Source organism: Lathyrus oleraceus, chromosome 5 (assembly GCF_024323335.1).
Source record: "Lathyrus oleraceus cultivar Zhongwan6 chromosome 5, CAAS_Psat_ZW6_1.0, whole genome shotgun sequence".
NCBI classification, from domain to species: Eukaryota; Viridiplantae; Streptophyta; class Magnoliopsida; order Fabales; family Fabaceae; genus Lathyrus; species Lathyrus oleraceus.
In genome coordinates, this window is record NC_066583.1 from 243679789 (window position 1) to 243751877 (window position 72089).

A 72089-nucleotide genomic window follows, 5' to 3' on the forward strand; every position below is an offset into this window, starting at 1 on the left:
AGCATCGGAAGATATGAGATTATCAATATCGGTCTGAACACCGAGAGACTGGCCTGAATGCCACTTCGGTCTGAATACCTGAAAAACTGGCCTAAATGCCACAAGTTGCGTCGACCTGAACGTCGGAAACTTCTTCGATCTGAATATCGGAAAATTATCCTGAATGCCACTTCGGTCTGATTACCGGAAACCTGGCCTGAATGCCACAAGTTGCTTCGACCTGAACGTCAAAAACTTCTTCGATCTGAACATCGGAAAATTGGCCTGAATGCCACTTCGGTTTGAATACCGGAAAACTGGCCTGAATGCCACAAGTTGTGTCGACCTGAACGTCGGAAACTTCTTCGATCTGAACATCGAAAAATTGGCCTGAATGCCACTTCGGTCTGAATACCGGAAACCTTTCATGCCAGTCAGCATCGGCAGAAATAAGGAAAATGATAATTGAGGCGGTGCATGGGCCAACGACCCCTACTGGGAATAATAAAGATAAGTCGTGAACAATCTTCAGTCCGAGTACTGGAAACAACTTCTGGCTTATCACTTGGGATACCGAGAATGCCTTATGTTTTACATGCGTATGTTTGAATTTTTCAATGGCGTAATGCTCCATGAAAATGGAAATGCTACGCAATTTGGGAGGATGCAATCCAATACGATTCTACATGCAGGGATGCGAAATGCTTTTCTAAATGATGAATGCATAAAAAGTATCCCCCTCAGGGGACGGCACGAGCAACTCTGTTGAGGAACTCGATATCGCTCTAATCTCCAACCCTGCTCGGGATAACACTGATGCCGAGGAAAGAGTAACCCTCACTGGGGACGACCTGCACTGACCTCGATCTGCTCGGGGACTTTACTGGGGAAAAACTACCAACGCACACCCCTGCCGGGGAACAACAACCTTCAGGCCTGGCTGCTAAGGAAACACCGACCTCGAACCCGCTGGGGAGATACAGAATATTTGATATGGAACACCTGCCGACCCGTCGAACATTGGTATTCACCATCTAACCACAATGTCAATTTTCCACTTCTTCAGACTTTGAAGAGTCTTCTTGATTAACCCTCTAGGATCGTCACAATTCTTTCGCCGTCTCTACACCATTCTTCAATTCCTCATCCCTGATTGGACCTCAAAGGAATCTGTTGTCAAAAAGAAATGCTTCGCACCACCACCTGCAAGTGAGTGAAAATAACCAACAGCACCTGCAAAAGAGATCGTAAGATAAAACGTGCCCCAGGCGCGCCAAAATTTCAACACCCAGGTCACTCAACCTTCCGAATAAGATTTCAAGTTTCAATCCTTTAAACATGCATTGGAAAAGACCTCTACATCTCAAAATGCAAAGATTCTTATCAAAATAAATGGATGTTTTCGCAATCAAAGCGGTAATGAAAACAAAAACAAAATTATTTGACTGAATATGCATTTTATTGATTGGAAAAAGTGGCTCGTAATCGAGCAGTACACAGGAAGCAATCTCTAAAAAGAGGTAATTGCGCATAAAAGGAAAATCTATTCTAATGGCAATGTGAACCCGTGATCTCATCAAGTTCCAACCCGGTTACAACCCATATGTCCTCAAGACTCTCCGCGCTTTCTGCCTTCCGAAACGAGACGCTTCTGACTGATCTCCGCTTTCAGATTATCCAGGTATCAAATCCAAAGTACAAACGACCATGCTAGACGCAGTTGTTCGTTTCACTCCCTCTTTTGCCTGGACCGTCCTTTCGGGTTTTCAGTCAACCGGGATACCCTTTTTTGCCCAAGCCGCCCTTGTGGGGTTTTCGACTTGCCGGGTGTACAATTTTTTCTTTTTATCCCTAATTTTTGCCCGAACCTTTTTTATTTTTATTTCATTTTTTTGGGTTCGCCGGGATGCCCATTTTTGCCTGGACTATTTTATTCTTTTCGTCCAGCGGGTCTCTTATACGAAGTATTTTTTAACTGCGTCCGTATTCACAGGGGATGGGAAATCCTCACCATCCATTGTCGTCAACAACAAGGCTTCGCCAGAGAAAACCTTCTTGACCACGAATGGACCCTCATAATTGGGTGTCCACTTGCCCCGACGATCGTTCTGAGGAGGAAGGATCCTTTTCAACACCATATCTCCCACATGGTACAGACGAGGTCGCACCCTTCGGTCAAAAGCAGGCTTCATTCGCTGCTGGTACAACTGCCCATGACAAATGGCCGCCAGCCTCTTTTCCTCAATCAGGCTCAACTCTTCATACTGATTCCTTACCCATTCAGCCTCTTCCAATTTCACATCCATCAAGACTCTCAATGACGGAATCTGGACCTCAACTGGTAGCACAACTTCCATCCCATACACAAGCGAGAAAGGAGTTGCCCCAGTAGATGTACGCACTGAGGTTCAATACCCATGTAATGCAAACGGCAACATCTCGTGCCAATCCTTATAGGTCACGACCATTTTTTGCACAATCTTCTTAATATTCTTATTAGCCGCCTCGACCGCCCCATTCATTTTTGGACGATAAGGAGAAGAATTGTGATGCTCGATCTTGAACTCTCGGCACAGTTCTACCATCATCTTGTTGTTGAGATTAGAACCATTATCAGTGATGATTCTTTCGGGAACCCCATACCTGCAAATGATGTCTCTCTTCAGGAACCTGGCCACGACCTGTTTCGTCACGTTTGCATAAGACACCGCTTCCACCCACTTGGTGAAGTAATCAATAGCCACTAATATGAACCGGTGCCCATTCGAAGCCGTAGGCTCGATCTTTCCGATCATATCAATGCCCCACATAGCAAACGGCCACGGAGACGACATCAAACTCAACGGATTTGGAGGCACGTGCACCTTGTCAGCATAAATCTGGCATTTATGACATTTCCGCACGAAATTGAAACACTGAGCCTCCATCATCATCCAATAATACCCAACCCTTAGCAACTTTTTCACCATCGCATTCCCACTGGCGTGGGTACCAAACGATCCCTCGTGCACCTCTTTCATCATCAATTGGCTTGCCTCTTTGTCATCGACACATCTAAGCAAAACCCAATCAAAATTCCTTTTGTACAAAACCCCATCTTTATTCAGATAGAACACCATGGCCAACCTCCTCAGAGTCTTCCGGTCCTTCTTAGACGCTCCCTCGGGATACTCTTGGGTCTCTAGATAACGCTTGATGTCATAATACCACGGCTTTTCATCATCAGGCGCTGTTTCGACAAGAAACACATAAGTCGGTCTATCCAGCCGTCCCACCTCAACACTAGGAACTTGATTCCACCACTGCACTTTAATCAAAGCGGCCAGAGTAGCCAAAGCATCTGCTAAAGGATTTTCTTCCCTCGGCACATGGTGCAATTCCACCTTGGTGAAGAACGTCAACAATCTCCTCGTATAATCCCGGTATGGAATTAAGTGGGATTGATGCGTATACCATTTCCCGTTAACCTGGTTCACAACCAAAGCTGAATCTCCATAAATAACAAGGTTCTTGATTCGCAAATCAATCGCCTCTTCGACACCCAAGATACAAGCTTCATATTCAGCCACAGTGTTGGTGCATTCAAATGTTAGTCGGGCAGCAAAAGGAACGTGGGATCCCTTCGGCGTTACCAAAACAACACCAACTCCACTACCATTCATGTTAACGGCCCCATCAAACATCAGAATCCATTCGGACTCAGGGTCAGGCCCCTCCTCCGGGATAGGTTCCTCACAATCTTTCGATTTGAGAAACATGATGTCCTCATCAGGGAACTCAAATTTCATCGGTTGATAATCCTCAATGGGTTGTTGGGCGAGGTAATTAGATAATACACTCCCCTTTATTGCTTTTTGAGAAGTGTACTGGATATCGTATTCAGTCAAAATCATTTGCCATCTCGCAACCCGTCCGGTCAATGCTGGCTTCTCAAAGATATACTTGATCGGATCCATCTTGGAAATCAACAAAGTGGTATGAACCAGCATATACTGTCTCAGTCGGCGAGCAGCCCATACCAAAGCGCAACAAGTTTTCTCGAGCAGTGAATATCTTGTTTCACAGCCGGTAAACTTTTTGCTAAGGTAGTAAATTGCATGCTCTTTTCGACCAGACTCGTCATGCTGTCCCAGTACACACCCCATAGACCCCTCAAGGACTGTCAAGTACAGGATTAACGGTCGCCCCCTCCACAGAAGGCATCAGAATCGGAGGCTCCTGCAAATATTCTTTTATTTTTTTCAAATGCCGCTTGGCAATCATCATTCCACCTGACCGTTTGATCTTTTCTCAACAACTTGAATATGGGTTCACATGTGGTTGTTAGATGAGATATGAACCGTGAAATTTAGTTCAATCTACCTAAGAAACCACGAACCTCTTTTTCTGTTCTCGGTTCAGGCATTTCTTGTATCGCTTTTACTTTAGCAGGATCAACCTCGATTCCCTTTTCACTTACAATAAACCCCAGCAACTTACCGGACCGCACTCCAAAAGTGCACTTATTCGGATTCAACCTCAATTTGAATTGTCTCAACCGGTCAAACAACTTGGCCAAGTCTACCAAATGCCCCTCTTCTGTTTGTGACTTCTCTATCATGTCATCAACATAGCATTCAATCTCATGATGAATCATATCATGAAACAAGGTCACCATAACTCTTTGATATGTGGCACCGACGTTCTTGAGACCGAATGGCATCACCTTATAACAAAAAGTGCCCCATGGTGTGATGAACGTTGTTTTCTCCATATCATCTGGCGACATTTTAATTTGATTATAGCCTGAAAAGCCATCCATGAAGGAAAACACCGAGAATTGAGCCGTATTATCTACCAACCCATCGATGTGAGGTAATGGGAAATCATCTTTCGGGCTAGCTCTGTTCAAATCCCGGTAGTCCACACACATTCTCACCTTTCCATCCTTCTTTGGTACCGGCACAATGTTCGCGACCCAAGGCGGATAATTAGTGACAGCTAGGAAACCAGCATCCAACTGCTTTTATACCTCCTCTTTGATTTTCATGGCCATCTCGGGTCAAGTTCTGCGCAACTTCTGCTTTACTGGAGGACAATCTTCTCTCAATGACAACTTGTGTACAACAATATTGGTATCCAACCCTGGCATATCTTGATAAGACCAGGCGAATATATCAACACACTCTCTCAACAGTGCTACCATTCTGCTCTTGACATTCATCTTCAAAGCGGCCCCAATTTTTTCTTCCTTTCTGACCTCCTCGGTGCCCAGATTAATAATCTCAACTTGCTCCTCGTGCGGTTGAATCACCTTCTCCTCTTGTTTCAACAACCTGGCTAATTCTTCTGGCAGTTCACAATCTTCTTCGCCTTCTTCTTCGGCATGATAGATCGGGTTGTCGAAGTCATATAAGGGTGTAACAGGATTGTCATCAATGAGATCCGGAGAATAATCGCATCTGCATGAATGTTGATTCATGCATTGCTTTTAGAGTCGGAACGAGACAAATTAAAAAGAAGGAAAATGAAAGTAAACATTGCCATTTTTATTATTTTTCAACTGCAAAAATAAATGAAAAACAGAGAACACCGCTTTTAATGCGAAAAACATCTGTTTATTAATGATGCAAATACTGCAGAATGAAACATATGAGGTGGCCCTTACAATGGACCATTATGTTTCGGGCAAAACGTATGGCTTTCATGCAAACAGAATTGACAAACAGAAATATTACTCTTCACGCAGAGTGACAATGATGATCTTTTCGGCCTTTCCAGTTCTGGATCTCCATTCCTGGTACGCACGGTTTTATCCACGAGTCAAGCTCGCAGTCACTGTCAGTCTCTCCACCCATAACAATTGCATTCACCCCCATCTGACCATGTGTCGGCATGGGATTAGCATTAACATTCGGCGATGGTGCAAAATTGATGGCCTTGGAATCCACCAAGTCTTGGACAACATGCTTAAAGGCTTTACAACCCTCAATATTGTGCCCGGGAGCACCAGAATGGAACTCACACTTGGCGTTCTCATCATAACTTGCAGGCCTCTGATCTGGTCTTAACGGAGCTAACATCCTCAACTATACCAACCCGAGATCCTTCAACTTTTTCAACAGAAGGGCATATGTCATGGGTGGCCTATCAAACTGGCGATCTGCCATCCTTCCTCTAACTTGGTACCCAGCCCTTTGTGTTCTCTGCTGAAATGGTTGTTGTTGCTGTTGCTGTTGTGCGGGTTGATTATCAGCAAGAATCGTTACTGCAGCAGCATGCTGGTAGTAATGATTCCTACCGTATCCTCTTTGGGCATATACAACACTCGAGTCACCCTCCTTCTTACGCTGACCATTTCCGAAGGGCTTCTTTAATCCAGACGACGAAGCATTTCCTTGTATTTTTCCCATTTTCAACCAGCTTTCAATCCTCTCACCAGCCACTACTATATCCGCAAAACCAGTAACTGGACATCCCACCATTCTCTCAGCAAAAGTCCCCTGAAGAGTACCCATGAACAAATCTGACATCTCCCGATCCACCAATGGAGGTTGAACCCTGGCAGCCAACTCTCTCCACCTTTGTGCATACTCTTTAAACCCCTCGTTCGGCTTTTGAGACATACCCTGCAACTGGGTGCGGCTTGGTGCCATGTCAGCGTTGAATTGGTACTGTTTGAAGAAAGCATCCCCCAAATCCTGCCAGCTCTTTATATCTGACGATCTCAGCTTGGTGTACCACTCGAGAGACCCGCCAGATAAGCTATCCTGGAAAAAGTACATCCAGAGCTTCTGATCCATGGTGTAGGCAAATATCTTTCGAACAAAGGCCTGAAGATGAGTTTCCATGCAAGAACTTCCATTGTACTTATCAAACGTGGGCACCTTGAACTTCTGTGGGATCACAATCCCCTCAACCAGCCCCATATTTGTCATGTTAATAGTCCCAAGAGTAGTATGGCTTTCTAGAGCCCTAATCTTTTCTGCTAATACCTGAATCTCTTTGTTCGGCGGTTGAACACCATACTGACCAAACTGCTCATTCAGCATAGAGAACTGATCTTCTTTTTTATCCTTCAGAGCCCCAAAGAAAGGAGAGAACTGATTTTCCTTTAGAGTGTTGCCAACATGACCTGGACCACCTGTAACACCCTTCTAAATTACCCCAAATATTTAATTAAAATAACAACATATATCAATCAGAGTAAATATGCAATTAAGGGTGTCACACAATCACTTCACACCATTCACCAAAATAACTGTCATGCTCTTTATTTAATCAAAATAAACATTGCATAATTCGCAGCGGATAGAAATCAAATCAATCATGCAAAACATGTAGCATATTACATGTAAACTGGTTCACAACCAACAATAAAACATTTAAAACATCCCATCCCGATGTTACATCTACCAGAGCATGACCCACTAAGGAACTACACTAGACTTCAAGCACTAGCTCCTACTCAATCACTGCTCGTTACCTGAAAAATAGTTGTAAGGGTGAGTTCCTCAATCGATATAATAAGCATTATAAAATATCATGCAATGTTAAGTAATTTAACACATTTCATCACCCTAATCATAACACACATTCAGTAACGGCACATCAACTCAAACATCATGCTCAACACCAACATAAAACACACGTATAATATTGGAATACATCCATTCATATTATACGCCATACATACATTATGCAATGAGACTCCATGCATGCGGTACCGACTATTCGTGAACATATAGTTCAACTTCACCGACCAAATCCAGGTACGGCTACCAAGCTCACTAGTCCCACTCATTTGAGACCTAGTGACTCACATCACTAATTCCTCACCATGGGAATTAGCTACCACCCCAAGGGCCATGCTATGCACGCTAACCACCTAGCATGCAAACATCAACAACAGTCCAAAATGACTAACATCACTAATTCCTCACCATGGGAATTAGCTACCACCATAAAGGCCACATTATGCTATGCCAAATCACCTAGCATACAACATCAACAACAATCCACAATGGACATATGCTCACACTCTAAGCCATAAAACAGTCCATCCACAATTACATACATAATGTATACATTCACAACATTATGCATATTTTCACACATCATCAGCATATTTATCACATAATCATATTATGTCATGCCAAATAATTCAGTCACAGTATTAGCACACTCTACTAATACCTATCATACTCAAAACAACTGGAAATAATCCCTACTATATCACACACCGATATAGGCCAATCACCAATTATGTTCACAACATTAAAATATCAATTTTTCCAATTTCCCACAGTGTTAACCGGTTAACGCCCTGGGTTAACCGGTTAACGCAGGACAGAACACGCTTTCTGGCCAATTTTAACAGTGTTAACCGGTTAACGCCCTGGGTTAACCGGTTAACGCAGACAGAACAACAATTTCTCAGAAATCACAACAGCGTTAACCGGTTAACGCCCTGGGTTAACCGGTTAACGCAAGCAAAACAGCAATACTTCATAATTCCTAACAGTGTTAACCGGTTAACACCCTGGGTTAACCGGTTAACGCAAGACAGAAAGCTGTTCCTGCGCTAACACGAAGCAGAATGCAGAATTCTCCGCATTTTCCGCCGTTGGAGGACTTCCGGACCTCCGATTCCGATTCCGTAAAAAGCTATACGTTCGGAAAATCACTACCCATCCAATTACGGATTCAATTACGGCTTTAACATGGTTTATTCATCACAATTTTTCAGCATTCAACATCCCAATTAGGGTCAAATCAATGGCTTATCACTACCCATTACATGTTAACCCATAATACCCATTAAACGACGATAAACCCCCCTTACCTGAGTTAATCCGGCGAATCTTTAAGCTTCAAGCTTTTCTCTTCTCCAACCTTCTTCCTCTTGCTCTGTCTCTTTGCCCTTTTCCTCTTTTCAGCCGCTTCTCTGTTTTTCACGTGAAAACTCTTTTTACCAAAAATGGAACTCTTTTTCCTTATTTCCAACATATATATATTTTCCAATAATTATTATTCCAATAATAATAATAATAATCCAATAATTCCAATTATTTAATTAAATTAATAAATATAATATTAACTTAAATTAAATAATTATCTTATTTTTATCGGGGTGTTACAACTCTCCCCCACTAAAAGAGTTTTCGTCCTCGAAAACATACCTCAAGCGAATAACTCCGGATAGGACTCCCTCATCTGACTCTCAAGTTCCCAAGTCACATTGCCACCTGCTGGTCCTCCCCAAGCTACCTTCACCAAGGCAATCTCTTTACCCCGCAACTGCTTCAACTCTCGATCCTCGATCCTCATAGGTCATGTTTCAACAGTCAGGTTATCTCTCACCTGTACATCATCTATTTGGACTACATGCGACGGATCAGGAATGTACCTCCTCAACTGAGACACATGAAAAACCTCATGCAAATTCGCAAGTGACGGCGGTAAAGCGATACGATAAGCTACCTCCCCTATCCTCTCCAAAATCTGATAAGGACCAATAAATCGAGGTGTCAACTTCTTCGACTTCAAAGCTCGACCAACCCCAGTTATCGGAGTAACACGAAGAAACACATGATCTCCCTCTTGGAATTCAAGTGCCTTCCTCCTCTTGTCGTGATAACTCTTCTGACGACTCTGAGCAATTCTCATCTTCTCCTGAATCATCTTAATCTTTTCCGTAGTTTGTTGAACAATCTCCGGTCCAACTACAGCACTCTCACCGGACTCATACCAACATAAAGGTGTCCGACATCTCCTACCATACAAAGCTTCAAACGGTGCCATACCAATGCTCGAATGAAAACTATTGTTGTAGGTAAACTCAATCAAAGGCAAATAACAATCCCAAGCACCTCCCTTTTCCAAAACACAAGCCCTCAAAAGATCCTCCAGTGACTGAATCGTCCTCTCAGTCTGACCATCAGTCTGCGGATGATATGCAGAACTCAATCTCAGCTTAGTTCCCAAAGCCCTCTGCAAACCTTCCCAGAACTTCGATGTAAATCTAGGATCTCTGTCCGAAACAATACTCGACGGGATACCGTGCAAACTTACAATTTTCTCAATATACAACTCGGCTAATCTCTCTAACGGATAATCCATTCTGATCGGAATGAAATGAGCCGATTTCGTCAATCTATCAACAATCACCCAAATAGCTTCAAAATTCTTACTTGTCCTCGGTAAACCAGAAACAAAATCCATACTGATACTATCCCACTTCCACTCTGGAATAGCCAACGGTTGCATTAGTCCAGACGGCTTCTGATGCTCAATCTTCGACTTCTGACAAGTCAAACAAGAATAAACAAAACTCGCAATTTCTCTTTTCATTCCCGGCCACCAAAATAGCTTTTTCAAATCATGATACATCTTCGTAGCTCCAGGATGAATACTCAAGCCACTACGATGTCCTTCCTCAAGAATACTCTTCTTAAGTTCGGTAACATCCGGAATACACACCCGATTACCAAATTTCAAAACACCATTCTCATCAACTCTGAATTCACCACCTTGACCTTGATTCACTAGAGTCAACTTATCAACCAAAAGCACATCGGATTTCTGACCCTCTCTGATCTCATCCAGAATACTACTTGTTAACTTCAACATTCCCAATTTAACACTATTGTGAGTACTCTCACACACCAAACTCAAGTCTCTAAACTGCTCAATTAAATCCAATTCCTTAACCATTAACATAGACATATGTAATGATTTCCGACTCAATGCATCAGCCACTACGTTTGCTTTACCCAGATGGTAATTCAAACCAAAGTCATAATCCTTCAGGAACTCTAACCATCTCCTCTGTCTCATATTCAGCTCTTTCTGATCAAACAAATACTTTAAACTTTTATGGTCACTGAAAACCTCAAATCTTGACCCGTACAAGTAATGCCTCCATAACTTCAGAACAAATACCACGGCTGCCAACTCTAAATCGTGTGTCGGATAGTTCCTCTCATGAACCCTCAGTTGTCTCGAAGCATAAGCTATAACCTGCTTGTTCTGCATCAACACACCACCCAAACCCAACAATGAAGCATCACAGTAAACCTCAAATGATTCCGACGAACTCGGTAATATCAGAATAGGAGCAGTAGTCAACCTTCTCTTTAACTCTTGGAAACCTTCTTCACATTTTGAGTCCCAAACAAACGCTTGCCCCTTTCTAGTCAACATCGTCAACGGTAACGCCAACTTAGAAAATCCCTCGATGAATTTCCTATAATAACCTGCCAAACCAAGGAAACTTCGAATCTCAGCAACAGACTTAGGAGCTTCCCACTTAGATACCGCTTCTATCTTAGAAGGATCAACAGCAACACCATCTCTTGAAATCACATGACCAAGAAAACTAACCTCTTCTAACCAAAATTCACACTTTGACAGTTTAGCAAATAACTTCTTTTCTCGTAGAACTCCTAAAACCACCCTCAAATGCTCAGCATGCTCTTCTTCAGATTTCGAATACACCAAAATATCATCAATAAACACCACAACAAACTGATCTAGGTACGGATGGAAAATCCTATTCATATACTCCATAAATACTCCAGGCACATTAGTCACACCAAAAGGCATTACAGAATACTCATAATGTCCATACCTTGTTCTGAAGGCAGTCTTCTGAATATCCTCAGTTTTCACACGTATCTGATGATATCTCGATCTCAAATCTATTTTGCTGAACACACTCGCACCAACTAACTGATCCATCAAATCATCAATCCTCGGCAAAGGATACCGATTCTTGATCGTCACTTTATTCAGTTGCCTGTAGTCCACACACAACCTCATAGTACCTTCTTTCTTCTTAACCAATAACACTGGTGCACCCCACGGTGACACACTCGGACGAATAAATTTCTTATCCAACAGATCTTCCAACTGACTCTTCAATTCAGTTAACTCAACAGCAGACATACGGTACGGAGCCATCGACATCGGCCTAGTACCAGGTACCAAATCAATCGAGAACTCAACTTCACGCTCTGGCGGTAATTCATTCACTTCTTCCGGAAACACATCAGGAAAATCACACACCACAGCTAGATCGCAAATCACCAGTTTATCTTTAGCCTCCAAAGTCGCTAACAGCATAAACAACTCTGCCCCATCTGCTACTGCCTCATTCACCTGCCTTGCTGATAGAAACAAACTCATTCCTTCCTCGATCTCAGGAAAAATCACAGTCTTATCAAAACAGTTGATAGAAACTCGGTTACACACCAACCAGTTCATACCCAGAATAACATCAATCTGCACTAGTGGAAGACACACTAGGTCCATCCCAAAGTCTCTACCAAAAATACTCAAAGGACAATTTAAACAAACTGAAGTAGTAGTCACTGAACCCTTCGCAGGAGTATCAATCACCATACTTCCATGCATCTCAGATATCTCTAACTTAAGTTTCACAGCACAATCCAAAGATATAAAGGAATGAGTCGCACCTGTGTCAATAATAGCTACAAGAGGAAAGCCATTAATATAACACGTACCTCGGATCAAACGATCATCTGCAAAAGTCTCAGAACCCGATAAAGCAAAGACCTTGCCTCCCGACTGGTTCTCTTTCTTCGGCTTAGGACACTGTGGGCTAATATGACCCACCTCTCCACAGTTGAAACAAGTCATAGTCTTCAACCGGCACTCTGCAGCCAAGTGACCACCTTTGCCACACTTGAAACACTTCTTCTCAGCACTGGTACACTCATGGAAACGATGTCTAGCCTGACCACATCTGTAACACTTAGCAGGGGCACTAGAGTCTCCCCCACTAGGCCTCTTCATCCCACTCTGTCTCTGGAAACCTTTGCCAGCTGCATACGGTTTCCCACGATCATTCTGATTCTTGCCTTTCCTATCAACCCTCTGCTGATAGCTCTCCGCTCTGGCTTTGGTATCCTGTTCAAAAATCCTGCAACAGTCAACCAAATCAGAAAACACTCTAATCCGTTGATACCCAATAGCCTGCTTAATCTCGGGACGTAACCCGTTCTCAAACTTCACACATTTCGAGAATTCCCCAGTAGCCTCATCATAGGGAGTGTAATACTTCGACAGCTCCGTGAACTTAGCAGCATACTCAGTAACAGACCGATTGCCCTGCTTCAATTCCAAGAACTCTATCTCTTTCTTTCCTCTAACATCCTCTGGAAAGTACTTCCTCAGGAATCTCTCTCTGAACACAACCCAAGTGATCTCAGCATTCCCAGCAGATTCCAACTCAGTGCGGGTAGCAACCCACCAATCATCTGCTTCTTCTGACAGCATATGCGTACCGAACCTGACCTTCTGGTTATCGGCACACTCAGTCACTCGGAAGATCCTCTCGATCTCCTTCAACCACTTCTGAGCACCATCTGGATCGTATGCTCCCTTGAACATTGGAGGATTGTTCTTCTGGAACTCACTCAGTTGACGAGCAGCTCCCATTCCCGCAACATTCGGATTCCCTCCAAGTACTCCAGCTAGCATACCCAGAGCCTCAGCAATCGCAGCATCATCTCTACCTCTTCCAGCCATCTCTATTCTGAAAACCCAACAAGCTAAAACAATAAGTACTGATAGGGTTACACAACACCTATCCCGTACAGGGAAACAGAATAATTACGACTCGACTCGACCGACCAGGCTCTGATACCACTAATGTAACACCCTTCTAAATTACCCCAAATATTTAATTAAAATAACAACATATATCAATCAGAGTAAATATGCAATTAAGGGTGTCACACAATCACTTCACACCATTCACCAAAATAACTGTCATGCTCTTTATTTAATCAAAATAAACATTGCATAATTCGCAGCGGATAGAAATCAAATCAATCATGCAAAACATGTAGCATATTACATGTAAACTGGTTCACAACCAACAATAAAACATTTAAAACATCCCATCCCGATGTTACATCTACCAGAGCATGACCCACTAAGGAACTACACTAGACTTCAAGCACTAGCTCCTACTCAATCACTGCTCGTTACCTGAAAAATAGTTGTAAGGGTGAGTTCCTCAATCGATATAATAAGCATTATAAAATATCATGCAATGTTAAGTAATTTAACACATTTCATCACCCTAATCATAACACACATTCAGTAACGGCACATCAACTCAAACATCATGCTCAACACCAACATAAAACACACGTATAATATTGGAATACATCCATTCATATTATACGCCATACATACATTATGCAATGAGACTCCATGCATGCGGTACCGACTATTCATGAACATATAGTTCAACTTCACCGACCAAATCCAGGTACGGCTACCAAGCTCACTAGTCCCACTCATTTGAGACCTAGTGACTCACATCACTAATTCCTCACCATGGGAATTAGCTACCACCCCAAGGGCCATGCTATGCACGCTAACCACCTAGCATGCAAACATCAACAACAGTCCAAAATGACTAACATCACTAATTCCTCACCATGGGAATTAGCTACCACCATAAAGGCCACATTATGCTATGCCAAATCACCTAGCATACAACATCAACAACAATCCACAATGGACATATGCTCACACTCTAAGCCATAAAACAGTCCATCCACAATTACATACATAATGTATACATTCACAACATTATGCATATTTTCACACATCATCAGCATATTTATCACATAATCATATTATGTCATGTCAAATAATTCAGTCACAGTATTAGCACACTCTACTAATACCTATCCTACTCAAAACAACGGGAAATAATCCCTACTATATCACACACCGATATAGGCCAATCACCAATTATGTTCACAACATTAAAATATCAATTTTTCCAATTTCCCACAGTGTTAACCGGTTAACGCCCTGGGTTAACCGGTTAACGCAGGACAGAACACGCTTCCTGGCCAATTTTAACAGTGTTAACCGATTAACGCCCTGGGTTAACCGGTTAATGCAGACAGAACAGCAATTTCTCAGAAATCACAACAGCGTTAACCGGTTAACGCCCTGGGTTAACCGGTTAACGCAAGCAAAACAGCAATACTTCATAATTCCTAACAGTGTTAACCGGTTAACACCCTGGGTTAACCGGTTAACGCAAGACAGAAAGTTGTTCCTGCGCTAACACGAAGCAGAATGCAGAATTCTCCGCATTTTCCGCCGTTGGAGGACTTCCGGACCTCCGATTCCGATTCCGTAAAAAGCTTTACGTTCGGAAAATCACTACCCATCCAATTACGGATTCAATTACGGCTTTAACATGGTTTATTCATCACAATTTTTCAGCATTCAACATCCCAATTAGGGTCAAATCAATGGCTTATCACTACCCATTACATGTTAACCCATAATACCCATTAAATGACGATAAACCCCCTTACCTGAGTTAATCCGGCGAATCTTTAAGCTTCAAGCTTTTCTCTTCTCCAACCTTCTTCCTCTTGCTCTGTCTCTTTGCCCTTTTCCTCTTTTCAGCCGCTTCTCTGTTTTTCACGTGAAAACTCTTTTTACCAAAAATGGAACTCTTTTTCCTTATTTCCAACATATATATATTTTCCAATAATTATTATTCCAATAATAATAATAATAATCCAATAATTCCAATTATTTAATTAAATTAATAAATATAATATTAACTTAAATTAAATAATTATCTTATTTTTATCGGGGTGTTACACCACCGCCTGCAGCAAGACCAAAACCACCACCATTGTTGATGAATACACCACCATTAGTTGCCTTCCTTCTGGGATCGCCACCACCCCTAGAACCACCAGGACCATGGTTGGAGTTACCCTCTTGACTATTGCTATTATTGGCAATCGAAGCCAGCTCAAGCCTCTCCACCTTCTGGACGATTGCTTTCTGCTCCATGGCGAACCCTTGCATGGCGTTGATCAACTCACTCATCTTCTCTTTCAGCTCGAGAATGTCAGCGTTGGATGGATCCATCAGTCTGGGTTTGTTGTGTCTGGTAAAGTATCTGTGCGGACGATTTACGTGCAGAGGGATGACTCGGCGTGCGCGAGCAATGATTCCTGAGTCAACCAAACACGTTAGAAACTGACACCTGCAAAATAGCGGACAAGTTATTATGATTCATGCATGAATGCAATGTCTATCCGTATGAGGAACATTCTATCTTTTGATCCTGGCTTCATTGAGACAGATAATAATTTGACAACAACATTCTAACATCAATCATCTGGCTTTGCCATACGGAACAGAAAAAGGATGTCTCTCAACCAGAATCTCAATCAAGAATGTACCCTGCATATGGATAAACATGAGTTAGATGCGGATGAATGCAAAATGGGAATGATGCAGATGCATGAATGCAATTCATAGTGCCATCCTCCAAGTCATCTGAACATCAACTGTACTGGATTCTAGTCTTAGAACTGATCACAACCATCCAAGGGACTAAGTAACCAAAAATCCAACTCGGGAGTTCTGAAATAAACGGAACCGGAGGATACATCACCATCATCACAGGAAAGTCACTGAACGAATAGCAACAAAATCATCTGAACAAGTAACCCCATATCTCACCCGGGGATCCGAAATAAACGGAACCCGCCAATAAATACCACGGACGGAACTCCGGCGTGTCAGAAATAAATATCCATAAATCCAACTTTTAAACAGAAACCCATATCACGAACCGAACCAAAGTCACCATCAAAGAGTCACCAACAAAACCTGTACCTGTAGGAACTAAACCCCTCCCCTCACAGGTGAATTCTAATAAGTTCATCCTAAGGCGGATAATCGGTCTCGACAATCGGACGAGATACTCCACGGGTTTGCCCTTTCGGGTGTGCCGTGCAGCTCTCATAAGATCATCTAAACCAAAGATCCGGGAAAGAACGGTCACCGAAGTCAACAACTCAAAAGAGATAAACCAACCATAGTGGAAACTCCACAAGGAAGAGTTCTCTCAAAAGAACCTCGTCCGACTGTGGTATGTCACGTCGCAACAACATGTTGATCTAACATGTGAGGAAACATGAGACCACACTAATCCTAGGTGTATACTCGGGCTTGGGTTTTAGCCCCACTCAGAACACCCATCCCCAAATCAGAGGAACCACACCTGTCCAGAACCCAGCACAGTGATAACATGATGCATGCAAACACATATGCAAATATACATATAATCACGGTATAATAATCACAAATGCAATAAATAAAGCAGTAAGAGCAACCCAAATTACCCTAAAAACTACGCTAGAGAGCGCTAGGATTGACTCGCTTAGGGAAGATGGACCATCAAGAGGTCAACTTCAGTCCCCAGCAGAGTCGCCAGCTGGCGCAACGCGAAAAACAACCGGCGGGAAAAATACAGAGCCGCCACCGACGCTATTCATCCTATGACGGAAAGGGAGCGCAGGACTAACCTAAGAAAGGGAAAGGAACGGTCTTACGACCAGAGATTACAAGGTACGGGAGTCGGTTACGCGAGGGGAAGGTGTTAGCACCCCTCACGTCCGCCGTACTCGACGGGACCCACGCTCAAAAGATAGCTCAAAGAGAAGGAAAGGGTTGCTAATAAACTGCTCAAAGAAACTGCACAAACTGAAACAAGAAACAGGTGGGGGAGAAAAAGAAGATGGAGGAAGTGGACTCGGCAGGATGTTGCATCCTGGGCCTACGTAGTTTGTCAGAAACAAACATCAGAGTCAACGTAGTTCGGGAAAGGGAGACATGCTCGCTAAGACATTGCGTCCTATGCCTATGTATCTTCTCTATCCAGAGGAGAATCAGAGCACTCGTAGCTCGGCTAACGCACGCTGAAACAAGACACCAAAAAGGGGACGCTGAGACGTCAAAAGAAACACCCAAAAGGAAACAGAATGCCAATACATGGACTTACACCCGACTCCTAACAATAACAAAAAGGAAACAGAATGCCAATACATGGACTTACACCCGACTCCTAACAATAACCAAAAGGAAACAGAATGCCAATACATGGACTTACACCCGACTCCTAACAATAACAAACGCTAACCAGCGAACACCAAAGAAAAAGGTTGTTAGAATGAACCCCAACAAAGTAACCAAACATCCAGAATAAATTCCCGATATGTATAACCAGTCACCACAAATGAACCCCAAAGATGAACCCCAATATGAATAACAATCATCACAAATGAACCCCGAAGATGAACCCCAAATGAATAACGATCATCACAAATGAACCCCGAAATGAACCCCAAATGAATAACAATCATCACAAATGAACCCCAAATGAATAACAATCATCACAAATGAACCCCGAAGATGAACCCCAATATGAACCCCACCAAGTAACAACAGAAGAAATCCCCCAAGGTATGAACATACAACACATACCCACGCTGAACAACGGGTACTCACACCAACGCCAGCAAATGCCGGAAACAAAAGACTCGAAACGGTAAACACAATTCGAAAATAAAGGTGAACACACGCGAAAACAAAGAAAAGGGTGAACACACGCGAAAACAAATAAAAGGGTGCCCGAAGAGATTGCTCTCAACCTCCTGCCTACGTATCTCATCTGGTATGAGAATCAGGGCGACGTAGTTCCCCTTACCAGGGGTAAAAAACACTCTCCTAACCAGAGACCGGGGAAACAACAAACTAATAGGGAGACTAAGACTCGAGCCTAATAGTTGTCATGCAGTCAATATCCCTAAGTTGGGGTCTCTAACAAGAATTTGACTCAACCTGGACGCGAGTCAACTCAAGTCTAAACTCTTCATACGTTCAACTTCCTCAGAAGTTAATCGTACGACTCCTACAGAAAAGGAGATGAGAAGAGGAAAGCAAATAAACACACCAACACAAGTGAACAAGCATCACACACTATATCCATACAAGAGTCTCAAACAATGGGTGGGCTTTAGTCAAGAGGGGTCATATCAACCTCGACAAACAAGCCAAACAGTAAGGGGTAATCTGTAGCTCTTAACCACTAACATTGAATGTCAGGGTGAGCAGATCAAAATGGTAATGAGGATGAGACCTCATAGCTCTTAACCCTGGGCAGGGTGAGCTCATGACACAGAAAGCGTGGGGATCCAGAAAGTGGGATCCTTTTCCACTAGACAGACTCTGGACAAAAGATCTGGGGCACATGTTCAGAAGCATCAGCACGTAGTGCGAGCATAAAGAACGACACACTGAATAACGGGGGATTGGCTACTAATCCCTTTTATCAGTCAATTGCCTCAACTCTTGGAGGTCTTATCAAGTAACACATGCCTCTTCTTAGAGGTCTTTGGGCACAATTTTAAACAAACACAAACAAAGCCTCTGAAGGAGGACTTGCCAGCAAAATGCCTGCCAAAAAGGTGACAGGACTTCAGACTACATGAAGTAAGAAGCTAACTACCTGAGTGGTGTGTCAACCACAATCCAATGCTCAAGCAAGAGCTAAAGCAAACAAGCAACTAAGGTACCTGTACAAAGACTAAACAGTCAGTACTTCAGTCATAAAACCAGAAGACAAGCAGTGAAACCTGCCAACAGTTACACAATTCAATGCACAAGTGCTCTAGCACCCAAATAAGCTCATGAGCTCACCACATCAATTAAAACCCTACAAAACAAAAATAGGTCAGAACTCAAAGTATTTGTATCTCACAAGGTGAGAACAAACCCAATCATCAATGATAAGTATCCACCTGAAACACAAGACACAGTTAGTTTATGTACAAGACTCAAAACCTAACCAAATGACCAATCCAGGACCCATCCTTTTGCACATCATACCTTCAAACACTCCCTTCAATGTCCTCAAAAGGACTAGCATCAAATCAATGATCAAGTATCTCAACTGGTCTATGTAATGTAATGACAAAAAATATGCACAAAATGAACTTCCAATTTAGAAAATTCATATCAAATCAGAAATGCATGCAATGACTTTGGGATTTTTTGTATAAGTTCTTTATGCCATGAATGTTCAATATGCAAAAGATCAAGTCCAGAAATGATACAAATGCTATGTGAACTAAAATGCACCAATTCAATGTCAAAAATGTGACACAAATTGTCACATTTTTCTCTATGTGTCAAAAATGATGATAACATGTGAGAAAAAATCCAAACCAGTGACTAATAATTCATGTCATGTATGAATGTCACGTATGCAAAAGAGTGGATCAGAAGGCTCAAAATTGAGGATTTCACAATGCATTGAATGCACTAGATCAATTTGGCACAATATTGATTCAAAAATTTCCACATAAAAATCCAGATATCAACAATTCTTGAATTCAACACCATAAAAAAGTAGACACCAATACAAAACTATGAAAAAAAATAGGGACTCAATTGGACTATTTTTGTATTTTTTATGAATTAAACAAAACAAGCAAAATAATTGGAATATAAAAAGAAAATGGAGGGAAATGGAATATTCAAATAAAATCAGAAAAAACGCCAGCCACAGGATCTGGCGAGCTTTGCAATCAACACTCCTCATTCAAACTGATGAAACGCAGCGTTTCATTAATCCAGTCATCACACACAGTCAGCTTCAACGCACGCGTGGCTCTGGTCAAATCATTCTCCTCCAATCACTCTTCCACGCTTCACTCCACATGGCATCCTACTCAGCCAAACCCTAACAACACACAGACGCCGGAGCTCCGCTCCGATCGTCTTCTTCGGCGAGCCCCACGGTGGCGCTTGCCTACACTTTTCCAGAAATTCCTCAAACCGGTACCATTCCACTCGTCTTCCAACGCTGATTCCAAATATCAACTTAGTTTCTCCTAAATCACCCTAGGTTTTGCAAATCGAAGAGAATAAGTTTCTAGATCTAAACTTTCAGTCATCATAAAATCCTCAATTCTCACTCAATCTCAATTCTAAACACATATTTGTGATCTACACAACACGATATACCATCCAATAACCTAAAAACAGCAAAAGGAGAAAGTGAAATTCGAATCACCTGGAATTGGAGACCTCTGAAACCGCAATCTCTCAAGCTCTACTTCTCCAGATCAACCTTCTTGAACTTCCTTTGAAGCTTTGTGCAAAAAGCAATGGATGAAACCTCTTGAATATGCTTCAATTTCCAAATCCGATCAACTTGAGAATGTGCTTGGACTGCTCGAATTCTTGAGATATAGCTCCAAATAATGGATGATTCTTGATCAGTGAAGCATGAGGATCAAGAATATGTAATAATATTTGAGGCTTGTGTGGAGAAAAATCAAATTCGATTGAGAAAAAATTTTGGAGAGACTCTTGAATTCTAGATCTGAAATGGTGGTTATGGCAGTTATGATTAGGGTTTCACTATTTATACTCCTTGCTAATCACACTGATAATCATTTTAACCATTCACTAATCATGATTAGTGAGTTATCATGCCAATTGCAAAAATGAAAATTAAGCTCTCATGGCCATAATGCACGTGTTCAGCCCCATGCTAAGGTTGAAATCCACTCAAGAGCAACCAAGGGTCAAGATTTGAAGATTGTTTTGCTTGCATCTTAAGCCAAGAATGAATGGTGAAGATTTGCTCCATTTTGAACATGTGTAAAATAATGAACATACACGCCTATTCCATGCATGGCAAGGGCTCACTTTTACTCAAATATGGTCCATGAAGAAAGTTGAAATAAAGCCTTGCCTTGGTTCTTAGTGAATTTTGATTTGTAGCATGATATCATCCTTATAACAAATGTGAAATAATGTGATTTTTGACCATGATTCCTCTTGCACAATTGAGTCAAATGATGTCATTTTGAGATGTCTTGAACATGAGAAGCACTTTGCAAAAAGAATGAACCAATTTGAAGCATTATATCAAAAGTTATGCCATTTTGAATTTCCATGCACACTTTGTGATCAAATGACCATAACTTCTCAACCATTCATCATATGAACATGAATTAAGACTTTTTGGAAAGGGGAGACAAAGATATACAACTTTCATGTTCACCAAAAATCCATTTGGGATTCCTTTGATATTGAAAAGTCAAGTTGAAAGTGGACCAAAAACTTGCCAAATTTGGAAACTTTGAATTATAGGTCATTTTCCATTTTTAGTAACTTTTGCCATGACCTTTGAATCTTCAAGATGGATGTTTAGAATGATGAATAGGCCCCATTTGAACATGATTAAGGTGTCTCAACTCATTTCCCCACCTCATAGCCCTCAGTTGACTGCACAGTTGACTTTTGGTCCTCAGATGACCTTGAAATGTCTTGATCAACTTGAACCTCTACCACTTGGTGAAATTGATTCAAAATAGAATCCTAGCTCATGTAAGCTCCTTATAATAATCATGTGATCCTCATCCCAAGAAAATACCTCATCTCTTTGAGAAACCCTAGTTGGAAGAACTGCATTGGTTAGGGTTGACCAGAGGTCACAACCCTAATCCAGAGGAACTTGAGGATGAACTCTGAAACCCTTGATGATAATAGAAACATGTTGATGGTAATATATCCTTGCAGATAATATGATGCCCAAGACCTTTGAAGAATCAGGAAACCCTAATTGGAGCCCATACCCTCAGATGGTTGATGATCAATTCATAGAGACCCTCAGGCTTGAATCACCTAACTTCCCCATCTTTTGAAAAGCCTTTGGAGGATGATCTTCTTATTTTCATATGAGATGCAAAATGCAATTCCTAATGCCCTAAAACATGAAATGCAATGCCCCAAACTAGTCTCAAGAAGAGGAGGGCAAATTTTGAGGTGTTACAACACCCCTTCGACTTTATGCCCTTCACTTAGAATCCTAGTGACTAGGTTCCTTATGGCACGATCAGCATAATACATGTCTTTTGGAAGAGAGGAGTTACCAGAGGTATTACCTTGCTTGTCTTCAGCCTTGGAGGAGGGACCTGGGGTGTCGCCTGGTATCATGCAAAATGGAGTGACGTCCATTACGTCTTCATCTACAAACTCCATGGAGGGAGCCTTTGCATGGTGAGAGGATTTTGAACCAGATGATGATGGATGTTGAGACATGTTGTAGGAATTTTGAGAAAAGTTTCTTTGCCCTAGCTGAGCTTCTCTGAGAAGTTGAATGGAAATGGAGATTGCTGAGTTTAGGTAGCGTGTGCTAAGGGAATAGATACTATTTTCAATGCTAGGGAATGATTTGTTATTAATGTGGCTATTTCTTTTAAGAGGGCAGACACTATTTTTATTTCTTTTATTTTTCCACTTTAATTGCCATAATTTCACAAGAGTCCAAATCCCTAATTTTCCTCCCTCATATTCAATTTGAATTTCACCCAAATTCCTTGCAACCCTGTCTGCTAGTTCCAGTTCATTCTTTAGACCTCTGGATTTGTCTTTCACGAATTTTCTAATGAATTGATAATAGCAAAAATAGTACTTTGTCCATCTGTGCTGAGTCTGATTTTTGGACCTAGTTTCAGCATTCAGGTTATCAAAATACAATGTCATGACATCGTGTGTGACATTGTATGCTATCATCAATAGTTTCATCTAACCCAGTTTAGCCCAACTGCTTCTATCTTCTATACTTTTCATATGTGTAGAAGCAGGTGTCATTCCAATCTTCTCCACATTGTTCTTGGCCTTTTTGCTTCGAGATAAGCATAACGTCCCCTGTGGCCTAGTCCCAATAGTTCCAAACTGCCTATGACTAGTCATATGTTCACCTATTTGATCTAACCTCTCAGTTTTTTGAGCCATCATAACCTTTTCTCCTCTAAACTTCTAGTGTGACATCTTTGTTTGACATTTCCCACATACTTGTTTTTCATCACTCTTGAGAGCATTTATACTCATCCAATACTTTAAGGGATAATCCATTTGAGAGCTCCACATGTAGCAGTTGTCTTTGGTCCTGATTCCTTTTATAATTACTTTAATATTTTTGTCAAGGATTAGGCATTCAGTTTTGGTGAAGTTAACATTCAGACCTTGATCACATAATTGACTGATGCTTATTAGATTTGCAGTCAAGCCCTTAACTAGTAGAACCTTGTCAAGTTTAGGAACTCCAAGACAATCAAGCTTACCTGTTCCCTTGATTTCTCCTTTTGCTCCATCTCCAAAGGTTACATGGCTTATGGTATGATGATGCAGATCAGTTAGCAGGTCTTGGTTTCCAGTCATGTGTCTGGAACATCCACTATCAAAGTACCATTCTTCTCTGGCTGAGATTCTGAGGGGAATGTGAGCTATCAGACTAGTAACATTAGTCTTAGGAATCCATTGTTTCTCAATGATAGGCTTGTGCTGTTTGGGTCTAGATTGATAGTGGTTCTGATGATGATGAGCAGGCCTAGGATAACCATACAGTTTATAGCAAAATGGCTTCAGATGACCAAATTTCACACAGTGATGGCATATCCATCTTTGGTGTTTCCCTTTTTGCTGTTTTTTTCTCTGGTGTTGTGACATATGATGTGACATCACAGATTTACTTTTATTGTGGATCCACTTAGGTTTGGCTTGAAATCTGGCACTAGTGTAGCTGCACTCAGGTTTTGAGTCATTATACCCAATGCCTGATTTGTCTTCTGCTATTTGTCCAGTTTGGAGAATCTTGTCTAAGGAGTCAGATCCATTGCTTAACATCCTTACATACTTGGTCATCTCTTCTAGTTTAGAATTTAGAAACATGACTTCAGTTTTCAACTTAGAGATAGTATTCATATGGTTTGCCTTCTCATTTTCCAGCTGTGCAATCTTCTGTCTTTCAGCTTGAGGATTTTCAACTAGCTTGGCATTCAGAACCACTGCTTCTATTTGTAAATTGGAGATGATTTCCAAGTATTCTTCCTTCTCATTCTCCAGTTGAGTTACTTCCTTCTTATTGTGTTCAACCTGTTTGCACAGATTTACACTTTTGATACACAACTCTCTGTAGGTAGATGCTAATTCTTCAAAGGTTACTTCACCATCACTTGAGTCTTCATCAGATCCCCATCTTCCTGTCAAAGCAGTCACAAGATTTGCAGCCTCCTCTGTTTCAATCTCATCAGACCAAGTGGCAGCAAGACCCATCTTCTGTTTCCTGAGGTAGGTTCCATATTCTGTTCTAATGTGTCCATACCCATCACATTCATAGCACTTTACTTCTTTTCCTTCTTTGGGCTTCTCCTCTGACCTTACTCTTCTTCTATTGCTGATGTCAGATGAGATGTTCTTGACATTTGCCTTGGATGTTACATCCATTTTCTTTAACAATCTGTTGAACTGTCTCCCCAACATTGCAATTTCATTGGCCCACTCTTTATCCACATCTTGACTGTTTTCCTCTTCTGTGTTTGACATGAAGGCAATGCTTTTGGTTTTCTTTTCAGTTCCATCATTCAATCCCATCTCAAAGGTTTGGAGGGAACCAATTAGCTCATCTACCCTCATGTTGGAAATGTCTTGAGACTCTTCTATGGCAGTCACCTTCATTGAAAATCTCTTAGGGAGTGACCAGAGTATTTTTCTTACCAGCTTTTCATCTGTCATCTTCTCTCCCAGGGCTCCTGAAGCATTAGCAATTTCAAGGATACTCATGTGAAATTCATGAATGTTTTCATCTTCCTTCATCCTTAAGTTTTCAAACTTGGAGGTGAGCAGCTGAAGTCTAGACATCTTTACCCTAGAGGTGGCTTCATGAGTGGTCTTGAGATTGTCCCAAGCATCTTTGGCCACTTCATAGTTGTTTACCAGCCTGAAAATATTCTTGTCTACCCAATTGAATATTGCATTCAAGGCTTTAGAGTTTCCAAGAGCAAGATCATCCTCCTCCTTGGACCATTGTTCTTCAGGCTTCTTCTCAGTAGTGGCTTCTCCTTCTTTAGTAACTACAGGGTGTACCAGCCTGTCAACACAGCTTTCCAAGCCTTGTTATCAAGAGATTTTAAGAAAGATACCATTCGAGGTTTCCAATAGTCATAGTTAGAACCATCCAAAATTGGGGGCCTATGAACACATCCTCCATCTCTCTCCATTGTACCAGAAAGTATTGTCCCTAGATCTCACCCAGAACCAGAGCAGGATGTCGGCTCTGATACCAATTGAAATTCTGGTATCAAATATAAGATGTCGAAGGCAATGTCACGACACTAATATCTGTTCACACATAATGGATAAATATACAGAATGGTAAAGCAAATAACACAAGCAATTGTTAACCCAGTTCAGTGCAACTCACCTACGTCTGGGGGCTACCAAGTCAGGAAGGAAATTCACTAAAGTAGAATTAGTTCAAAGACTCTCCGTACACTTCAACAAGTTACAGTCTTTCTCACCTAATCTCTACCCGTGCAATTTCTACCTAAGCACTCTTAGATATGAGAACTCACTCACTTCCCTTACAATCACACACCAGTGATTTAAACAACAATCCCTTGAGAAAAGAAAATACTTTTCAATTACACACTCTTGATTTTACTTCACAGTTTCAATCAAGAAGACACACTCTTGATCTTGCTTCTCAACTTTGATCAAGAAGACACACACTCTTGCTTAACAGCTTTAGAGTGACAAGTTACAACCACAAATCAGTCCAATTCAATCATCAATGGATGACTTGAATGACCTACAAGCCTTACGACTAAACAGACATAAACCCTAGCTCTCTCTATGTATTTCGCTCAGTCTTGGTTGTGTGTTCAAACAGGTTTTCTAAGTCCCTTTTTATAGAAGCATTCTGCTGGGCTTGGACATCTTGAAAACCCTAAATCTATTTTCCAATCAAATCTTTTTATAACAGTTGGTTAGATCTCCTTGGAAAATAAATAAATCTGGTTGTAATCCATGATTGAATGCGCCAGCTAATCAGATCTTCAATCATTCAAAGATTACCATTAATTGTGCAATCATAAAACACCAGACATTCATACTGAATGTTCTGTGTACAGGATGTCATGACATCGGGTCTGACATCCTGGAAAAATCCTGCATAATCCAATAATTCCTTTTATAACTTCCAGCAGGTACAACCATGTCAGATGTCATGACCTTGTGTATGTCATCTGAAACAATCCTGCATGAACATGTCTTTCATTTAAGCTTCAGTAGGTACATCCAATATCAGAAGCCATGGCATTGTTTGTTGCATTCTGAAACAATCCTGCATACACATGTTCTTGAACTCCAGCAGGTACATAGGATATCTCATGTTAAGACATCACATATGACATCTTGTGAACACTCTTTGTTTTACCAAAATTGCTGCCAACACTTAGAATCAACAAGATTATTTAGAAGATGATTGTGATGTATAAAGATTGGCATGAAATGCTCCCGTTTGCTTTGCATGGATACCGTACATCTGTCCTCACTTCAACATGGGCAACTCTTTTCTCTCTTGTTTATGGCATATAAGTTGTGCTCTCCGTGGAGGTTGGGATCCCGTCATTGCATATCTTGATAGAAGCCAAGTTGACTGAAGCTGAATGGTGTCAGACTAGGTTTGACCAGCTCAATTTGATTGAAGAGAAGAGATTGAGTGCCATGTGTCATGGTCAGTTATATCAGTAGAGAATAGAGAAATATTTTGATAAGAAGGTCAAGCCTCGTGTGTTCAGAGAGAGTGACCTCGTGCTCAAGAATATTCTATCTTTAAAACCTGATGCTAGGGGCAAATGGACTCATAATTATAAAGGCCCATATGTTGTTAAGAGAGCCTTTTCAGGCGGTGCATTTATTCTTACAACTATGGAAGGTGAAGAGTTCACACTTCCTGTGAACACCGATGCAGTCAAGAAATACTTCGCCTAAAAGAGAAAAGAACAACTCGCTAAGTTGAAAACTCGAAAGGGCGACTTAGGCAAAAATGAGCATCTCGATGGGTTGAAAACCCTAAAGAGCGATCCAGGCAAAAGTTAGAGACATAAAATATAAAATTATCCCAATAGATTGAGTACCCCACCTTGGGGAAATCTAGGCAAAATTAGGGATTATGGCAGGTAACTGTATCCGACTGGTCCTGATTGTTGAAGCAGAAGTTTTAAGCAGTAATTTGGTTCTGATTCATCATTCTCAACCGAAGACAAGAGCACAGTGGATTTCAAAGTTGGTAGGGATAGTAGTGGTCATTGTATTCAATGTAGCCCTTTTCCATGTAAATTACCATTTTCAAACTTTGCAAAGATCCATGGAGTCCTACCATTTGCGGACTACCATTCTATTAAATAAAATTGAATTTTTATCTAACTATTTTTATTCTTATTTGTTTCTGTTTAATAAAATTGAATTTTTATGATGATAATTTTGAAATAAATAAATCAATGAATAAACATTTTTCTGAAATAATAAGGCATTTACTTCAAGAACATCGATTTCAAAAAGGAATGTCAACAACAATCTAACATCGATTTCCCCAAGCAGTTGGTCGGTGATTTTACCTCCCCAACAGTTCGTCGTTCATCCTCGGCATTTGGTTAACGAGTTGCTCCCCAAGCAGTTTATCATCCCCGGTAGCATTAATTGGGTTGCTCCCTAAGCAGTTCATCATCTATCTCCAGTAGAGTTGATGTGTTGATCTAGTTGTAGTTCATCATATGTCCCCAGCTAAATATTTACAATATTCGTTTGCATTTATGTTTGTGAATGAGCTTTGGATCCTTTTGAAACCTTTATTTAGTTTTCAGATCCTCATCATCTTTATTTAGTTGCATTGCCGTGGTAATTTCTCCCCTGCGTGAGTCTGCAGATCTAGTGGATTTCTTCTATAACTTGGAATTGGTTTATTTCTCAATTTCCAAGAAGGGTCTGATGAGTGTATCTTTACTTTTGAAGAGTTGGTTGTTGATTTGTATCCTCGTGTAACCTTTGTTTTGCCTTGGCAGATTGTTGAATCCCAAGCAGAGGCCCTACAAAGTTTGATTTTTTGATGAAATCACCAGCAGTTTGCTTGATTCCCCACTCAGAGTTTTATCTCTTATTGTGACTTGGATCCCTGATAGAGTTTCATCTTCTGATAGAAGTTCTCTTCATTCAGACAGTTTTTGATTTTGAGCAGTATTGGTGTTGTCCCCTGCAGGATTGTCTCCCATTTGATATGGTATTGACCTAAAATTCCCCGCACTGTTGACTTATTGTTTTGAAATATATATATATATATATATATATATATATATATATATATATATATATATATATATATATATATATATATATATATATATATATATATATATATATATATATATATATATATATATATATATATATATATATATATATATATATATATTTATATAACCCTCAACTTGAGATGTGGATCTTCAGCAGATCTCCTTTATCCTCAGCATGTTTGGTTGGTATTTTCAGCAATGCTTTCTTACCCCGCGGAGTTTGCCAGTCTATATATGTCTCCTCTCTTAGAGAGTTTTGAGTTTTAAGCAAGATTTTTATTAAGCTTGGCTTATCTCCTAGCATTATATCCTCCTCTTTTGAGAGTTGAGTTTGAGTCAAATTTGTTCGCTATGAAGATATATATATATATATATATATACATATATATATATATATATATATATATATATATATATATACATATATATATATATATATATATATATATATATATATATATATATATATATATATATATATATATATATATATATATATATATATATATATATATATATATATATATATGTTCTCCATGTTTTTCCCCAGCCAAAGTTGAATGTATTTTGAGCTAGATGATTTATTTTCATCCCTAGTAAGTTCTCCCGTTGGCGTTCCCATCTTGTTGAGATTAGCCGAGTATCTAGTTGTGATGATTCAGATATTCATGTTTATATCCTTTGTGCTTGTATGTCAGCATAATCATATACATACTCATGCATATTTATGCATCAAACATAACATAAGATATTTCCCCATGCATATTTGGTGTGTGTCCTCCCTCAATTGTAGAGTGTCACCCCCTTAAGTATAAAGAGTTTATCCTTTCTTCTTCCACATTGAGTTATTTTCTCGTGGATGATTATTATTTCAGTTTCCTCCCCAGTTCATTATTGAGATGGAACCACTCCCCTTGAGTTATATCCTCATTAGGACGAGTCTTGTTTGACCGTTTCTTTAGTTATTACCTAGGTTGATCTTTTGCTCCCTAAGAGTTTATTACGCAGTAACTGGTAATATCCTTCTTAATGTTGAGTACTTTACCTGCGTAATCCCCAGCAGATTCGTTTTTACGTTTCCCTAGCAAGTCTATCCTTGATATCATTCATCCTAACCGGTGACGAATATTCTTCCTGTCTGGTATTCTACCCAGTAAAAAGGTAGTTGTAATTCCTATTATTTACAGAGAGTCTATCCTTGATATGTTCACTTTAATCGGTGACATATTCTCTCTTCTTTCCGGTATTCTACCCAGTAAAAAGGTAGTTGTATTTGCAGCATTCTGTCCAGTAATGGCAAATATAAATCTAATCTTCCTTCTAAGTCTATCCTTGATATGTTTATCTTAACCGATGACAAATATTATCTCTTTATTATTCTACCCAATAACTGATAGTTGTAATCCCTTCTTCCCCAATAAAGTTTATCCTTGATATGTTCATCCTAACCAATGAGGGATATTCTTCCCTTTGAATTTATCCTTGATATGTTCACTCTAACTGGTGACAGATACTATATCTTTGGTCTTCTACCCAGTATTAGGTAGCTATAATTCCTATTTGGTTCCCTTTTATCAATAGGTTATTCTTTTCCAGTAACTGATAATGAATATTCCTCATTGTTCTCAGCAAGTCATCTTTGATATGTTTACCCTACCCGGTAACGGATGTCCCTCTGCCCGAGTGTATTATTTTCCTACCCAGTAACCGGTGACAGATAATATATCTCTTTTACTCCTGTGCTGAATTTTTTCTTCCCCATTTGAGTTTGGGTTCGTATTTCTTTGTGATATCGAATTTCCTTCAGCTTGAGTATTTCAACTTCGTTCTAATCTACTCTCGTCCCCTATATATAGCTTTATTCCCCAACCCGAGTCTTTCCATTGATTTATTTTCATGGAAACCCCCTCGTGTCTCTAGTAGTTTAAGTCGTAGCCTGACCTACGCATAACTTTTATCCCTATAGTCTCTGTCCCCCTAGTGAGCTTTCCTTATGGAATACATTGTGCTCCTATAGATTCCCAGTCTCTCCAGATTCTTTTCCTTTGTGGAAATATATTCCCCATAAATATTACTTTAACATTCATATCATATGCATCATGAGGTCTCTTAGGGACCAAAATTTGTTTCTTGATGTTGTTATTAAAGTCCATTATACTGAGTTGATACGAAAATTTTAACCTTCACATCCTTAGCTAGAATGTCCCTCAATGAAAGAGATCAATCAAGGAAAGGTTAAAATTAGTTCAAAGCATCATATATGGATCCCCATGTTCTTTATTTGTTATTTTGATCAAGAATTCATCAAGAGTTTGAAGCTTGTTTGCCTTGGAAGCCCTAATTCATCTGGGTATCTTGTGAGACTTCCTTAGCAAGTTTCTTCAACAATTGGTCAATTATTTCAATGTATACTTCATTATACATCATCTCAAGCATATATGATCCTCCATGAGCCCCAAAGGTCAAGATAACTTCAAGTTTTCAAGTTGGTTCAAAGAGGTTGACTAGAGAAAGTCAACTTGTCAAATCTAGGGTTCCCTAGACCCTATCTCCGACAATTTTTGTCATATGTAAATGATTCCAAGATAAAGGTTACTCTTTATGACATTCCAAACAACTTTCATGTTGGCATAAAGATCTCATTTTGCTTGGAAAATCATTTTTTATGGTGAAAAATTATAGGTCATTTTGTCTATGCCCTAGTTACAAGGTCAACTTCTAAGGACCAGAACTTTCTCAATTTTTGTGATATGAAGGCCATCCAAGTTTCATGATAAAATTGAAGATATCTTATCCAAATTTTATTCTTCGAGAAATGTTAAATTCAACTTGCAAGGGCATGTACTAAGAGGAAACATTATAGGTCTCTTTGGGCCATCATCATTGAACAAGCAATTTTCCTCAACTTATAAAATACATTACTCCCTCATGAAAGATTCAAATGGTGTCAAATTTGTTACCAAATTAAAGAGGAATGAAATATCTACAACTTTGATGAAGGAACTATTTTCATTTGAAGCTCATAGCAAAAGTTATTCAAGGTGGAAAAAGTGGTCATTTGACTTTATACTTAGAAAAGTTTCAACTATGTTTGATTTCTCCAACTTCCACCTCAAAATTCATCATGGTCCAAGCTCCAAATGGAAAAGTCTTCAACAGAAAAGTTGTTACCCTTCATGTTACCTTTCCAAAGAGTCCAAGATCATGGTATTTGAAGCGTTTTTGAAGGACTTGCGTATGGGTGTAATGTAGGGCCCTATTTGGATGATTTTTATGACCAATCTTCAAATACATTTGCATGGTCTCATGTTAAGCTTTCAGCATCACATGTGTACAACTTTGGACCATTTCCAATCATTTCATATGCCTATTACATGCCCATGCAAGCATGCACACTTGAATTACTATTTTTAGCATTTGAATGAAAGTGTGTAGAAATCAATTGCCAAGCCTATAAATGCAACTCATCCTGCTCAGAATCAGGGACACCTTTCCCAAACCTTGCTCTTGCAACCTTCCCACCCTTCATTGATAGGATAAGCTTGAAGATTTCATTTGAAATCGAGTTTTAATTTCACTTCTATTTTGAGATTGAAAGTCCAAGAGTCAAAACCATTTGAGCATCCATTTCATCTCCTGCAAGCTAGAGGAAGTAATCTCAAGCAAATTGAGACCGAGATCAAGCTTCATCACATCAAACAGAAGGTGAATTTTGTGAAACTTTCCTTCTTCGACTCTCCCTTAATTCTCCATTATTTCACTTGGTTTTTGGTTAGCTGAAGTCCTATCAATGTAGGAAACAAGATTGAGTTGCTTTGAGGTCAAATCGAAGCAACTTAGATCATACTCCTCAAATTTCAAATCCATGTATCTTTCAATATACTTGGAATTGGAAGATTTAGAGGTCAGATTCAGACTCCTGAGGATTTTTCCTTCAAATTAGTGTACTTACTTTTCATTTGCATGGAGGTTGGTGGTGGACCAGTCCGATGAGGTCCACCTGAGAAGAAGACCGAAGCTAGGGCTCCGGTGGTGTGTTGGCACCCTCCCAACTATTTGATCTTGTTTAAACGTTTTAATCATGACCATTGATTTTAATTACCCACTTTGCTTCACGTTTGACTTGGGTCCTTGGTGCACCTTAGCGTCTGACCATTAGATCTGCCACCTCAACTAATTAGGGAGATCTGATGGCCCTTGTTTTTTCCAATTTTATTTTAATTTCTGATTTTTCTTTTAATCCACTTATTTCGACTAATTCATAATAAATTCATTTTTAATCCAAAAAATATGGGAATTTCACCAAAAATGTTTAAATATTTTCCTCTTCCATATTTTGAATTAAAATCATTTTTTGGATTAATTTTGATATTTTTTGTGAATTAATTGATTTTGGACTTGTTTTTAAATATTTTAAAATACTTCTTACTTCCAAAAATTCTATAAAAAAATTGTCTAAGGTCCTTTGACCTTGTTTGACCCAGGATAAATCCATTGGCCATTTATTTGGTGATTTGAAGGGATTTGAGGTTTTGTCCATTTGAAAATGCATTTTAATTCATTTTAAAATTGATTTTTATTTGTTTAATTATTTAAAAATATTGTTGAGTCATTTGGTTGACCTTGTGATGGTTGACTTTCTGTTCGGCCTTGATCATGGTTGGTTTGAACTTTTATTTGATCAATACTATTGGATTTAGGGGGTTGATGAAATGTACATTTCATCTCTCAAAATTAATGTATAGTATTGATCAGATGAACTTCCTCTCATGATTAATTTGGATTTTTATTCCCCCTCCACTCTTCATATGCATCCCTAGTCTTTCGCAGTCCATCATTGACCAATGATTTATGTAATATGCAAATGTTAGTTGATTCATCAATGACCTTGAGTCAGATTAATCAACATGAGCGAGATTGAGATTGATCAATCTCATCTTTATTTTAGTGTGTGGTATGTTTTAGGAGCTTGGTTCTTTGTACCAAGTCTCTAACATGCATTAACACCAATATTTTTATTGTCCGATCTCAGATAGTTGTGACTTCTACATAAGTCCAATTACAATTGCTTAACATAAAGCTAAATCTGTCCCAAAAGGCATAACATTCTTGTAAGTGAGATTATAAGTCTCTCATTCTTGATGGTATTGTGTGAAGACTTGGCCTTTTTTCCATTCATGAGAATTAATGACATACTTGTTAATTTATCCAAGTTGGAGCCCTTCTCATGGATGATGTCTTGATTCATATCTTCATACTTGTGAATGGATGGTTGAGTGTTCTCCAAAGAATGCCTTAAACAATTAAGCTATTCACTAACATTTAACTAAAATTTCATTAATATTGCTTTACTTTCAAGTCATTTAATTAATGAAATTTAAATTTCAGCACCTTTAACATTCATTTCCATTTAGATTTCATGCAGGATGTTTATGTCTCAGTCATTTTTACTTTGCTCATTTGAGCCATATCTCGTGATTGTATATATTTGGTGCTTGTGATTTTGTTTGTGGTCTTAGGACCTTAAAATACTGAATAACAACAAAAAAAAATCCTACACAATATCTTGGTGGACTGTTGGACTTGATCTGAGCTTTTTGGATTTAGAATAGGCAACATTCCTTATGCTTTAAGAACTTAGCCAATGCCACTATATGAGACTGAGTTATTCTTGATAGTGCGTTTCATCTGATGCAAGCCTTGATTTCCATTTGATTTCATCTGTTACTTTGTCTCTATGCTTGATTATTTTATTATTATCAGTGATTATGTGTGATAATTGTTTTTGTGAGTTTACCAAGGAAATATCTCGTCTGATACATTTGAAGACATTTAAGACTACTTTTTATTGGAGTGCTTGCTTGGATATTATGGCTATCTTCATTTGATGCCTTAGTCTTCATATGGTTTTCTTGGATAATGCTTATGCTTGTTGCTTGCTCAAAAGTCCAAAGGAAAATGGGTTTCTATCTGACATTCTTGTCTTGTGGATTGCATCCAATTGGTCAGATCTTTTCAAATTTTAACTTTTAATTTTTGTCTAGGGTATGCCCTTCATCTCCTCCCACTTATTTAATTTCAAAACCTCTCCCTCTTTTCAAAACTTTCTTTGTTTGTGTTTTCCAACTTAGACATGTTTTAGTGATTAGAAACTTTGGCCTTATGCCATTGAATTTTTTAAAACTTGTTTCTTAAATCAAACTTGTAAATGAACTTAACCATATTGACTTTAATTTCAAAAAGACAAAAAGAACTAAAAACCCCATTCAAATGTTTGGCCATCTTTGTGCCTTTCTCTTCTAAACTTTTGTTAAAATCAATCCACCAACTTCTTTAAAATTTTTACCACGAACTACGGGGTTTTGATCCCTCATTTCTATGTTGGTACGTAGGCATAAGACCGAAGGTCTTGTCAAATACAAAAATATAATTGATGAATTCTTTTCTCAATCCCCCATTCCATTCTTATCAAACATCTTTTCAACCAAAAACACTTGCACAAAAAAAGGCTCCCTAGGAGTACCTAGGAAACTTTGGGTGCTAATACCTTCCCTCTGTGTAACCAACCCTCTTACCTATAATCTCTGACATTTTATTAGTTTTGATTTGAAAACTTCTTATCTTTGAGTTTTGTTCTTACTTTTCGCTTTTCCTTTTGAAACAAATAAGGCATGGTGGTGACTCTGATTTTTCAATTGACGTCGGGTTTATCCAAAGCTCGATGGTCACGAATGCACCGCTACAGACGCTCTGGAGGAGATGGGTCCCTCCATGGACGAATTACATTGTCATAATCAGACACTAGAAGGCAATGTCCACAATATTAGATAGCACCATAAAGAGTCCAATTCTCTAGAAGAGATGGAGGTGTTGGACCCTCAGCCACTTTCAAACGAAATATGGGATGACACATATCCCTGAGGGATTCAAACCTCCCTCTTTGGCCAAGTTTGATGTGTGCATTGACTCATATGAGCATGTAACCTCTATCAGCATACAAATGACCATCATAAGAGCATTTGACTCTCTGAATTGTAAATTGTTGTTTGGCACTTTCAAGGACGCTGAATTATGGTGGTATATGGGTCTACCCCGTGCCTCCATTGCAAAATATCATGAGTTGTTAAGGAAACATGTGCACCAGTTTTCCGCTATCCGTCATAGGAAAACATGTGGGAGTGTTCCAAAATAGGGTCAAGGCGAAACAATTTAATAAGGCTCTCGCCTATAAGCCATTGCTTTTGTTGGAAGAGGTAATAACTAGAGCGTATTGTTACATAAAAGGTGAGGAGAGCAACGCTAAAAAGAAGGTGTGTGATGTGAAAGAGCGTGTTCACAATGCTGAGGGTTCACACCTCCAGAGGAAGAGTAATTATATATCTCCCATAAAAGACAAGACTATGCTTAAGAGAGTAGGCAAGGCAACGAAGAACTTCACGCCCCTAACCACACATCGTGAATAGATTTGGTGAGAGGTTCTTCTCCTTCACAACATTCTTACGCCGCTAGCTCCAAAGGTGGATGTAATGGGTCCCAATCCAAGAAGATGTTGCAAGTGACATGGATTCAAGGGACACCACATTGAAGATTGTTACCAGCTTAAGAAAGAGATTGAAAGGCTAAATGACATCCCCTCATTGCATGATTTTGGCTGAAGAGATGAATCAAAATAAGTTAAAGAGGAGAAAAAATGAAGAAGAAATTATAAAGAATGAGGATAAAATAGCTAAGTGTGATGAAATAGGTACTTAGTGAAAATCAGGTAAAAATAGGAGCAAAAGCCTGCGACCACTGGAATAATCACGTGCAACATCACACACGCAATGTGGATGTATCAGCTGCATCGCGCGCGCGATGCAGATTATCATGCGTGCGATGACCCATTTTTCTGGACTTTTCTGATGCGTTCTGGTCCATTCTAGAGGCTTTTTAAAGGGGATTTTGACACTTTTCCAAGGGTTACAAAATTTGGCACAACAAGTACAAGTTTTACAACACCATAAGTGATTTTTGAGAGCATTTGAAGCCATTGGAGGCCAATCCTTCAAGGGATCTCATATGCAATTCATCTTAATTGTTTTTGGTATTTTATTTTTAATTATGAGTAGCTAAATCTCTCTAGGTTATGTTGTGTTTGATGAACCTGTTTCAATATTGTTGGAACATATGTTTGATTTGATATTGCATGAGTATTTTGACCTATAATTCTATTTAATTGCTTCTTGTTCATAATGCTTTTTATGTGAGATACTCTTTTAATCTAATTTTGGGGACATATGGAATACTTACCATTAGTCTATGTGTTGGACGTAGGGTTATTATTGTGCTTACAGGGATAGGAGACCCCGAGTCGTGGCTAGTGAATTAACGCTCTGTTGCATTGCCTAATCCTACTTACGCTGGTGGACTAGGAATAGAAAACTCTGAGTAGTGATTAATGAGATATATCACAAGGGATTGGTTATAGCGACTTTGTTAATTCTCTATGGGATTATAATGTCAATATCATTCATGTACTGCATCGAACATCAACAATAGAGAAATAAAGGATTCTACACACAAGCTGGCCGTTTTCGTAATTATGTCTAAGCACTTTATTTTATTTTCGCATTCAAACCTAAAAACCCCCCAATTTACTATTTTCTATGCATTACCCAAATTTGTCTTGTTAAATAGCAGTCCCCATAGATACGATCTTATTTTATTATTACAACATTATCGGAACACTTACCGAGAAGTCATCAAGTTTTTGGTGTCGTTGCTAGGGACTGTTGATAATTTCAATAAGGCGATGCTTGTGCAACGTTTAATTTTGTTTTTGTATTTCTATTTTAAATTATACATATTTTTTTTGTAAATAGTTATTTTTGTTTCTGCTTAAATTTTCTTTCCCTATTCGTTCTCTTTTTAGTTTTATTTTTGTTTAACTTTTTTCTAGTGCAGTGCTACTATGATATTTTTCTTTTTGTTTATATGAAATGTCAAGACAATCATGCAAGATGACATATATGCTATCTTGGATAATTTTGAAACTTATTCACAGGAACTTGCAGCAAAAACTCTAATATAATAAAATGCGAGAAATTATTCATAGCCAGAGTCTTACACTGATCATTCATGGGCAGAGGATTCATCATCTCAACTTGAAGAAACCTTGACTCTGTTTATAAAGATGAGTCAACTTAATTTTGAGAAAATCAACAAGCATCAAGAAACCGTGCTAAGTAACATGGAAAAATCCTTCGAGAATTTAGAGATGGAACTTGGTCAAGTATCTAACCAATTTGCATTAAAATTGATATCTATTAGGTATTTCTATGAAAATGTGTTAGATAGTCCTAGAGATAAGGAAATTGAAAGAGAAGTCAAACAGGAAAGTGAGGTATTCGGTAAAGGAGTAGTTGAAAAAGAGAAAGAAGAAGAAAATACATAACACCTGATAAAGAGATATAAGCAAAAATAGAAGCAATAAAAGTGAAAAAGATATGTGGGACAAAATCAAGAATGCAAGATGAAGATTATATTGTTTTGGAGGAAGCTTCAATTTCAATAATTTGTCTAGACTTAGATATCTAACTACAAGATCTTCAACAAAAGAATAGTCCTACACCTAGCAATACGACTGATAAAAGAGGAGAAATAGATGAAGTAGATGACATTTATGCCTTGTTCGATACTATCAAGTTAACGAGAATATGGAAGAAAAACCTTTAATTCTTGAAAGTAATGGAATTCTTACCAAAGAAAAGGAAGAAGAAGGATGGTGTGTTTTTCTTTTCATATATGCCTCCCTAACACAAAAATCGAAAAGGTCAAGCTTAGGACCTTAAAGAAGCGTTTAATGGGAGACAACCAATCAAATAAGTTTTTATTTCAGTTTCAAAATTTAAGCTTCAGTTTTTTTTAATTAATTGTTTTTTATTTTGTAGCATGTCACATTTAGGAGCTGTAGGACAAAGACTTGAGAAAGGTATTGAAAAAAGAAAGACAGGCTAAAAACTCTCTCTAACCCTATTATTTTTTTCTAATCTCTTTGCACTTTCTAGTGTTGTTGTTGTTGTTTCAGGAAATGGGTCCAAAGTGAAGCCGCTCCCTTCGAGCATCATAATCAATTAGAAGAGGGAAAAGTGGACCTAATAGAACCAAGATTTCAACAACCCCATGCAATACGTGCAAGACTTTTTCTGCTCCAATGACATGTTAATTTGGAGTTTTCTGAATTTGTATTAATTTTCGCGATTCCCTTTTACATCAAACAAGTCAACATAGAGTATTAGGTATAACACTTGGTTCCCCTTTTTACTAATAAATTTATGTTTGCATTTAATGAACAAGTTTGTAATTGTGTTTCTTCAGATCTACAAATTTTCATCTTTAGCATTGGACAAATGAACCAAAAGGAACTTGATCATCATAAAAGCAACTTACAACTTGAAGGAAAATGATGAGAAAATACTCAAATGACTTATACTCAATCTTCAAATACCTAAACTAGTAAGGTTTGAGTCAAACATATTCCATTATTCACTATTCTTTCTTATTAAGTGTACCCATGCATTATTGTTTTATCTGGTTTGAACTATTTCTGATTAAATTTGTCTAGTTTGATTGACACATACAGAGAACATTGTTTGTTATAACTTTGAGCCTTTTTAGATACCATGTAGTAATATATATATATATATATATATATATATATATATATGTATATGTTGCTAACCACTTTGAGCTTAGTCTTGCTTTTGGTGACTTAGCCTAAATTCTTAGTTGTATGACTTAAAAGATTTTATCTTTCCACCCTCTCTTTGGAATTAGGTAGAATTTTAATTCTTAAGTGGCATGAAAAAGATCAAGTTTGAGTTTTCTCTTGGAAGTGAGCAAATTTCTAAGTTTGGGATTTGGGTACTAGATAAAATTGCTAAAAAATTCAAAAAAGTTGTAAGAAAATTAAGAAGTGGAAAAAGACATTTCTTCAAAAAAATGAAAAGAATGCAAAAGTGCATGATAAGGACCACAATAGTAAAATCTCTAATACCATCAAGAAGGAACAAAGGGGTATGATAATAGAAGGAAGACTAGACACCTAACTCCAAAGGTTTAAACCTACTTTCCCAAATATATCCTACCCGAACATATGCCAAGATACAACTGAAAAACCCTCAAATGTGTGTGTTTTGATTTCTTTGATGAATTATATTAGAACATGATCAAGCTAAGCATAAATTATTTAGCATGTTGGTTGAGAGATTACCTTATCCATTGAGTGAGTCAAGGTGAAATGAGAGACCTGTTGAGTATTCATCAAAGTTTGAGGATGTTTTCCGGATTTTCCGGATGGAAGTTGGAAGCTAGAACGATGGTCAAGTAAATAAAAAATAATTATATGGGGATGTTCAATTGTTATTGTGAAACTTGTTTTTTGTTGAAATATTCAATTGCAAGCGAGTTACTTGAGGACAAGCAACAATTCAAGTTTGGGATTATGATGATATCCCGTCATTGCATGATTTCGGCAGAAGAAACAGATCAAAACAAGTTAATAAGGAGAAAAATAAAGAAGAAAGACCAAAGAATGAGGAAAAATAGCTGAGTATGAAGAAATATGGACTTAGTGAAAATCAGGTGAAAAGGGGAGCAAAAGCGTGCATCCATTATAAAGGCTTTTTAAAGGGAATTTTGACACTTTTTCAAGGGTTATGAAATTTGGAAGAGCAAGTACGAGTTTTACAGCACCAGAAGTGATTTTCAAAAGCATTTGAAGCCATTGGAGGCTAATCCTTCAAGGGATCTCATATGCAATTCTTCTTAATTGTTTTTGGTATCGCATTTTGAATTATGAGTAGTTAAATCTCTCTAAGTTAGGTTGTGTTTGATGAACCTGTTTCAATATTATTGGGACATATGTTTGATTTGATATTGCATGAATACTTTGACCTATAATTCTATTCAATTGCTTCTTATTCGTAATGCTTTTTATATGAGATGCATTTTTAATCTAATTTTGGACACATAGGGAATACTGGCTGTTAGTCTATGTGTTGGACCTAGGGAAATTTTTGTGCTTACACTGGTTGAATATGGATAGAAGACCCCGAGTAGTGTCTAGTGAATTAACATTCTGTTTCATTGCTTAATCTTGCTTACGCTGGTGGACTAGGGATAGAAAACTCCGAGTATTGATTAGTGAGTTATTTCGCAAGGGATTGGTTATAGAGGTTTTGTTAATTTGTCATGGGATTATAGTGTCAATATCATTCATGTAATGCACCGAACATCAACAAAGAGAAATAGGGGATTCTATACACAACATGACCTCTTTCATAATTATGTCTAAGCATTTTATTTTATTTTCACATTCAAACCTGAGAACCCCCCAATTTACTATTTTATACGCATTGGACAAATTTGTCTTGTTAAATAGCAGTCCATGTGGATTCGATCTTATTTTATTATTTCGACATTATCGGTACACTTGTGAAGAAGTCATCAACAAATCCAAGAGGGATGCCTCAAGAAGTACATAAAGGGAGACTTTTCCTAGAGATCAAACAAGCCAAACTCACGAGTGTGAGATGATGTAGGAAGCCCGAGGCCCAACAAATAAAAAGAGGTATCTCAGGTCGAAGACAGTAAAGTTACGCACCATACACTCAACATCATAGCAGGAGGATTTATCGGGTGCGAGGAGACTAGCTTTGCCCGAAGAAGGTACGCTCACCAATTCCTGAATATAGAATATGTAACACCCTAAAACCCCAACGCACATTTAAAAAAATAAAATCATGCATTAACATATTATTTCAACCATAGAGTGTCACACCTCTCTCATAATACATGTTTTTCAAAAACTTTATAATGACGCAACGGAAATTAAAAACATATGATCTCAACTGACAACATCTCATACTTCATCAAAACAAATTACTTAATCTTAACATAAGCAAATAAGTTAACAATCCTAAAAAAACATCAAATAACTAAAATGTATCATGGTGTTACACTATTAGAGTGAAATCATGGAAAACTAAAACTCAAAATGATAAGCAAATAAAATAAGGAAGAAGGAAATCTATGACATTCCTCAACACAGCAATAACTAATGTTCATTTACCTGAGTATCTACAACATCGTCATAGAGAACAGCACAATAACAAAAGGTGGGTGAGAATAAATTCACAAATGTAATAAGTGTATAAAAAAACAAGGATAGTTTCCAATAACCTTATTGTCTATCATATATATAAATTTTCTACAAAAAACAATTACAATGCAGATATGAGTGGTATGCAATTCTCGTTCCTCTCTAAACTTGAGATCATCATTAGTTCCTCTCTAAACAATGACCTCATTAGAACGAAGTCCTACCTATCTTCGATATACATGAATGCATGAATCTCAACAAATATTATTCAAACACATACTCAACAATGGTTCCTCACTGAACCATACATTTTCCAATGTAAGGCCAAAATTGTAGGTCCTGTATGAACTACTCGATTCAACATGTTATATAATTACAACTCAATTTAATATAATTATATAAACGTTCATAATTATCCATCAACATGGAAAACACATAATTCCACAACTACAGGATTAACTCATAACTTATCAGAGTTTTACAGGCATACTCTAGCCTTAATCCACTACTCATCAATACAACTTTGAACATGTCAGAGTACTCAAATTTAACTCTAACAACTCAATAACCTTACTCTAAATTGCTTAATAACTCAAAATTTAATCCTTTTAGCTTGGTAGCCTTAAACAAATAAAATTATTACTCAAAATCAACTATATAATATCAAAAGACTTCAAATTCAACTCTAATGTATCATATACCCCCAAATCCAACTCTAAACCTGTCAAATGGCTCTAAACAAATAAAAATATGACTATAAACTCATCAACAGACAGTGAACAATCACTGATCTCAAAACTCACTGAACTGGACAACGAACCTGCCATCGCCAAACCTCCGTATGTTGTTTACACCCGCCAACTATTGGCCAATCATGTGCGCCACCGCTGACTGTGGCAATAGACCCTGCATTGCAGCCCATCCCGACATCGTCGTGCGCCTGTGTCATTGCGGCTTTGTGCCGTGCACTATAAACTCACCTTATACATGACATAAGGTATCAACAAAGATCCAAGTAAAAATAATTGAAATAATATTATCACAACAATCACTTCAGAAGGTTTTGGCCAAACCTTTTCGGCCACAAACATACAACATAAGCACAAAAATTCAAGAAGAAGAAGATATGAGTGTAAGGACCCCTCACTACCTGACTTCCTAAACACTCACATTTGAATAGTTTCTCCCCTTATCTCGAATTTGCGGATCAATGAATATTTTTCCCCCTGGGATATTCAATTCCTTGCAAACGGTCGTTGTTTGCCTCTTTTCCTAAATTTTCACATTCTCTTTTAAGTTTCCACCAACTTATCTATTTATTTACTCTAAATTGATCCATTCTCCTCTTATCCCTCAATTCTCCTTACATCCCTACTCATTATATTTTCTAAAACTCTATTTTTTATTATATTATTATTATTATTTAAATTAAATAATACTCTAATTTAATTAAAATAATCTGAGTCTGTAATTTTTCTAATAAACTTAATCATTCCAACAAATTAATAAATTAAAAGACTCAAATAAATATTTAAAATACCCCAATACCCAAATAAAATAATTAAAAATAATAACGATAATACTTATATTATTAAAATAAAAACTGAGGTGTTAGAACTCCCCCCCACTTAAAAGGATTTTCGCCCTAAAAAATTACCTGAAGGGAATATCTCTGGATACGACCCCTTAATCTTACTCTCTAGCTCCCACATCACACTACCTCCATCAGGTCCTCCCCATACTACCTTCATAAGAGCAATATATTTACCTCTCAAATGTTTCACCTATCAATCCTTAATCTGCAAGGGTGGTGCCTCAACAATCAAGTTATCTCTCACTTGCACATCATCCAATTGGATCACATGAGACGGATCGAGAATATACTTATAGAGTTGAGACATATGAAAAACATCATAAAGGTTCGAGAGAGGCGGTGGTAAGGCAACACGATATGCAACAACTCTGACTCTCTGGAGGATCTGATAAGGACCGATGAAACGAGGAGTAAGCTTTAGAGACTTCACTGCACGACTAATACCTGTCACCAGAGTGACTCTAAAAAACATATGGTCTTCCTCTTGACACTCTAGAGTCTTTCTCCTCTTATCATGATAAATCTTATGTTTTCTCTGTGATGCTTTCATCTTTTCTTGAATCATCTTTATCTTCTCCGTAGTCTACAAAATAATCTCTAGACCAAGCATGACACTTTCACCAGATTCATACCAACATAAAGATGTCATACACCTCCTACCATACAAAGCCTCAAAAAGTGTAATAACAATACTATAATGGAAATTTTTATTATAAGTAAACTCGATCAATTCAAAGTAAGTATCCTAGCTACCTCCCTGCTCTAATACACAAGTTCTCAATAAATCTTCAAAGGATTGGATAGTCCTCTCAGCCTGATTGTCTGTCTGCAGATGGTAGGCATAACTCAAACTAAATTTGGTTTCCAAGCCTTCATGCAAGCTCTCCGAAAAAGTTGACGTGAATCTCATATCTCTATCAGAAACAATACTCGATGGAATCTCTTTCATCTTCACAATCATATTGATGTAGATCTCTACCAACTTCTGCAACGGATGAATGATCTTTATCAAAATAAAATGAGCCGACTTAGCCAGTCTATCCACAACAATCCAAATCAAATTGCTCCCTCTATCGATCTTCGGAAAACCTATCACAAAATCCATTGAGATATTATCCCACTCACATATAGGAATACTCAATGGTTGTATCACTCCAAATGACTTAAGAGGCCCAATCTCCGACTTCTGACAAGTTAAACAAGCATAAACAAACTATGCAATACTCAAACTGCTCCTGTGACCTTCTTCTAGAATTATTAAGGTCTTGGTACATCTTAGTGGCTCCTGGATGAATACTCAAACTGCTCCTGTGACCTTTTTCTAGAATTCTTTTCTTAAGCTCTGACAATTCTAGCACACAAACTCTATCTAGGAATCTTATAATCTCATTTTCATTAACTCTAAATTCCACTTATTTACCTTGATTAATCAACACTAAACGATCAATCAATCCAAAATCCCGTTTCTGACCTTTTTTTATTTCCCCAAGAACGTTGTATGCCAACTTCAGCATACCCAACATCACACTATCTGGCATTATCTCACACATCAAGCTAAGATCCCTAAATTACTAGATCAAATCCATCTCTTTAACCATCAGTGCCGACATATGCAAGGACTTCCTTCTCAGAGAATCTGCTACAACATTAGCTTTATCAGGATGGTGACTTAACTCAAAATCATAGTCCTTCAGAAATTCAACCCACCACCTCATCCTCATATTCAACTCTCTCTGATCAAACAAATACTTCAAACTCTTGCGATCACTGAAAATTTCAAATATCAAACCATACAGATAGTGCCTCCAAACTTTAAGCACAAAAACCACTACTTCCAACTCTAAACCATGGGTAGCATAATTCCTCTCATGAATCCAAAGTTGCCATGAAGCATACACAAAAAACTGAAAATTCCGCATAAGCACACCACCTAAGCCCATCTTAGATGCATCACAATATAAAACAAAAGATTCTTTTGCATCTGGTAAAATAAAAATTGGTGATGTTGTAAACCGCTTCTTTAATTATCGAAAACTTTATTCGCACTAAACAAACCATACATAAGCTTGTCCCTTCCAGGTCAACTAATTCAAAGGAAATGCTAACTTCGAAAAGCCTTATATAAACCTCCTATAGTAACCAGCTAAACCTAGAAAAATTCGGATCTTTGTAACTGACTTAGAAGTCAACCATTGCACCACTACGTCTACCTTGGATGGATCAACCGCTATTCCACCATTAAAGATTATATGACCAAGGAAACTCACTTTTCGTAAACAAAACTCATACATGGACAACTTAGCATACAACTTCTTCTCTTGCAAAGTCTGTAACACAACTTGCAGATGTCTTGCATGCTCTTCATCTGATTTACAGCACACCAAAATATCATCTATGAACACCACAATAAACTGATCCAAGTAAGGATGAAAGATCTTGTTCATATACTCCATGAACACACCTGGGGAATTATACACACCGAAAGGCATCACTGAGTACTCATAGTGACAGTATCGAGTTCTAAAAGTAGTCTTTGGAATATCTTCTGGCTTTACTCGGATCTGATGATAGCCTAATCTCAAATCAATCTTGCTAAATGCACAAGATCCAACCAACTAATCCATAAGGTCATCAATTATGGGAAGAGGATACTTGTTCTTGATAGTAACCTTACTCAATTTCCTATAATCAACACTTAATATCAAGCTACCATCCATCTTCTTAACCAACAACACTGACGCTTCCCACAGTGATACACTAGGCCTGTCGAACTTCTTCTCTAGCAGATCTTCTAACTATTTCTTCAGCTTAATCAACTCTAATGCCGACATTTTGTATGGTGCCATCGAAACAGGTATAGTACCAAGTACTAAATCTATTACAAACTCAACTTCTCTCTAGTGGCAAGTCATTAATGTTGTCCGTGAACATATCTTGAAACTCACACATCATCGATAGGTCAACACTCACAACTTTGTTTTCGACTTTCAAAGAAGTGAGCATCGGAAACACATGGGCATCATATTTCAAGAACCCCTCCACTTGATTAGCATATAGAAACCTAAAATCTTCCTCCTTGTCAAAATCAGGAAACAACATTGACTTGTTGAAACGATTGATATGGATATGGTTGAAATCCAACAAATTCATTCCTAAAATAACGTCAAGTTAACTCAAAGGTAAACATATTAAGTCAACCCCAAAGTTCTTACCATAAATTTTCAAAGTAAAATTCAGACAAACCAACATAGTAGTCACTGAACCATTAGTTGGAGTATCAATAACCATACTACCATTCATAGAATACACCTCAAGATTCAACCTTTTCACACAATCAAAAGATATGAACGAATGTGTCGCACCAATATCAATAATAGAAATCAAAGAGACACAATTAATGGAACACATACCTAGAATCAAGTTATAGGACTCAGAAGTCTTCGCTCCATTCAAAGAAAATACATTTCCACCTAATTGAGCTTGCTTCGGTTTCTGGCACTAAGTACGAATATGACCTTGTTCTCTGCAGTTGAAATATGTCATAACCATACTCTTGAATTCATTATTTTGATGACCCACTTTACCATACTTGAAACACTTCACAATAGTACATATTTAAGCACAATGTCCCAATCCTCCACACATGAAACACTTAAGAGAAGTAAGAGCATATTCCTCATTTGTTCCTTTCCCGCATGCAGTATTCTATTGGAACTTTTGTTTACCCTTAGCATCTGAGCTCGATAAATTTTACCGCGATTATGATTTCTGATTTTATTCTTACTAACACTCTTATAGTGATAAAACCTAACACGACTATCCTTATCATAGATCCTACATTTGTTGACTAGCACTGAGAACTGATGGATCTCTTGGTAACCAATGAACTGTGTGATCTCAGGACGTAATCCACTCTCAAACTTTACGCACTTAGATCCTTCAGCTCCTATCCCGTTGTAATAAGGGTAAAATTTGTACAACTTCTCGAACATAGCCTTGTAATCAACCACAATCATGTTTCCGTGCTTTAGCTCAAGGAACTAAATCTCTTTCTTACTGCAAACATCAGCCAGAAAATACTTCTCCAGAAACTCCCGCTTGAAGTTCTCTCCGGTGATCTCAGTACCTGCATCTTCCAACGTCTGGTGGACATTATCCCACCAATACTCAACCTCCTCTGACATCATATGTGTCCCAAACATAACCTCCTGAGTGTCCATGGAAGCCATAACCCGAAAGATCTTCTCAACTTCCTAAAGCCAACTCTAAGCACCCTCAGGATCGTACCTCCCCCTAAAGGTAGAAAGAATGTTCCTTTGAAACCTTCCTAGCCCATATAATTCATTTGCTACACCATGTTGATTCTAATTAGCCTGCAAAGCCTGATTCTCCAGCCCTATCACATGATCAATTGCTTCCAAAGCATCAACAATCACATGATCATTTCTGCCAGCCATTTCCCTATGCACAACCAACTCAAATAAATTAACTAATTGCAATCAATAGAACATATAATTGTAAAGCATCAATATTATTCACACACATGTCATACACAAGGGTACAAATTAGTCACAACCTAGGCCGAATGACCAACCTACTAAGATACTAACTATGTAACACCCTAAAACCCCAACACACATTTTTAAAAATAAAATCATGCATTAATAGATTATTTAAACCATATAATGTCACACCTCTCTCATGAAACGTGCTTCTAAAAAACATTATAACAACGCAACAAAAATTAAAATCATATCATCTCAACTGAAAACATCTCATACTTCATCAAAACAAATGACTTAATATTGACATAAGCGAATAAGTCAACAATCCTCAAAAGACATAAAATAACATAAACTTGTCTCGATGTTACATTATGAGAGAAACACCACAAAAAACTAAAACTCAAAATGATAAGCAAATAAAATAAGGAAGAAGGCAATCCATGCCATTCTTCAATACAACAATAGCTAATGCTCCTATACTTGAGCATCTGCAACACCTACATAACGAACAACACAACAACAAAAAAGGGAGTGGGAGTAAATTCACAATGTTAACGGTGTATAAAACAATAAGGATAGTTTCCAATCACATTCTCGTTAATCATATATATTAATTCACCACAATAAACAATTACAATACAAATATGAGTGCTATACAATTCTCCTCGAAATGCATGTGGTACCAAGTTTTGGATTTTAGTTATGTTACTGAATTATCCATGTCTCTGGTTCCTTTCTGAACCTGAGACCGTCATTAAATCCTCTATGAACCATGACCTCATAGGACTGAAGTCCTACCTATCTCTGATATACATGAATGCATGAATCTTAAAAAATAACATTCAAACACATACTCAACAACGAATCCTCTCTGAACCATAAATTTGCCAATGTAAGACCAACACTATAGTTCCTCTCTTAACTACTCAGTTGAACATGTTATATGATTACAACACAATTTAATATAATTATATAAACATTCACAACTATCCATCAACAGGGAAAACACATAAATCTACAGCTATAAGATTAACACATAACTTGTAAGAGTTTTAAAGGAATACTCTATCCTTAACTCACTACTAATTAACACAACTCTAAACATGCTAGATTACTTAAATTTAACTCTAATAACTCAATAACCTTACTCTAAACTGCTCAACAACCCAAAATTTAACCCTTTTGGCTTGACAACCTTCAACAAATAAAAATATTACTCAAAATTTGCTATATAATGTCAAAAGACTCCAAATTCATCTATAGTGTATAATATATCCTCAACTCCAACTATAAACTTATAAAAGGACTCTAAGCAAATTAAAAAATGACTTTAAACTCATCAAAAGGCAACAAATAATCACTGATCTCAAAACTACTAAAAACTGGCCGAATTGGACAACCAACTCGCCATCACCGAACCGCCACCCGCCTCCGACCTTTGGCTTACCCGTGCGCCATATTGTGTCACTGTTGACCATGGCAATCTCCACCGTGTCGCAGCTCGTCCCGTGACTGCACCACTATGGCTTTGCGCCACACGCACTATCACGCTATTGCGTCCTTGCGCCATGTGCATTGCCAATAACTACGACTACTATCGTCATGTCACGCCCCTATGCTGCCCCTAATCAGGCGCGACTTTGCACCATTGCAGACTCGCACCGAGTACCACCTTCGTCGCCACCGATCCAACGTGACCGCCCCCCCCCCCCCCTATTATTCAGTTCGATTTTTTTATTTTCAGAATTTTGCCTTTTTGAGATTTTTTTCTTCTGATTTTTCTAGGTTTTATGGTTCATATGATTTTTTGCCTAATCGATACCAACAGACCTAAAAATCAACTAGGACAAACGAACACAAAATAGAAACATACAGATTTATTATAAACTCACCTTATACATGGCATAAGGTATCAACAAAGATCCAAGTAAAAACAATTGAAATAATATTATCATAACAATCAATTCATAAGATTTTGGCCAAACCTTTTCGGCCATAACATACAATATAAGTACAAAAACTCAAGAAGAAGAAGATATGAGGATAAGGATCCCTCACTACCCGACTGCCTAAATACCCACATGTGAATATTTTTCCCTTTACCTCGAATTTGCAGATCGATGAAGCTTTTTCCCCTTGGGATATTCTCTTAGTTTCTTCCAAGCGAACCCTCTAAGTTTTTCTGTATCTTTGCTTCTTTTCCAAAATTTCCATGTTCTCTCTCAAGTTTCCCCCAACGTATCTATTTATTTGTCCTAAGTTGATTCATTCTCCTCTCACCCCACAATTCTCCTTACAACCCATACTCTTTCTATTTTCTATCATATTATATTACTCTAATTTAATTAAAATAACCTGATTATCTAATTTTTATAAACAACTTAACCATCCCAACAAATTAATTAAAAAAAATTAATTAATTAAAACACTCAAATAACTATTTAAAATACCACCGGCGCCAAAATAAAATTATTAAAAATAATAACGATAATAGTACAATAATATTAATACTATTAAAATAAAAATGGGATGTTACAGGTGAATGCGAGACTCACTCAGGTGCCAGAAGCCACAATTGCTTTCTCCGAGAAAGAGGCAACTAGCATCCACCATCTTAATGATGACCCTATGGCCATCACCATCTGATGTGACGATCAGGAAATAAAAAAAGTTCTTATAGACCAAGGAAGTTATGTAGACATTTTGTATTATGAGGCCTTCAAAATACTTTGCCTTGACCTAAAGGACTTGAAAGCCTTCAAAGGTCCACTGGTTGGATTCTCTGGGTAGTAGGTACTAGTAAAAGGATATATCACTTTTAGAGACCAAGACCAGGACAAAGAGATAAAGGTTAGGTATTTGGTTATTAACACCCATATGTCGCAACCTGAAAAATACAGTGTGCGAAAAAACAACCGGCGAAAGAAAATGACAGAAGAGTCGCCACCGTGCGTTATTTATCCCAAAGGAGGGAAAGGAAACGCTCAAAGTAAACCTGAAAAAAGGAAAGGAAAAGACAAGGTCTCGCAACCAAATCTTGGGTTCGGGAGTCGGTTATGCGAAGGGAAGGTATTAGCACCCCTACGCATCCGTAGTACTCTACGGGATCCACTTTTGTAGTTCTTGTCTAAAGGGTGTGAGTTTATCTTGTGTTGTTTACTAAAAAAGGGGTTAAATGAAAATGACTTTCGCGGATGTCGCATCCACTGCATACGTATCTCATATGAATATGAGAATCAGAGTCTTCGTAGCTCGGCTGACCTATGGGTTGGGGGATGTGTGCTCGCTAAGACATCGCGTCTTATGCCTACGTATCTCATCTGGAATGAGAATCAGAGCAAGCCGTAGTTCGACTAACTACGGGGTTATGGATTGGGTTTTGGACGAACGACGTTACTATGCAATCTACCGGATGCTCGACCTTTGGAGACTTACTCGCCTGTAGTAGAAGGAGTAAACGTGTGTTTAGGAGAAGAAAAATCAATGAAGGGTTAGGGTTTGGGATGCTCATGCAAAAAGGCAGTCCTTGACGAAGGAACTTGTAAAAAAAATAAACACACAAAAACATTGCCTCCTATCGAGGTCTTCCAGCTAGGAAAGCAGTAAAATGCGGGAAAAATGTAAAAGTACCACGCGGATAAAGATCCGAAGTAACATCAATTAGAGGAATGGGAAACCCAGGGATCCTTCCCAGCTAAACACCATCAAAGAAAGTGAGTCAGTACAGGTAATCGGAATGAAACCTTCAGGCGGTATCCCACAAATAAAGTGGAAAACCACGCAAGTTATCCCTGCAAAAGTCATGTGAGCCCTCACAAAAACTCAACAAACAGGTTAGAGACAAAAAAAAGGGTAATCAAGGGTTGCCCCCAAATCAAAATGTAACCACATGAATCATGCAATTAAAATTCACAAAAACCTCACAAAAAGCAACCAAGGGTAGGAGGCCTAAACCTCTTGTCAAACACATGCATCAAAAGGGTATCAAATTCACCCATAATACCTCATACATTTAGAGCATTCAAATTAAAGGCATAAAGATGATGGATATAGGGCAAACCTGATTGGAGAGCTTGATTGAAATTGAGTTGCACCCGTGAGGTTTACAAAATAATCTTTAGGGTTTATGTGAGGCAGAGGTGATTCTGTGTAGTTGAGTTCCCTTCAGGGTTTGGAGGATGCTCTAAAATCTGTTAGCTCTTCTCTCACTTTCTTTTTCCCCAGGGTTCTTCTCTCACTATCTTTTTCCCAAACAGGGTAACAGGAATAGAATTCCTTTTGTTTCACTGAAACTCTGAATTTATAACCTGATTTTTGTGGACCTGTGGGCTCAAATGAGAGAGGTCCAAGTCCAAGATTTTTTCTTTTATTTATTTATTTACTTTTTTTTTCGTTATTCGTTTTTTTTTCCAAAACACGTGGGCTTCGCCTAGCGAGCATGACAGCTCATGAACAAACCTTTGCTCCTTCAAGATTAACGTTTTGACTGACGAATAGACCCTTGTTGGAAGTAACTCAAGTCTTTCCCATGTGTTGACTGATCATCTAAATAGAGCCCACAAAGTGTCTTGGATGATATTCAAGCTTCTTGGATCCGATTCCGATTGCAATGATGAAATGTAAATGCTAAATGACCTAAAAATGAATGCATGCATGAGGTGTAAAGCGTATGCTTTCAGGAAAAATGAAGGGTAAATTTTGGGGTATTACAGCTGCCCCTATTCAATCAACTGGAGACCTGGAAAGAAGATAGCAGCGGCTTTCGTGCTTTCAAGGTATCAAGGGATTGAATACAATAAAAGCCCAAAAATTTGCACTGAAGTGAACTGAAGTAACAATGCTTGTCAGAATCGGCAAAGAGGTGGTCTTGAAAGAAGAATTCGTCTGGTACGGTGAGAGTTAGTCTGAATACCGAAAAAGAATGTTAACATGGATACCAAAATAAATGGTAACACAGAAATAACCATGGCCTGAATGCCGCTCATCAGTCCGAATACTGGAAATGACTTTGATCTGAACATCGGGAGATATGAGATTATTAATATCGGTCTGAACACCGAGAGGCTGGCCTGAATGCCACAAGTTGCGTCGACCTGAACATCGGAAACTTCTTTGATCTGAACATCGGAAAATTGGCCTGGATGCCACAAGTTGCATCGACCTGAACGTCGGAAACTTCTTCGATCTGAACATCAGAAAATTGGCCTGAACGCCACAAGTTGCATCGACCTGAACGTCGGAAACTTCTTCGATCTGAACATCGGAAAACTGGCCTGAACGCCACAAGTTGCATCGACCTGAACGTCGGAAACTTCTTCGATCTGAACATCGGAAAACTGGCCTGAACGCCACAAGTTGCATCGACCTGAACGTCGGAAACTTCTTCGATCTGAACATCGGAAAACTGGCCTGAACGCCACTTCGGTCTGAATACCGGAAACTTCATGCCTGTCAACATCGGCAGAAATAGGGAACGATAATAGAGGCGGCGCATGGGCCAATGACACTTGCTGGGGATAACAAAGGTAAGTCATGAACAATCTTCAGTCTGAGTACTAGAAACAACTTCTGGCTTATCACTTGGGATACCGAGAATGTTTTATGCTTACATGCGTATGTCTGAATTTTTCAATGGCGTAATGCTCCATGAAAATGGAAATGCTACGCGATTTGGCAGGATGCAATGCAATATGATTCTACATGCAGGGATGCGAAATGCTGGGTATAATGCCAAGCTAAGGAAAGGGGATCTGCTGGGGAAATGATCACCATCTTCTGGACCCTGGCAAGGCTGCTGGAGATGCACAGCGCAAAGAATCCTGTGGGGAAATGACCCGCCACACAGTGTTCTAGCAATGACGAAATACCGAGATTCTGACTGGGGAGAGAACGGCACTGAAAACCTGTTGTTGGGGAAAGCGATAGTGGTTCTGGAAACCACGATCTACGAGAGATGACTCAGCAGGGGAAGCAAACACCGATACGGTACCGAGGTTCTGCTTCAAGGAAAGAAACCATGGATCCGGCATTGGGATTATCGATCTGGCCTCGAACTCTGAGGAGCAGCCGCTTCTGTTGGAAAGATACAGTCTGACACTGTCAACTCCACTGGGGGTATATAGTCTGACACTGTCAACTCTATTGGGGAGTGTATAATCTGAAACCACCGCTTGGGGGGAGGTACAGTGGTGAGAACCTGCTAGGGATTGAAGAATCCAACGCTCAGATCAACTCTGCAGGGATAAGATACCAAATTCGTCTGTTGGTGGAAAACATTCACGATCATCTGCAGGGGATTTTAAGGAAATGCCCCGAGGGTACCTGTTCTGAATAGACGATCCAAAGCACTTAAAATTTACAGCAATTTTAAATGTTTATTAAGCATGTACATGTAAAGCTCTTATGTGTCATGATGCAATGTTTATCAAAAAATCCGGACGTCATTTTTGCAAACAAAACAGAAAAATGAAAATGAAAATAGAGATATACTGAATAATATGATTTTATTGATTGAACGGCCTCTGAATAGGCATTTACATTAGGAAGTAATCCCTGGAAAGAGGTAATCGCACAACAGATAAAAACAGACATTAATCTAATGGCAATGTGAAATGGATTTCTATTGGGTTCCAATTCTGCTATGACTTGCTCGTCTTCAAGATCCTCTAGATGATTAGCTTTCTGAAAAGAGTGATAGGACTGTTTCCTATCCTTCAAAAGTTTCCAGTCATTGACACGAGATGAGATTCAGAACTACTCAGAACACAGTCATTCGCTTAATCCCTAACTTTTGCCTGGATCGCCCTTTTCGGGTTTTCAATCCACCGGGATACCCATTTTTGCCTAAGTTGCCTTTTCAGGTTTTCAACTTACCTTGGTGAAATAGTCGATGGCAACAAGGATGAAGCGGTGCCCATTGGAAGCGGTCGGCTCAATCTTTCCAATCATATCGATGCCCCACATAGCAAACGGCCACGACGAAGACATCACATTCAGAGGATTTGGCGGCACATGCACCTTATCAGCATAAATCTAGCATTTATGGCACTTCTGAGCATATTTGAAACAATCAGATTCCATGGTCATCCAGTAATAACCTGCTCTCAACAATTTCTTAGCCATTGCATGTCCGCCGGCATGAGTATCGAAGGAGCCTTCATGAACTTCCTGCATTAACATGTCTGCTTCGTGTCTGTCCACGCATCTGAGCAAAACCATGTCGAAGTTCCTCTTATACAACACATCGTCTTTGTTCAAGAAGAAACTGCCTTCCAATCTTCTCAAAGGCTTTCTATCATTGTTGGATGCCCTTGCAGGGTACTCTTGATTCTTCAGAAAGCACTTGATGTTGTGATACCAGGGCTTGTCATCAACTACCAGTTCAGCAGCAAACACATACGCGGCCCTGTCGAGGCGCATCACATAGATCCTGGGAGCATGGTTCCACCGAATCATGTTTATCATGGAGGATAGAGTAGCAAGAGCATCTGCCATCTGGTTCTCGTCACGAGGTATATGGTACAGCTTTACTGTTGTGAAGAAAGTCAACAGTCTTCTCGTGTAATCTCTGTAGGGGACCAGAGTAGGCTGGAGAGTGTTCCAATCACCATTCACTTGATTGATTACCAGAGCTGAATCTCCGAAGATGTCCAAAGTCTTGATTCTCAAATCAATGGCTTGCTCAATACCCAAGATACAAGCTTCATACTCAGCTTCATTATTGGTGCACTCGAAAGTCAGACGAGCGGTGAAAGGCATGTGGGCATCTTTCGGAGTTGTAATGACAACACCAATTCCACTTCCTCTGGCGTTGACGGCCCCATCAAACATTAAAGTCCACTTTTTGTCTGGATCAGGTCCCTCTTCAACAACTGGCTTTTCACAGTCTTTCATCTTGAGGAACATGATGTCTTCATCTGGAAAATCAAACTTCATCGGCTCATAATCTTCAACCGGATGTTGAGCAAGATAGTCTGACAGAATACTCCCCTTGATGGCTTTCTTGGAAGTATACTGGATGTCGTACTCTGCCAGTACCATTTCCCAACGAGCAACTCTTCCGGTGAGAGCTGGCTTCTCAAATATATACTTGACTGGATCCATCTTGGAGATCAGTAAGGTTGTGTGAGACAGCATGTATTGTCTCAATCGCTTAGCAGCCCATGCAAGTGCACAACATGTTTTTTCAAGCATTGAGTATCTCGACTCGCAATCTGTGAATTTCTTACTCAGGTAGTAGATGGCATGCTCTTTCCTACCTGTCTCGTCGTGTTGATTGAGAACACAACCCATGGAATTGTCCAGTACTGTCAAATACATAATCAGCGGTCTCCTTGGGACCGGGGGCATAAGGATAGGAGGATTCTGCAAATACTCTTTTATCTTCTCGAACGCCCTTTGACAATCATCATTCCACCTGATAGCCTGATCTTTTCTCAACAATTTGAATATTGGCTCACATGTGGCTGTTAGGTGAGAGATGAACCTTGCAATGTAGTTCAACCTCCCTAAGAAACCACAGACTTGTTTCTCTGTTCTTGGCTCAGGCATTTCCTATATCACTTTCACTTTGGCCGGATCCACCTCAATCCCTTTTCCGCTAACAACAAAACCCAGTAGTTTTCCAGATCTCACCCCAAAAGTACACTTGTTCGGATTAAGCCTCAGCTTGAATTTCCTCAAACGCTCAAACAGTCTCTGCAAATTCACCAAATGTTCTTCTTCTGTCTGAGATTTGGCAATCATATCATCAACATAAACCTCAATTTCATGATGAATCATATCATGGAACAAAGTCACCATCGCTCGCTGATATGTTGCTCCGGCATTTTTCAGACCAAACGGCATCACCTTGTAGCAGAAGGTCCCCCATGGGGTTATGAATGTTGTCTTCTCCATGTCTTTTGGTGCCATCTTAATTTGATTATAGCCAGAAAAGCCATCCATGAAGGAGAATACCGAGAACTGAGTCGTGTTATCCACCAAAACGTCAATGTGAGGTAAGGGGAAATCATCTTTAGGACTAGCCCTGTTCAGATCCCGGTAGTCAACACACATCCGTACCTTTATCCTTCTTAGGTACCGGAACGATATTTGCAACCCATGGCGGATAATTTGTGACTGCTAGAAACCCTGCGTCCAGCTGTTTTTGCACTTCTTCCTTTATCTTGACAACCATCTCTGGTCTTGTTCTTCTGAGCTTCTGCTTGACCGGAGGATAACCTTCTTTGAGCGGCAAGCGATGTACCACGATGTCTGTGTCAAGCCCTGGCATGTCCTGATAAGACTAAGCGAAGATGTCAACATACTCTTGCAGCAATTCAATCAACCCCTTCTTCACATTGTCTTCCAAAGCAGCCCCTATCTTGATTTCTCTCTTGGCGTCCTCGGTGCCGAGATTAATCACTTCAATAGACTCTTGATGCGGTTGAATGACCCTTTCCTCTTGTTTTAATAACCTGGTAAGTTCTTCAGGGAGTTCACAGTCTTCATCAACCTCTTCTTCAGCTTGAAAGATTGGATTTTCAAAGTCGAAGCGAGCCATAGCATAACCGTTATCAATAGGATTCGGTGATGTGCATCTGCATGAGTGATGGTATGTGCTTATGAGTGTGAAAAAAAAGAAAAAAGTGGAAACTAAACAAAACATTGCCATTTTTTTTGAAAAACTGCAAAAATAGAAAGACAGGGAACGAAATATTTGAATGCAAAAAGACGTCCTTTATTTATGATAAAAAATGCAAGTGCCACATAGATGAGCCCTACAATGAGTCATTACGCCCTGACGGAACGTAAGACTTGGATATGCATGAATAAACAAAGAAAATTACTCCTCCAGACAAGAGGCTTGGACAATCTCCTCAGAAGACCAATTGTTGAGAACTTCACCCGGGATCCTCGGACGCACCCAGTTATCGATGTCGCAATCACTATCCCCATCTTCATTGTTGACCGCAGAGACTAATTTGACTTCTCCTTCAACCATGTTAACGTTGGCTCCACCCTGCTGGGGCATGGGATTGTTGACGACATTAGGAGCTGGTGCAAAGTTAACGGCCTTCGAATCAATGAGGTCCTGAACTACGTGCTTAAAAGCTTTGCAGTTCTCAATATTGTGGCCAGGTGCCCCAGAGTGGAAGCTACACCTAGCGTTGGCGTCATAACCCACCGGAAGCCTACCAACGGGAGGAGCCAGAGTGTGCAGCTGCACAAGTTGTAGTTGTTGAAGACTAGAAAGCAACTGAGCGTACGACATTGGAAGAGTGTCGAAACGCCGGTCCATCGTCCTTGGCCTCGGTTGATAGGCGGGTCTGTTACCCGGTTGTTGTGGTTGGTACTGAGTTGGTTGATGTTGTGGTTGTTGTTGTTGTAGTGGCGCTGCAGCTGGAATGGTCACAACCGCAACATACGGTTGCTGATGATAGTTCTGAAAGTTATTCCTCCGGTTATCCCTGTTCTGATAAGAAGATATGGCACTTGCATCCCCTTCTCTCCTCTTTTGTCCCTGAATGAACGACTTCTTCACCCCTGATGAGGATTCACCTCCACTCTGGGTCTTGTATGCCCTCAGGTAATTCTCCACCCACTCTCCGGTAGAGACTACATCAGCAAAATTGGAGGCATTCCAACCCACCAGGCGCTCCAAATAAGGTCCTGGCAGAGTGTTCATGAACATGTTAGCCATTTCCTTCTTCAACATAGGAGGTTGAACATGGGAAGCTGTTTCTCTCCAACGTTGAGCGTATTCTCTGAAGCACTCATTGCTTTTAAGAGACAGATTTTGAAGTTGAGTTCTGTCCGGAGCCATGTCTGCATTATACTGATACTGCTTCACGAAAGCCTCAGCCAAACCCCTCCAGCAACGGATGTGGGCTCTGTCCAGCCTCATATACCATTCTAGGGATGCCCCAGCTAGGCTATCCTGGAAAAAGTACATAAGCAACTTTTCGTCATCAGAGTATGCAACCATTTTACGGAAATAGGCTTGCACATGGGTCTTCGGGCAAGAGTTGCCATTGTATTTGTCAAATATCGGGACCTTGAATTTTGGTGGCACTCTCACACCTGGGACCAGCCCCAAGTCAGCAACATCTACTCCCAGAGAATTCTGTCCTTCCACTGCCTTCAACCTCTCTTCCAATCTTCTAAACATGGGGTCCACACCATGACCCATACCAAAGTCTTCCTGCAGCAGGGGGAACTGATCGTCCTGATCATCATGAACGGGCTGTTGACCGGAGGTGACATGTAGGATTGGGATAGGCCCCGGTCCATTGGGTCCATTAGCCTCTCCAGCTGGAGGATCAGTCACCATCTCTGGTTGAGCAGGGGGATTCCTCTGTATCATCTGCTTAAGCTCTTGCTGTCCCTGCCACCCCTTGAACCACATCCATGAATTGATTCATGCGGATTTTCATCTCGGCGAACTCTGCCTGTAGGCTTTCCATTACTCTCTGTTGGTTTCTGCGGGTACCGTACCGGTGAATGCCTGGGTCAGCTATCCTGCTGATGGAACACCAAACAAACTGAGAACACTGTGGCGGTACCTGTTATGCAAGACATGCTAATGAATATGTAAATGCAATGACATGTTTATCAATTCCAAAGGTATTCTACCCCTTGATTCTAGTCTCTCAATAGATAAACGATGTAAAACAAAAAGACTAAGCCGTTGATGAGAACCAAGAAAAATCCGACTAGAATCAAGTAGAAGATATAAACCCCACAGAAATGGATAAACATGTGTGAATGATTATGAATGCAAAATGATGTGATGAAAAACGATGTGGATGTAGTGCAGTGGCATGGGAATCAGGATCGCTGTATTTGCTTGAACATCTGTCAGGTTGCACTGTCTGGAGAGAAATTAAGAGCACACCAAACAAAGGTCATGGGATGGATCATGTTATCCTTAATATCAACCACCCATTTTGGTGGATTATGGTTTACACCTTATCAACACCCAAGTTTCATTGATATTAAGGATACCTGATCGGATCAACCATGAATCAAGGGTTTGTTGCAAGTCACGAGCATGGAGTTTAGGTTAAGAACCACCCAAAAGGAGTGTACTAAGGTTTAAACCTGCCAAACATGTTCTACAAAAGGTTCCCATAGTCATAATCCCATCTTTCGGATATTATCGGAGGAACGACTACTCGTATTCCAAAAATATTCTCAAGAGAGACTCTTATGAGTGTAGTATCGCATAACAATCGTATCAAATCTTACACTTGAACGACTTTCGCACTACGTCCTACGAATAGGCCAAAATGGGTTTGGCAAACTAAGGTCCTCGGCTTCTAAGGTCTATATTGGAAAAAGTAATGTCTAACCACAACTTACTTGTGTGACATTATTGATCTCAACATGACCTCCACCAAGTGAATCGGCTTGCAAGTCAACTTGCTAAGGAATAACTCCACACAAGTCGACAAGACTATGTCATTCTCCTATCCTAAGTGCACTCGAGTTTGGGTATAGAACTCATCTCACAAAGATCACCAAGCAGCCATAGCCAACCAACAGATACAACAATGATATGTACACAATGCAATAAGGTAAAGCAGGTAAATAAATAACTGTACAAAATCATGAACACCCAATAAACAAACAAACTACAAAAGCTAGGAGGGACTCGCTTAGGCAAACCGGGTCCCCAGCAGAGTCGCCAGCTTTCGCAACCTGAAAAATACAGTGTGCGAAAAAACAACCGACGAAAGAAAATGACAGAAGAGTCGCCACCGTGCGTTATTTATCCCAAAGAAGGGAAAGGAAACGCTCGAAGTAAACCTGAAAAGAGGAAAGGAAAAGACAAGGTCTCGCAACCAAATCTTGGGTTCGGGAGTCGGTTATGCGAAGGGAAGGTATTAGCACCCCTACGCATCCGTAGTACTCTACGAGATCCACTTTTATAGTTCTTGTCTAAAGGGTGTGAGTTTATCTTGTGCTGTTTACTAAAAAAGGGGTTAAATGAAAATGACTCGCGCGGATGTCGCATCCACTGCATACGTATCTCATCTGAATATGAGAATCAGAGTCTTCGTAGCTCGGCTGACCTATGGGTTGGGGGATGTGTGCTCGCTAAGACATCGCGTCTTATGCCTACGTATCTCATCTGGAATGAGAATCAGAGCAAGCCGTAGTTCGGCTAACTACGGGGTTATGGATTGGGTTTTGGACGAACGACGTTACTACGCAATCTACCGGATGCTCGACCTTTGGAGACTTACTCGCCTGTAGTAGGAGTAAACGTGTGTTTAGGAGAATAAAAATCAATGAAGGGTTAGGGTTTGGGATGCTCATGCAAAAAGGCAGTCCTTGACGAAGGAACCTGTAAAAAAAAATAAACACACAAAAACATTGCCTCCTATCGAGGTCTTCCAGCTAGGAAAGCAGTAAAATGCGGAAAAAATGTAAAAGTACCGCGCGGATAAAGATCCGAAGTAACAATAATTAGAGGAATGGGAAACCCAGGCATCCTTCCCAGCTAAACATCATCAAAGAAAGTGAGTCAGTACAGGTAATCGGAATGAAACCTCCAGGCGGTATCCCACAAATAAAGTGGAAAACCACGCAAGTTATCCCTGCAAAAGTCATGTGAGCTCTCACAAAAACTCAACAAACAGGTTAGAGACAAAAAAAAAGGATAATCAAGGGTTGCCCCCAAATCAAAATGTAACCACATGAATCATGCCATTAAAATTCACAAAAAGCAACCAAGGGTAGGAGACCTAAACCTCTTGTCAAACACATGCATCAAAAGGGTATCAAATTCACCCATAATACCTCATACATTTAGAGCATTCAAATTAAAGGCATAAAGATGATGGATATAGGGCAAACCTGATTGGAGAGCTTGATTGAAATTGAGTTGCACTCGTGAGGTTTACAAAACAATCTTTAGGGTTTATGTGAGGCAGAGGTGATTCTGTGCAGTTGAGTTCCCTTCAGGGTTTGGAGGCTACTCTGAACTCTGTTAGCTCTTCTCTCACTTTCTTTTTCCCCAGGGTTCTTCTCTCACTATCTTTTTCCCAGACAGGGTAAAAGGAATAGAATTCCTTTTGTTTCACTGAAACTCTGAATTTATAACCTGATTTTTGTGGACCTGTGGGCTCAAATGAGAGAGGTCCAAGTCCAAGATTTTTTCTTTTATTTATTTATTTATTTACTTTTTTTTTTTTTTTCGTTTTTCATTTTTTTCGTTTTTCTTTTTTCGTTTTTTTTTCAAAACACGTGGGCTTCGCCTAGCAAGCATGACAACTCATGAACAAACCTTTGCTCCTTCAAGATTAACGTTTTGACTGACGAATAGACCCCTGTTGGAAGTAACTCAAGTCTTTCCCATGTGTTGACTGATCATCTAAATAGAGCCCACAAAGTGTCCTGGATGATGTTCAAGCTTCTTGGATCCGATTCCGATTGCAATGATGAAATGTAAATGCTAAATGACCTAAAAATGAATGCATGCATGAGGTGTAAAGCGTATGCTTCCAGGAAAAATGAAGGGTAAATTTTGGGGTATTACACCATAGTGTTACAACATGATTATAAGGAAACCAAATTTTAACCACATGGGTACCGCCTTGTCCACCTGTTATTTATTTATGAAGTATTCTCTCCCCAATGGGGGAGTGAAGGTTGTTGTCCAAGGATATAATAAGATCTCTAAGAAATGTTATATAGAAAGCCTCAAGCTGAAAGGGGCCACATTTTAGGCGTCAAATCCAGGAAGGTGAGCTTAGGGATAAATCCATCAGGAGAAGCCAGCAATGGCGAGGAGACTCCCCTTTCAGCAAGTAAGGAGATCGGAGATTGAAGGCCTATAAGGAATGCCTTATGGAGCCGCATGCATAGTTGTTGTTTATTTGTTTTTCTTTACCACTATTTAATTAGGTCGTTGTTATTTTTTATTGGAGAGAATTTCATCTATGAGAGTTTTAAGGACAAGTTATTTCATGGTGTAGCACCTCAAATTTGCACCTATCATTGTACATACATTCTCATATTAGGTCATAACATAACATGGTCCACTGCATAGCATTGCATTGTCCCTTTTGCCTCAAGTGCAAGCCAGTCAGAAGAATTAGGTCAAACTGATCAGGAGATCAGTCAATCAATCAAGCAAGTACAATTTTCATTGAGACAAGGCCCTAGGGTTGGTCCAACATGTTCACATGACCTAGGGGTCCTTTTGAAGTAGTTTGGTCAAGGTTTGATTGCTCAGAGATCATCAGTCAGTGTGTAGTCTACCAGAAACCCTAGAAAGTCAAACTTGGTCAACTGTGTCTGATTTTATGGTTTTGATGGTTGGATTTGGTTTGAGAAAGCTCATTCATGTCCAAATAGGCCTCATGTATCATGTCAAAGACCATTATTGAAGAATTGGAAGCCAGACAAGAAATTTCCAAAAATAGAAACTTGACCTGTAATTGAAACTTGCCAAAAATGGAAACTTCTTGATCCCAAACTTACATCATGATACAAGCTTCAAATGAATTTTTTCCCAACATGAAAGTTGAAGATCTTGTTCTCCCATTTCCAAAAAGTCCAAGAACACTCAATTCCCATGTATGGTTGGCAAGTTATGATCAATTCATTTTCAAAAATTCTTGAACTTCAAAAGGCCATATCTCTCAAACCATTTGGCCAATTTGGGTGGGGTTTTTTGCAACAAGTCACATTTGACCTCCTCTTTCCAAATATGTAACCCTCATGCACCAAAACATTACAAATCAAAATGGCCTTTTTGCACTTACATGATTTATTTTCAAGTGAGGGTGAAAAGTGAATTTTCCAAATAACCATTTTTAATCCATTTTGCCATTTGAATAAGGTCTGAAATGATATTTGAGACTTGTTACAAGCCCAATTTCGTGGCTTTTGCCCTTGCACCTCACCATTCAAGCCAAAATGACCAATTAGCAAAACTTACCATTAAACAAAATTGTGTTTAGCTTTCACTTAACCAACCTTAAACAGACATATATTAGCTCATTTTCTGTCAATCTAAAACCCTAGCAGCCAACATTATCACAGAATTCTCTCACTCTCTCAAATTTCCATTTTTGCATTTTTGAACTTTTCCTTGCAAACTTGTAAAGCACACGAGCTGGCTATTGTTGCTTCATCATTCAACATCCATTTTGAGCTGATTCCAACCATCATAAACCAACTGGAACCAAGGAGCAAGCTCTGTTTCTTCAAGCATTCATCCATGGCAGATTTTTGTTTGAGTCATCTCATGCCTTGCTGAGCTAGGGTCTTCAAGTATTCATCATTTGGAAGCCTTTTGCGCATCTGTTTGGAACTTACATCACCTAATCATCACTGTTGCATCAGTTTCTTCAAAAAACAAGTAAGATTTCGAATCCATCCTTTTCCAAAATCATGCTATGCAATGTGTAGATCTCATTACCCTGGTCACAATGAACTTTGAATGGTTGAAAATGATTGCATATTGGCTGAGAAATCTAGCTTTTAAGTTTGTTGTTGAAATTTGTTTTGGCTTGATTCGTGTTATTTAAGTTGATTCAATGGAAAATATGTTTGGATTATGCATGCTGGATGTTTGCTGGTCCTGATGGTGTGTCCAATTTGTATTTCTGGGTATTTTAATTTTTCACGATTTGAAGTGATGAAGATGAAGCTCATTGTTCATATGAAACCCTAGTTCATCGTTGCCTTGCCCAGATTTGTCCCCTGTTCACGTTGCATGCTACTGTACGCTCATGCTAACCAATCAGCTTATTTCGTTCCCTGGCCCAAAACGCGGCGTTTGATTTAGTTGTCCTGGTTATTACAAAAATGCCACCATCCGTGCCATGTGACCTATTAGTTCATGTTATTTTTCAATGTTTATTTCAATTTGATACATCATTATGCAAAATTCATAACATCATCATTTTTAATCCAATTTGAATGGGATTTTTTGCATTTGATTCATCATGAACTCTACTTATTTGTCATATTTTTTCCAGAATTTTTGGATGGTTGGTTTTTAATTGGTATTAGGGATTGTGACATGTATTCATTTTTTGTACCTTTTACCAAATCCTTTGTGAAATGATGATGCTTTATCCTTTGCCCTTGAAATTTTTGTGCATAAACTAGACACATTCATGGTGATTTTGGTTTAGAGTTCATGAATTTATCATCTCTGGTCAGTGAGTTATGATTTTCAGAAGTAGGGTGTGACAATTTGTGTCACACCATTGATGTGCAACTTGATTGATTTTCATAGCCATGCCTCTTGACCTCAAAATGGATTGAATTTTTGCATGACTGAGCTTGAGTATGTCTAGTTTACATGTGATTTTTTGTGGATTTGTTTATGGCATTTTCCAATTGTTTGAGATTTTTCTCCTCTGTTTGGTCTTATGTTGACTTTTTGTGACACTTGTTCCCATTTGTTTTGTGAAATGCTCATACTTTATTAGATGGACATGAAATTTGATATGTGATTACTAGACATCTTAAACTTTGCTATGGTTTTAGTCCCATTCATTTCTCATATGCCATCCCTGATTTATGATTTTTTCAAGTTGATGCATGTTTGGTTGACTTCTTTGAGCATGTTCAAAATTGCCTTGCCTTTCTGATTTTCATTGACTATCTTCTACTTGTCCAAATGAGATGAAATTTGACATGCTTACCATGCTGTGGATTTTGGTTGATCATGATTTATTTGATGATTTTTGGAAATGTTTGAGATTGGTTTTGAGTTAAGTCTTGTTGTTGACTTCTATGAGCTTCTAAATGCCATGCCTTGACCTAATTTGTTCATGAAATGATGATGAGGATTGATATGAATGTAAAACCAATTGGGTTTGTTTCTTGATTGTTTGAACTTGATTTTGGACACTTGCCATTTGCTGTTTTAACATTTTCATCCCTTTTTGACCCTAGGCTTGTCCTAGTGGTCCTGTTACTCACATTTGAGCTCATTTTTTCAGGTTAACCAACAATTATCCAATGAGACCAATTCAAATTGATTGTGTATGCTTGTTTATCATGACTAATCCACTTGTTTTGTAGGTTGCTTGGCTCACATGCCTTGAGCCTTGTGCATTGCACACTTAGCTTGTTTGTGTTGACTGGTTGATATCTGTTTCCTTTTGCTTTAATTTTGAAGTTGTGTACTAATGTTGTCTGACTGGTTTCAGGTACTTTTAGTTGCTCAGTTCCTTGTGAACTTTTGCTTTGCTTTGCTTGATAAGCAATTTGCATTGAGGTATACCTTTCTATCTTCATGTAGTCTGGAAGACCTGGCCTGTTACTTGGCCAGGCAACTGTCTGAAGTCCTCCTTAAGAGGCAATGTTTGTGATTGTTTAATTTTGTCCTTGTACATATTCAAAGACCTCCTAAGTGAAAAGGCAATTGGCAGAACCCAAGGGATATGCAATCTATCCCCTGCTATTCTGTGTGTCATCTGCTTTGCTCACACCACTGTGTTGATGCATTGCAGATACAAACCCAAGATCTTGTACAATTGTACAGTTGAGTCAGTATCTAATGTGTAGAAGGGTTCCCACTTTCTGAACCCACACATTCTTGTCTTAAGCTCTCCCAGGCCAGGGATAAGAGCTGTGAAGTCTTATCTTCACTCACCTTTCATCTGCTTCACCTTAGCCCCTCAATGGCAAGGTTAAGAAGCTAACACTACCCAGTTCCAGTGGTTTGTTTGTTGAGGTTGATATGACCCCTCGACTAAAACCTAGCCTTGATGTTTGAGCCCCTTGTTGGTGTGTTTATTTCATGCTGTATGTGCTTGTGTGGTGTGATTGTATCCCCTAGGTTTGTTAGACTCCGTGTAGTCTCGTTTGCATGTCAATTAAGGTAGCACGGTTCCTTCGTATAGGACTTCCTTTCTTGCTTGAGCTTTCCTAACACACAAACAAACATTATCCCCTCTAAAGGATACGTCCACTCCTTCAACTACAGGTGAGTAAGTCTCCAAAGGTCGAGCATCAGGTAGATTGCGCAGTGACGTTGTCCACTTAAAAAACACAAACCAACGGGAATAGTTTAGCCGAACTACGGCAACTCTGATTCTCATGTCCAGATGAGATACGTAGGCACGAGATGCGATGTCTTGTCGAGTTTGACTAACAACTAACACTAATTCTCTTCTCTCGCCCTCGTTGCGATTGAGACCTCCCCTTTCTCTTGCCCTAGTTGCAATCGAGACCCTTCTTTTTCCTGTGCAAGTCATGATTAGGATAGGCTTGCTTCCTGTGCAAGTTAGCTAGAAACCTTAACTTAGAGACGACTTTGCATGACAACATCTAGGCTCGAGTCGTAGTCTCCCTAGTGTTGTGTCTCCCTCTGTTATCTGGTTAGGCTAGTCCTTTTTCCCTCCGTAGGGGAACTACGTCGCCCTGATCCTCATACCAGATGAGGTACGTAGGCAGGAGATGAGCTGATCTCTCCGGGCGCCCTTTTGTTTTGTTTGTGTGAGTTTGTTTCTCCTTTTCTGGTTGGAGTCCGACGTAAGTCCAGCGATTGGCAGTTGGTTTCCTGTGTGTGTTTGTTGGTTCGGATGCTGATGTAAGTCCAGTGATTGGCATTCAGGCTCCACGTTTGCCTTTGCATGTGTTTGTTTGTGTGCGTGTTAGCCGAGCTACGAATGCTCTGATTCTCCTTCGTCCAAGGAGATACGTATGCATAGGATGCGACATCCTAGCGAGTATGTGTCGTTTCCCCAGTCCGAACTACTTCGACTCTGATGTCTATGCCTGATAGACTAAGTAGGCCCAGGATGCGGTATCCTGCCGAGTCAGTTTCTGTCTGTTTTCTTGTGTCTCTTTCAGCCAGTGTGTGTGTGTTTGAGCAGTGTTTTAGCAACCATTTTCCTTCCTATTGTGCGTGGATCCCGTCGAGTACGACGGATGCGTAGGGGTACTAATACCTTCCCTTCGCATAACCGACTCCCGATCCTATTCCCTTTGGTCGCGAGACCATGTCTTTTCCAGGTTTACTTCGAGCGTTTCCTTTCCCTCTTTTGGGATAAATAACGCACGGTGGCGGCTCTGTTGTTCTTGTTTTCCCGCCGGTTTTTCGCGTAATGCGACACATGGGGTGCACTCTTTTCCCTCTGCACTTTTCTTAGGCCGTAGGTTTTTATCAAGGCACCTCGTTTTATTATCATTGTAAAATTGTGTTTGCTGGTTATTACCTTTTTGCTGGAAATTCATGACATGGTGAAAATATTTCTCGTAGAGCTGATTAATATGTTGGATCTCTAGGTGAGATCTTTGTCTCCCAATGAGGAGATCAACATGATGGATCTTTATGTGAGATCCATTCCAACCCATTGAGGCGACTAACATGGTGGATCTCTATGTGAGATCATTGCCTCCCATTAAAGTGACCAACATGTTGGATCTCTATATGAGATCCTTGTCTCCCATTGAGATAGCCAATATGTTGGATCTCTATGTGATATCGTTGTCTCTCATTGAGTTGATCAATATGATGGATCTCTATGTGAGATCATTGCCGTCTATTGAGGCGATCAATAAGCTGGACCTCTCTGTGAAATTCTTGTCGCCCATTAAGGCGATCAATCTGTTGGATCTCTATGTGAGATCCTTACCACCCATTGAGGCAGTTGATATGTCGGATCTCTATAAGATCCTTGCCTCCCATTGAGGCAATCGATATGATGAATCTTTATGAGATCCTTGTCGCCCGTCGATATGATCAACATGTTGGATCACTAAGCTCCTTTCCTCCCATAGGAGCAAACAAAATGCCAATTTTCTAAAAAAGATCTTGGCCACCCCGGGGGAATCATTACACCCTAAAATATAGATATAAGGTCTCACTGGTAGCATTTAAGGAGGCGAAATGCACTCAATATTACAAAAATTAGCGTGTTACTAAAAGATAAAAGCACGAGGAGCTACTCGCCATCCACTAATCGACCATCTTGAACCATTTGAAAGGGATTCATCTGGCTTAAGTACAAATAAGGATAAAGGATGGCGATTTTCCTTCTCGCCCTTTCAAAATGATGGTCGGGTATTTCCACAAGTTCATCCTTGAGTGGCAAGATTGTCTCTTCCAAGCTCTCCAGGGTGTTGCGGGTCCTGTTAAATGATTGCTCAAGATGCACCACCTCTATGAACTGGGAGAGGGCTTTAGTGGCTATTTTTTAGGTAAGTGCCTTCATAACACCCCATTTTTCCCTCAGCAATCTTATTTCCTTCCCGCCTTAACGGGAACACTTGTTTGCATGACTCACCTTGGATTGCAATCCTTGGATAATGCAGGAATGTTTCTCCTTTTGGGCTTTCGCCACTAGAATGCAACTGAAAAGTTGGTCTTCTAGTAAATCAGACAATCTAGTAGGGGACATGCCAAGGAGAGACTGATAATCATGTGGAAAATTCTCAAGGAAGGAGAAATGGCAATAAAAAAACTCTACCGAATTAAAGGCGTATTATTCCACAAAGAGGGTTCATGAGGAAAAAATTCACCCCCCTTCTTATCCTCCTCTTCTACTACCTCAAGGCTACCTGACGGTCGAGCAGGACCCTCATCCTGTAGTGGAATCTTGGGAGGTCAAGCATCACTAACCCATGAGGTTTCACAATGCCACGCCCCTTTTACAAAAACTATGCTTTGTGGGAGGGTGGAGGAAGGCGCGTATGCTATTGTGTCATTGACATCTTAACTAGATATTATCTCATCTTATCAAGAGATACCTCCACCACATCCCCTGTAGAGAAAGAACTGCCACTAACATATACAAAATGATGAGTACAAGATCAAAAGGTATCCTTCTATAACATAATACATACCTAAATATTCCTATATCTCGTTTATGTCTTTGTGGTCCCGAGTAATGAGGGTGCAAGTATCTAGAGTTCGGAAACATTTCAAAGTCCGAATTACTTTCACAAACATATCCTTTTAATCCTCATAAGGCCTCGTGAATGGCTTCAGCAAACAACCTCTTGATAAAAGGCACAACGTTACCCAGTTATTGCAATGAAGAGCTTTTATGCCATAGAAGGAAAGGAACATCCCCACAATATGGAATGCGCCTAGGCTATAGGAGACTATCTGAAAAGCCTTAAGCGTGCTCCATACGTTTAGAGTAATTTTGGAAGGGTTGACATTTATGGTCACCAGGAAATCTATCTTAAAGAAAGTAAAAGGGATTAAGACCCATAAGTCATCAATAATAGGACGATGAAGATAAAAATAGGGAGTAAATTCTTCCTCATAAGTGTTCATATTGGCCCTCTCTGTCCCTGAACAAGGCTCTAATACCACATCATCCTTGTGACTTGTTCTGGAGAATCAAAAAAGTAACTACACTTGGCAGACACGTGTAATTGAAAAAGGTTAAATTGAATTCCAAAAGGGATTTCATCATGATTTGCATTAAATGATGCTCATACCCTTTTTTCACTAAAACACTTAATCTCTCACAATTGATTTACATTTTGATTTTTCATAAGTACAATCACAATAAATTTGAAATATCCTGTCACCACCTAGTTATCTAAGGGACTCGCCTCTCCTAAATATGGTTACCTTCAGCTAAGGGACTCACCCCAAGGTGAAGGATCCACCTCTCATGAAAAAGGTTTCCTTCGACTAAGGGACTTGCCCCAAGATGAAGGACTCACCTCTCTTTAATAAGGTTACCTTTAGCTAAGGGACTCTCCCCAAGATGAGGGACTCCCCTCTCATGAATAAGGTTGGCTTCGGCTAAAGGACTCACTCCAAGTTGAGGGACTAGTCTCTACTGAATAAGGATGCCTTTGGATAAGGGACTCACCCTAAGACGAGGGACTCGCCTCTCCTGAACAAGGTTGCCTTCGGCTAAGGGACTTGCCCAAAATTGAGGGACGTACCTCACCCATAGAAGAAGCCTTGAAAACATTTCTCCATTCTACCTAGTCCTCGTGCGTGAGAGACTATCTAGTGTTATATTTGCGGGAGTCCTACACAAGGGCGACTTCGTAGTCCCCCACCTGAGAATGATGTCACCTATGAGACATTCAGACACAACAAAGGGCTCACCCATGATACTGATGACGTACATCATATTGTTGCCTTCCCTTGGCCATCATCTTAATAGTCTACCATGATTTGTTGAAGAATAGGCGCTCAAAAATATTTCCTAGTCTTAAAGAGTGATTGTCACCCATAGGGGATTCCTAACCATAGGCTCAAAAGACCTTTATAAATACCTCTCTATCAGGAGGAGAAATGACATATCTTAACTACTACATATCACACCCTACATACACTTATACACAAGTTTCCAACACATATACAAGGTCTCTCACCTCATTTGAGCAGGTCCTTTAAACCACCACAAAACACCTTTGTCCAGGGCTTCTCGATGATGCGGGAAAACCCTAACCACCAAACAATGTAATATACCTACTAGGGCCTTTGAGAACCCATGTCCTTTGCAGATGCGACATGCACACCCGTACTTTTTGACCATTACATATTCCATTTAGGTGCCATCATCAGAGGATGTTTGCAGTGATCATTAAACCCATCAAACCCTACTTAGTCTGCTTGCATATTTAACTGATTGTTATGCTTGTCTTTATTTGTCATATTAAAAAGCGTATTCATCATTAAGAACTTGAAAGCTTCCATAACCTGGAAAACATTGTTCCATATTATACCCATTTTTGATGATGACAACAAATCTCTTAAGGAGATGGTAAAATATATAAACAAATATATTTGGAGTGATTAAACTCCCCCTGATTTAAATAGAGAGTATACTCTACTCCCCCTGAGAATATACTTCTCCCCCTTTGTTAAAATAAAA

The 72089-nt window shown here is 39.4% G+C and overlaps 1 protein-coding gene across 1 annotated transcript; it reads right to left on the minus strand.

Annotated features, from left to right (window-relative positions):
* Positions 1 to 42830: 42830 nt before the first annotated feature.
* LOC127079990 (uncharacterized) lies at positions 42831 to 44336 on the minus strand. The gene is made up of 3 exons (XM_051020332.1): positions 44016 to 44336; positions 43835 to 43922; positions 42831 to 42898 (listed from the first exon to the last, which is right to left on the minus strand). Exons 1-3 carry the CDS (start codon positions 44334 to 44336, stop codon positions 42831 to 42833), a joined length of 477 nt encoding a protein of 158 aa, XP_050876289.1.
* Positions 44337 to 72089: the final 27753 nt, after the last annotated feature.

What these genes read in the sequence shown, in the direction of transcription:
- LOC127079990 (XM_051020332.1), bottom strand. Translation starts at nt 44,336, where the DNA reads ATGATTCAAGAAAAGATGAAAGCATCACAGAGAAAACATAAGATTTAT. An exon ending in TCCAATTGGATGATGTGCAA is followed by an intron (nt 43,923 to 44,015) that starts GTGAGAGATAAC and finishes GCTCTTATGAAG; the next exon opens with GTAGTATGGGGAGGACCTGA. An exon ending in TCCAGAGATATTCCCTTCAG is followed by an intron (nt 42,899 to 43,834) that starts GTAATTTTTTAG and finishes GCCATTTGACAG; the next exon opens with GTTTAGAGTTGGATTTGGGG.